At 45.7% G+C, this 72,089-nt stretch overlaps 1 protein-coding gene across 1 annotated transcript; it reads left to right on the forward strand.

Moving 5' to 3' along the window:
* Positions 1-15,111: 15,111 nt before the first annotated feature.
* On the forward strand, positions 15,112-53,364 carry LOC308109156 (thyroid hormone receptor alpha-B; the record flags this gene model as incomplete). Its single annotated transcript, XM_080462553.1, has 8 exons — positions 15,112-15,167; positions 28,644-28,705; positions 37,358-37,458; positions 38,441-38,588; positions 38,692-38,897; positions 49,243-49,389; positions 51,934-52,192; positions 53,114-53,364. The coding sequence occupies 8 exons, from the start codon at positions 15,112-15,114 to the stop codon at positions 53,362-53,364; spliced, it is 1,230 nt and encodes a 409-aa protein (XP_080318679.1).
* Between the last annotated feature and the right edge of the window lie 18,725 nt (positions 53,365-72,089).

Raw genomic sequence — 72,089 nt, forward strand, 5'->3', positions numbered from 1 at the left:
AATTAAACCACCTGCACATGCTGACACACACATCAAATGCACACACACACACACACACACACACACACATTTTCTCTGTTTTGTCAGATGAATTAAAGCTTCGCTGCTTCTAAAATTAAATTCTCGTTTCAGTCACAAGATGGTTGCTAAGTGGATAATTTGGTGGGATTGTACTGTAACTTTAAGCAGGTAAATGGTTTAGTAGGTCAGTCCAGACTAAGGTTGGTTAGTTAGTTGTTTGGTTGGCTGGTTAGTTACCAACCAACCAATAAATATATTAAAAGTAACAAATGATGATGCTTATATGCTTGCCTCCTACATTCATCTACCCATAAATATCATTTTTCATTTTCTTTTCGTTGATCTTCACCTGTTCACCGTGGAACCATAGATAATCAGACGAGTTGTGCAAAATCATCTTAAAACCTCCAAAACATGGAAGCAAAAGAAATGTGTCGTTACAATCGGACACTTCCACGAGCCGTGAGGAAACGATGTGGTGTGAGGAAGCGGACATCTCCGGGAAAGAAAACAATAGTGGAACACACACACACACAGACACACACACACACACACACACACACACACACACACACACACACACACACACACACACACACACACACACACACACACACACACACACACAAATGCAGCCAACAGTTTCACACCAAGTGCAGTTTTACTTAAGGTGGACTGAGTGGTTGTGTGTGTGTGTGTGTGTGTGTGTGTGTGTGTGTGTGTGTGTGTGTGTGTGTGTGTGTGTGTGTGTGTGTGTGTGTGTGTGTGTGTGTGTGTGTGGGGGGGGGGGAGGGGGTCTGGCTGGTTACAGACGACACACTCAGCTGGAGAAAAACCAGTGAAAACGATCAAATTTCACAGTCCAGTTTTCTGTGCGAGCCGGCAGTCCACCTTAAGGAGGCAGATTTTAAAAAAAGAAGTGGAGGAAAGGAGAAGATGTGAAAAAAAGGAAGAGCTGGATTTGTTTTCCAAACTCAGTCACATTCTTGGCAGCGCCTCGGTTTGTCCTTGCCAAAGGAGGGTGGGAAGAGGAGGGATGAGTGAGGTAAAGAGAGAGAGAGAGAGAGAGAGAGAGAGAGAGAGAGCGAGGGAAGAAAGAAAGTGGAAGTGGGAGAGAGAAAGAGCAGATTGTTTTCCTTTTTCCCCCTTTCTGCCCACCGTCTAGAGCATTAAAAGTTAATAGGTTAACAATGTAGATGTGAAGTGCTGCGCTTGAAGCTGCAGATGCTCAGAGTTAAGGATTCAGCCGACAGTTTTTTGTTGGGCCACATTTTTCTTTTAAAACCAACGCTGTTGACACGGCTACGATTTCATGCGAAAACGCAAAACTTTTCGGGGGTCCAATTTGTTTGGAGTCACTAAAAACACAACTCTATGAAGACAAACGAGGGAAAATGACGCATTCTGGAAAGGCTCGGGCTCAGTCCCGTGTTGGCGACAGAAGCATTGCTAATGCGCCTGCGCACGGCGGCCGTAGGGTAAATAGTTCTTCTACACATTTGTTAATATTTAACAGGAGTCCAGTTTAAGGGACCTGGAGCGTCTTTTTGATCCTGGAATAACTCGTTTACACGACAACGGTGCTCGGAGACGCTGAAAACGCAACTTTTTGAGAACAGCTCCCAATTTGGGGTGTTTAGAAAAGGCTCTCGCTCCCCGTTGCCATGGAAACGGGAGAAAACTCAACTTTTTAGAAATGCTGCTAATGTCCGTGTGTGTGTGTGTGTGTGTGTGTGTGTGTGTGTGTGTGTGTGTGTGTGTGTGTGTGTGTGTGTGTGTGTGTGTGTGTGTGTGTGTGTGTGTGTGTGTGTGGTTTCATTACAAAAAAACAACCAACAGCTCCCACTAGTGGCCCGGCATGCTAACTACATCCTTTCAGGCATTTCTGCTGCTCCATAAACAAACGTCGTTGTCAAAACTCCCCTGGAACAAAACACGCAGAGACGTCGCGTTCTCACTTTAAACGTCGTGTTATTCTCCTTCAGTCTGGCAGATATTTGAACTTCTGTGGATTCGGGCCGTCTCATTGACTCGATGATGTGTCGACCTGCCGCAGGACCGCGCCGCCCTCCTCGCGGCTGAAGACCTTTCCTTCTGGCACTGGCTGCGTTGTGGACGTGTGGCGTCATTACATTTTCCCCCCTGAATTAATTGGGTGCCGGTCAGATGCCTATCTGACAGTTCTGCGTGACTCATATAAGTTTCAACATCTTGAGGTGCCCAAAACTCCTCCTGTGCACGGCGCTGCACTTTAATCTCTGGCCTTGGCTCACGTTTCCTTTAAGCAGACACACGTGTTATTATCGTTTTCCATGCACGCGGGTCCTGTAAAAGTATACGTTGCCTCGTTTAACCTCATCTGACAATGTTCCACTTTGTGTTTACCCTCAGTAATCAGTCATGGAAAGTCAGCCACTGTTATTCCTTCGGCATTTGCCCCAGTTTTTCCTCTATGTATACATTTTTCCTCCCTGGATATTACCATTAATAACCACAAAGAATGCATATATTAAGCTGTTTTTAATCCTTACGGATTGCCTCACATGCGGTAGAGCAGGCCGGGGTTTGTGTGTCCCTGAACGGCCTTTGTGAGGTCAAACTCCTGCATTTATTTATTTATTTATTTTTTTAAAGGAATATGAAGTTCTTAATATTGTCGTCTTTAACGTGTTAGTGGCGCTAAACAATCAACACCGTTACACAAAAGAGAGACTCCGAGCTCCGTTGTCATGTAAACAAACGAACGTTTTCACCTGAGGACGTTGTGTGAAGGAGCCCTCAGACTGTTGAGAAACAGAAGAACTAATGTGTGAACGGTCCGTCACCGAGACTTTAACGGAACTCGCCACCACTTCATGTTGATTCGGAGAACGAATCGCCCGACCTGGTGCTACAGTCAGCTGATTGACTGCCGATCACTGGCGAGTCCCGCTGCACCGCAACGCCGAGCGGAGTCGATGAGCCGAACATCCATCCGTCGGCAGGTGTCGTCATGGCGACGCGGAGTCAAACTTTTCCTGGATTAATCTTTACAGCTGTTTATAGAATCCGTTTGTATTTTATGCGACGAACCGATGTCGGTCTGGTATTGTATGAAGTTGGATTGGTGATTTTTTTATTCACCATTTTTGAGAGTAATTCGTTTTTGAAGCGATATAAATATTCCTCCACCCATTCACGGCTGATGAACGTCAAATCGAACCTGTTTTGTATGAATTGTTAAGGACGTCTGCAGCTCTTCGGCGTCTCTGCAGCGGCTTCCTGCAGCTTTAGATTACGCGTGAATGAGGTTATTTTTAACTCGTATTCGTCATGACGCTGCTGCGCGGCAGAAGGTCCGTTAAAGTGACGAATCAACCTTTTTTTTTTTTTTTTTTTTTTTTTTTTAAAACCCGGGAGCCGCTGCAGGTGATGTGAGAAAGCCGCTCGTTACAAACTTCCTGAACTTCCAAACCCTGTTGTCTGGATCTTTCACGACAGACTCCGCAGGATACGTGCGGCGTCCCGACGGGCTGCCGTTCGCCCGCGGGCTCCGCGTTAGATGATGGAGGAGGTTGGGGAAAAAAAAGAAAAAGAAAAAAAAAAAAAAAACACGCATACACAACGAGAACATGCAAAGTCCAAACGCCGCCCGGGGCGACAAAACCAGAGCGTTTGAGGGATCGTTTCAATATGTTTTCGAGTAAGTCACTTCCTACTCCAGCGCCTTATTAGCGCCTTTTATTGAAGGTGATTGATGTTGAGTTTCCGACCCCGGTCCTCCGCAGGCCGACCGTCGATAAATCTAAAAGAAGAAAGGAACTTCTGAAAGGAAAATGGGTTCAAAAGATGGCTCCTCCAATGTAATCCGGCGATATTCAGTCACAGATTCGATCTGGCGCCATCAGCCAGTTCAGACGTTTTCCACAGACAAGCAGTAAAGGAATCGCGTCGCCGTTGCGTTTTGTTTGTTTTACGTTTGTGCCGCAATGTTTTGAAAATGTCCGCTTCCACAGAGATGGCAAAACGATGGAGTTAACGTGCCAGGCCACTAGTTTGTTTTTGTAATAAAAGTACACGTGGGTAAACGGGGCCTTCGTGGTTAATAACTCATTGCAACATCAAAAAGTGGGGAAAAAACTAATAGAGATGTACTTTTGTCATCTTTTTGTAATTTCAATTAAATAAAATAAAAACCCAACTATTTGCTTTGACTGGCAATGATGCTGGCTGACTCTGCAGAAAGAAGTCGCCCGTCCGTCCATCCGTCCATGGCGGGTGTAGCTCAGGTCGTAGACACTTGTAACCAATCGGAAGGTTGCAGGTTCAATTCCCCATCTCCCCCTGTCCACATGTTTATGAGGCCACATGATTAATGCTTTTGTTTTGGGAGTTGAAATAGTTTCACCATCCATCCTTTATTATCCAGAAAGTGGATGTTGGTTTGGGATATAAAACCAGCCACTAACTTTTATCCACCACCAATAAAATACTGCTGCTCCCTCGGTTTCATAAATGACTAACAAATGTACAAGTTTATCTCAGTTTTAAAGGCTGATTATATTTAAGATGGTTTGAATTTTTGGGACGGGAGGCAAAGTGTCTCTTTTGGTCATATAGTTTTCAAATCCCTGCAGATGGATTGTGCCGTACAAGAAGAAGACAAGCGGATCACAGACGGGTTGTATTTGCATGAGCCTGGTTAAGAGGTTGCTCGTTGGTATTCACACGTTATCTGCTGTCGCCGGACAATAAGACGTTAAGAATGAAGGACTTTGTGGGGTTGGAGGCGGAGGAGGTGGCAGCTGGCAGCATCGTAACTGAGCTCGCCTGCCACACCAGGATGAGGATGTCAAGAAGATTTATGACCCTGGGCGCTGCGGTGCCAGGCGCCGGCCCGGGACCGGCCGATGAGCAAGGCAGCCCGGTGCCTGGAGGTGCGGCGCTGCGGCGGCGGAGCAGCTCACGGGACCTAAACGTGCGCACAGACGGCTTCTCCTGAGTAAACAAAGGCTTGAAAGCAGCTGCAGCCGCCTGTTTGTACGTGAACTCGCCCGGCGTGTCGCTGCTTTCATCGGCTGCTTCTGAAAAAACACGCGCTTTGTTTGCACTTCGCCTGCGAGCGCGTATGTCTCTTCGTCGCCACTTAACATCTCCGCGGTCTTTTTGTACCTTTTTTCAGTTTTTGTTTTTGCATCCCTATGGAGTGGCTTCGCGTGGCGTTGCAATTGAATTCTATTTTTAGACTCATTTTGTGTCCCTTTATAATAAGTCTAATCTCCTTGTAGCTATGTTGTGTCTCCATTTAGTTACTTTCCACAAAATGTTGTTTTTGTCCTAAAATTGCATCTTTTTGTAACTATTTTCGGTCCCTTTCTAGATTCTTTGCAAGTTTTGTTATTCGGCATCCCTTCTTTGTCGCTGCATCTCCATGGTGCTGATTTACACCTTTGTGGTAGTTTGGTGTGTAAAACTTTTCTCTTTCATGTTTACGTTTTCTGTCCCTGGGTCGCCCGCTTACATCACTTTTTCCATCAGTATCTTTTCCTTCTTGTCGTATTGCGGCTTTTTTTTGTTGTTGTTTTTTTAGCCACTCCGTATCTCAATTTCACCGTTTTACATTTCCTGGTCTTATTTTCATCACTTTTCAACTCTCCAAAACCTTTCTTTGTTTTTTTTCCCTAGAAGTCTCAGCATCACTTTGGAGCCTCTTTGCCCTGAAACACCTGTCGCTGCGGTGTTGATTGTTAATCCTACTTTCCCCCCGGTTGTGGGGGTTTGTTTTACCAGCCTTATCGTTTTCATTATCACCATTAGTTTTCAAACTTGACACAAAGGGAGTTGATAAGAGCAAGTAAAGGCAGCTGGAGATGTTGTGTTGCGTAGAGATGGAAAAATATGTTGAAAAATACCCCCCCCCCCCCCTTCAAAAAAGGCGTTTGAAAGAAGGAAGAGATTAAGACAGACATTCTGTGAGAGGATCAGATTAAAGCAAGCGATTGCTGTTAAAAGAGAAATAGTGCAAAAGAGAAAGCATACAGAGACTGCGGTATGTCGCAAGTATTTTGCTCCTATTTGTCCTTGGCGGCCGCCCAGACCTATATTCACACACAAACACACACATACAGCACATGCAAACAGAATAAGAAACATGCTGTTACCAGCAGAGACAGAGTAGGACACTGTGTTCCCATTTTGAGCAAAGCAAACTGAGGGGATTTAGTGTGTGTACTATATAAAGGCTTTAAAGACACACACAGTGGGACGAGGGCTCTTTAACTGTTGTAGTAACACATACCCTGCTTGTACACGCCAATCGAAGGAACAGATTATTATTATTTTTTTTTTTAAAGAACCCTTTGTTTGCTGGTTGGACATTTAAATTTGGGCCGAGTGAGACAAAGTGTGTGAGCTCTCCAGCAGCCTTGAACGCTCACCGTCAAACTAGGACAAAGTTCAAACAGGTCTGCAACCAGAGATTCGTGTCTCCGTGTTTTTCTCGAGTGTTTCCTGCATCAGGTGTCGCGAGCTGCTACGTCAGACGTTCCAGGACAGTAAATAAACTGGGAGCGTGTGTTTTCTGAGTGGATTGGTGTTTCCGTCCTCCGCCCGGCAGCCACATAAACCCCCGATTCACCGCTCGTGTGCGCACGCGAGGAGGTTGAACTTAAGCTGGGGGTTTTTTTTTGTTGTTTTTTTTTTGTATACGTAGACGTCTGTGTTTGTGCGTTCACCAAAACCGCAAGGTCACGCCGGGAGAAACGCAGACGGCGTTCGGTCGCTTCACCGTAACCCATTAGCGACTATCGATAATGCCATGACAGTAATTAGCCCGGAGAGCGAGCGGCGACGTAGCATGAAACATGATCCCTTTCCCTTTGACTACATTCGACCTCGGGGCGCTCACACCCATCTTACCCCCACCACCACCATTTCCTCCACGATTGGACCGCATGCGCCACATCAGCGACCCGGCCCCCGCCGCCGCTTCATTACTTAACCGCTAATTGCTGGACCACCCCCGGGAGTCGGGAGCCCTGACCCTCCCTCTGCTGTCATGGTGTGAATGTTCACAAGCTTCTCCTCACCCTTTTACCCCCACGCCCGCACCGCCTCCACCACGCCCCCACCATCCTGAATCATGTGGTTATTTTAGCTACTTGCTTCGCCCCACGCACTTTAAATTCTGAAGTAGCCTTTTTTTTAGGTATTTTGTGGCTTTGGCTTAAAGTCAGTGAGTTAGTTAATTAGTCAAAAAGCCCTGAATCAAAATGCAGTTTCTCGGCCAAAGTCCACGACATTCAATCTTTTTTTTCTTCTTTTTTTTCTTCTTCAAACCGAGGGGTGAATCTGACATTTATGTAGACTGAAATTTAAATAGTGACGTGCAGACGGAGAAACGGAGGTAATGTCAGAAAGCCTGAAGCTTTTTCTTCCACGCTGGGAGAATTTGAAAGTCGCTACGCCTCTAAACAATTAGAAAGTTTGGCTTTTCGGACCTGCTTGGAAGTAACAGGCTTCGCTCATTTGTCACACTTTGCCTGGATGAACCAAAGCGGAGAAACTGCGGCGGGATAATTACCGCCGGGTAACCGAAGTGGGCTGCTGCGTGTCGCAGCAGGACCAAGATGGATGGATGGTTTGTGTTTATGGGGAAGTTTCACTGCGGACTCTGTCTCCTCGGGAATGTCACAGTTTACATTCATTCACTTATGAACGATATAAACATTCAAGGACTTTCATGTCACGGTTGATTTGTGAAAATGAGACCAAAATAAATGTTGCTCGGGCTCCTTCAGGTTCGTGTTCGCCTGCATATTCCATCATTTAAGGGTTGAAAAAAACACAGTGTCAACGGTACACACATGAGGCAATGCAACGCTCCCAGCGCAGGTCGCACCATCGTACTGAGGCAACCGTCAGGTTGAATTTTTAAGTAAAAAAAAAAAAAAACTGTCCGAATTTTGATTTCATGGGGTACGGCATTGTATGGCATGGCAATGTAACATTAACGGAACCACTTTAAACATGCTTGGTTCAATTGTCCCTCCGTTCTTCCATCCATCTATCCATCCATCAAGTTATTGTCCCGGGGTGCTGGAGCGGTACCCAACTGTCATTGGGCAAATCATTTACACACCTGCGGCGATTTTGAGTCGCTCGTCACATGAACCGACGGGTGTTTAGATGGTTGGAGGCAGACACGGAGGACTATCCACTAGACAGATGCCAAAAGAAAAATGACAAAACTGTGATTTCTTATGTTTCTTTATGTGTAGACGGGCATCGTTTTTAGAAGGCTGTCGTGTAAACGTGTAACTTTTCTTAGACAAAAACGCAAAAACAATGCGTGAGACATTGTCTGAGCGTTCTCCGCTCCTCTACCATTAAATAAAAGGCATTCCTACTTTAAAAACATCGTCATATTAGGGTTGAAATTTGCAGCTGATCCAATGAGCACGTCTGGGCCGAACCGTGTCGGCGATCCATCACACTCCCACTGCTCAAAATAAAAGAACACAATCTTAGATAAGTTGCCTTATCAGTGTGGGATGCTTCTGGAAGACTTTCCTCTCTGTAAATCTGACCGGCAAGCCGGCGGAAACACGGCACACAAGTGGGGAAACTGACAGTCACAGTGCTGTTATATGACATAGATCTGGCGATATCTGCATGCAAAAGCTGCCTAATAAGTCGGCGGTCTGATGTCGGCGCTCCGCAGCTTCAAAATCATCAAAGTGTCTCGACTCGCTGGAACCCAACAGGCTGCCAAACTGATGAGAGTGAAGTCTCGGAGGGAAGCATTCCTAAATATTATCTCTCTGCGCTTTAATAATGTGATTTCTCTCTGTCGAAACACGGCACAAACATCCCTGAACTTCAAATTTATCCCTGCTCCATCATCATCACCATCATCATCCTCCACCTTTGTTTTTCTTTTCTCTTTTCTCCTCTATATTTTTGAAGAGCAGAGGGACATTGATCTTTTTGGCCCGAAACAGAGGAGAAAGAGAGTAGGCCATGTTTAATTAATTCTGACTTTCTCCAGGCATCAACATGCATTCACTAGTTATTCTTTTGATGCATTTTAAAGCATGCAATTAAAGGTGAACCCTGTTTGAGGGGAAAAGATGCCAGCTTTTGCAGGTCCAATTAAAATGTTTGAGGCTGCTCTAAATCAAGTGATTCAAGGTGCATGTGGCAGAGCCGTGTGTGTGTGCGGACTCTGCAGAAGTAATAGTTGTAGTAGAAAATAGAAACCAAAGTGCCAACTCATTTTGTATAGAGAGACATCATCAGCATAGAGTTTGATCATTATCATCAATTGAATTAATACATTATTTCCTTGCAACATATTCCTGGATGTAACCATGTGCTTGATAAATATGATGTATGGGTATTTTATTTGAATTTGCGCAGCTGAATTGTAGTATAGTTTAGCTCTATGCCGGACGCCCATCTGGTTATCTTCTATAACCGTTTATCCAATTTAGGGTTCCAAGTCGCTGGAGGTAATCCGAGCCCACACATGTCTTTTCCAGGGACAACACTCACACACTCACATTTCTGAGCAGTAAATGTCACAGATCAGCCGAGCCGGCATGTCTTCATGAGAGGAGACACGGGGGAGAACATGCAAACTCAGCATAGAAAATCCCTGAGCCTGGAGTCTGTGGAATCTCACTGTAAGGTGACGGTACTGACTGATATAACGCACATGGCCGAGCTGAGGCTTCATCTGACTGTTTCCCTCTCTCTCTCTTATCTTCGTCCCTGATGACTGTTTCCCCTCTTCTTCTTCACTTGGGTTCAACAGCAGTTGACACCCGCGAAGTCGCACCATCTCCTTCTGCTGGTTCCAACTAGTCTATTCCATTCCCACCGCTCAAGGAAACAAAGAAAAAGAAAGAAAGAAAGGAAGAGACGATGCTGCCCTTAAAGCCAGCTAACTGGCATTAGCCTCAAAGCCATGCTGTTAGCGTGAGTTTCTAGAAACACCCAGAATGCAACAGCTCTAGGACAAGTTCATATTTCACTGTATTTTGCACCAGAAAGTTTCATTAAAATTGGCTTCATCTTGGGATTTGTGTCAGTTCCTGTAATAATTGCCTGGTTTTGCGAAAATATCAACATCTTCATCACGTTTACACTCCACCACGGCAAAGAAAAAGTTAACATTTTAACTTTAAAGGTTATTATAACATATTTCACCAGTCCAGCCCACTGAAGATGGAATTGGACTGAATTAATTCAAAATGTTTGACACTCTTCATGTGGAGGATCTATTTGGTAAAAGAGGGGAGTCAGAATTACTTGGCTACCCACAAAATTGCAATCAATTTCGTTTATTTACTTTGGGTACATAACTCAGTATCTAACAAAATAGAGATCTCAGGAATTTGTTGCCAGATTTTTTCAAAGGTCATCCCTTGAGCCTGTGGTAATACACGCATAATAACACAGATCTATACTGAGTGTTAGCAGTGGCCTGGAGTTTCGTGAACTAACCTCCATAAGTTTCCTCTGCTTTTCTTTGTCTCCCGTCTTGGCGCGAGCAGCTGCTTTTACTTGGCGGTTGTACCACAGTTGGAGCTTCAAAACTCCCTGTGAGAAGTGTTGATGAGGCGCCAGCGTTTGGAAGCTCGGCGGTGTCCAGACGGACGGTGGGGAAGTGCGGTGGTCTGATGCTTTTTCGTCGACCACGCTGACCACAGCGGTGGTTCTCTGAGCAGTAGAAGCGTCTTGCGACCACCGTAGAGGTCGACGCTGGAGAGTCGGGCGTCAGTACATCAGGGGGATGGTCCTGGAGTCATTTCTCCTCATTTCTGTCCGATATTCTACTTTCCTGCAATAGATTAAAGCAAAACTGACATATTAGCTTGTGTTTGAGCCTCCATTGGAATATCAGCCAAAAACATGTTCTGCAGAAGCCATTCATCCCGATTGTAAAGTCCAAACTGACATCCTCGCGTCACTTTTTATTGTTATTAATGACCACGGGCCGCTGAAGGTTCATTTCTAACCGAATTGCAGGTTGTCCAAGCAGAGGAATTTATCCATGTATGTACATTTGTGGCGAAAAGCATCAGAATCCAAGCAAAAATCTTAAGTTTTGACACGCCTTACGTCTTCCTGTTTTTCGTCTCCCGTCTCTGATAAAGCGGGTTTGTTTTGTCCTCCTTCCAACAGTGACCTAAATCACTTCACCTTTCATCAACTTTACCTTTTTGCACTCGCGCTAAAACAGACTGCGTGTATATATTTGTCCATTCTCACTTTATCTTATTTACTTTTTCTTTTTTTTCTCTCTTTTCCCTCGCCTTATCGCCGCTCTTTCACTCTTGTCTTTCTTCAGCTCAAGTGCGCTCTTTGTTGGCCCCAGACCAGTCGACAGGCGGTATTTTCATGGCCTGACCTTGGATATAGGGGATATTAATGTAAGCATAACATCCTGGACCGAGGGCGAGAACATACAAGGACACAGTAGTTGAGATGAAAGAGGGGAACCGTAAAGCTCCTGGATATGCGGAGATAAGTTTTGGTACCATGATTTATCGCACTGTTATTGTGTTGTTGTTTTTTTTTTTCCTTCCTCAAAGTACCTTGAAGCGCCGCTCTGTGTTTAACAATTTCCTTGTCATCCCCGCGAATAAGAAAAACAAACAGCCCTGAAATTGCAATATAGCTGAAGGTGTTTCGAGCTGGAATTTTCGCTTCGGGGCGAAAAAGGATTTTTTTTGTGTTTGTAAAGTGACACGTGTCCTTTGTTCTCGCTCACATAGTCGGGTCAGTGGTGCAGGTTCTCCCTCAGCTGATGACTGGAAGCCGTTCCTCCGTCCTCTCTGTGTTTTGAGGGAAACCAAATGAGAAGATAAGCGTGTGTCGAGTTTAGAGGCGAATGCGTTGCCGTTGGTATCGACCCCAAATCAGTAGATTGGTGTGTAACGATAATCCTGAGTTTAATCTGAGCACCACGTTTTCCATTTCTCAAAGTTTGTTCCATCACAGCGCTCCGTTTTTATGCTCGAGGCTTTACTTACGGCTCTCGGGATTAAAAAAACACCTTCACAGAATCCACCATCGGTGAGACTTTCACAATACTGTACATCACAATGCTGCGTTCAAGTAAATTATGATAATCTCAACCTGACCTGAGCTCGTTGGGTTGCTACAGATTGATGGAGGACTGGTCTTTGATACTCAACAGTCGAAAGAGATCTGGAGCCAGAAATAGTTTTTTGTTTTTTAAATCAATATAATAGGAACCTTAAGGAATCAGTTGAAGGAAAGTTGCTGCTTTTCTTCAGAGTTTCATGTTATTATCTGTAATTTCATGCTGGTTTTTCCATTTCTTCCTCATCTCAATGGGACTTCCTCGGAAAATCTGACTTAACAAATATTGTGAGATAACGAGAATCTATTGTTTGAGTGCTGCGGACAGCCTCACGTGCAGAAAAATGTCCAAACTCTCCTCCTTTAGTCGTGCCAAACCTTCGATTTTCCTTCAGCCGGGCTGTTTTTGGATGTGGGGGAGATAATGGAGAGGAAGCGACGAGGTCTCGGATCATAAAGTGTGTTTTTCATGCTTTTTAGTAGCTGCATATTTCTCAGTAAAGAGACGGGGGGGGGGGGGCAGTGGCTGGCTCACTGGCTGGTATTCAGATGAAATTTCACTCACTGATCACACAATGGCTCCCCTTCTCCTCCTCTGGCCTGGTTGTCCCAGCGTGATAAACAAGCAGTTGTTTGTGCGACAAACACAAACTGAGGCTAGTGCCACTTGTAGCAACAGTTGATGTGATAGAGAGACGGGCTTTGATAAAGCACACTCCATTAGTGGTGGGCCTCCAGGGTTTATGTCATTACTGACCTATTCAGCATTTCAGCATCTCACCGCTGCCCCAGAGAAGAGTGCTGGTAAACAACTCTGACTCCCCTTCCTTTCACACACACACACATATATATATATATATAATATATATATATATATATATATATATATATATGAAGCTGTAATGCTCTGCGTGTGCGTGCGTGTTGACAGAAGTATATATTGTACATTGTCATGACACTGTGTGTGTATGTGTATGTGTGTGCGTGTGCAATGATTGCGTGTGTGGTGTAGTACGCCGGGACTCCTGAGTTTATCTTTTCGGGACAAACTAAATGAATTGGAATAATTAAGAAGCTGCTCAGGTGGCTGTTTGTGTAACTCCCCTCTTAAGTCGGCAATCAGCCTCCATTATATTCGCAACATTCATCAAAACACTCCTCGACTGGAGCTCCTTATCTCATTAATGAGAACGTGGTCGACCCACCGCCACTGTCTAATATAAAATAAGAAGTGCATTAAAATGTGAGTCTTTTCAATAAAAACTCTACTTCCTGTTAGTTTCTTAAGGATTTCCTGCACGTAAAATGTCAAAACTGAAGAAAAAGCTTCTGTTACTGATGTATTGATATAGTTTTTGGCCTCAGCTCTTATTTCAGATTACCAGACATCAAATTATAATCCTTCACGTGTCTGACAATCATGGTGTAACATAATTGATCAGGTACTTCGGAGAAGATCAGCTCTGATCATTGCAAGTGCAGAAAATACTATAAAACTCTACAATCATAGCAGCAAATTTAAAGGGACCTAATTTTATGTCTCTACTTATAAAGTCAGTAATTCATAAATTTTGATATAAAACCTTGATTGACTGCACCTGAAAAAAACTTTCATCCTCTAAATGAACTTTTAAACCAATGATTTATCTATTATTTACATCCAAACATCGGCTTTTAATTATTTTTTGATGCCTTAATGTATAAAAAAGTTATGTAAAGAACAATCACACTTTTTGAGCTCATGTAGAAATGAGTTTAACGTTGTGTTGAAACAAAGTGTTAAAAAGTGTAAATAATCCCATATTTTTAGTCTCTGTCTGAACATTGTGTCAGTTGTTGGATTTAATAAACTATGATTTCAGTCTAAATAGCTGATTATAATCCATAATCTGACCCGTATGTGTCGGTTTTGATTCATGTATTCTCTGTACGTCATTATTTACGAACATTATTGTGACTAGATTGAAGAATGAGAGGAATTATTCGGTGATGAAAAGCTAATTTGTCTGCGAATGAAGGTTGTTTTGAAAGCAGCGTACAGTATAATCTCTCCATTAGCAATGAAAAGCTATAATATCGGTCCCGTCTGAGGGCATTCTCATGCCCTGTATCCCACTGTTCCAGATTAGAAAGGCATTGAAGCAGGGATTAGCGGAGGAAGGAATAAAGCCTTCCTTGGACAAGGGGGGGGGGGCTCATGGATTAAGACCCTTTGAGACACACAAACACACCCTTCCTCACATTCAGCTGCTCCTCTTAAAAATGCTTAAATGGGGTCGGGAGGTGGTTTTCCAGGAACTGGTAGACGGTAGTAAGGACAGCTAAAGGTGACGGAGCGTGTGACCCGGAGGAATGAGGAAGAGCTCCGTAACGTTAGACGCCCACTCAGGATGAGTTCACGCCGATCGCAGCGTCGACACGGCAGCCCGACACGCTTCTGGGCGACATTCCTGTGGACCTGCTACTTTTAGCACCGGCAGCACGCTAGTTACCGATTACTTTGAGCTAGTTAGTTAGAGTTACTGAAGTACTATCGGGGGGCCATTAATCCATGAAAACAGATTTTACAGTTTCCTTTTCAATTAAACTCCAGCTTCCTTAAGAAATGCTTCATTCATCTGCCCGCTGGTACTGGACAAATGAACGACTGTATACTCCTTTCTCTCTGTTTCCAGACTGGATCTCACTCCTCCCTCCGTATCCCTGAGACCGACGTCCACCTCCAGCCCTGGCATCAGGGCTCAACCAAATTACCTCTGTGGAGCCTCGGACATCTTCCGCACCTTGCAGCTACAACAAACCAACCTCACAGGGGGTCGATTCCTTTCGAGGACCCCTCCCCCCCACCTCCCGCCTCCCCCATCCCTGGACCCCGGGGACGGGACCCTGTCATGTTTCACTGACTGACCCCTTCCAACCGGCGAATGACAAGCGTGCATCCGAGGGTGGGGCTTGCCTCAGTCTCTCATGATTGGCCGCTGGATGGAATTAAGGTGAATGGAACACATGCCCAAGGAGCAGGACTCTAGCCCATCAGAGGGAGAAAAGAAACAGTGAGTTAACCTTTGATTCTTATCACAATGGCGTCTTCCTGCTGGGTGGACGAGCTTCAACACTACCACACCTCCACCCAACAGTTTTCTATCCATCTGTTAGCATGCTACTACTGTTCGTCGTCTTCTGCGTCGGTATGATTGGTAATCTGCGATTCGTTCCTCGCAATTAAAGTCTGGGGCTTCTCAGTACTGTTGAAAACATCAAAATGTTTTCAAAAACTAACGTAAACTGAAAGATGTTCGTTAAGAAAAGATCGGGACACTCATTGCAGGTTATTTGGTCAAAATAAATCCTTACGTCCTCGTTGCAGGAAGCTTGAACACTAAAGTTCAGCTCATGCCTCCAGCAAGAGGACATGGTGAGAAAACTGTTTTGTCTCTGGCTAAATGAATGAACGTTGTGGGCGGAGTTTTTTTCCTCTGCAGACTTCGGTGAGGACCGGCCAACACTGATTGGATCAAATCCATCAAATAACTCCGAGCTGGTTTAATCAGAGTCTCTAAGAGCTGGAATCGGCAGTGAACCTCTCTGCACTCAATCTTATCGACTCTTTCCTCGCATGAAGTCAGAGTTTCACATCAGTCAACGACGGAGCGGCTTTTCAAAAATAGTGATTAGTCACAGCGAGAACTCCCTGGTCTTTAATCTTCCCTTCCCCGCCGTGTCTTTCCTCATGTAAACACCCCCACCCCACCCCCCCCACCCCCTCCCGAAACGAAGCAGGCCCGGCTCCTCGGTTGCTGCCGACGCCGTCACACATGTTCCAGGTTTTCTGAGGACATCTGAAAGGAAGTCTGGACTTTTCGGCCTCATTTTATCGTCTAAATCTTTCTCATGGTGCTGTCTGTTTTCACGTGTCTGGACCGTTTTGTTCCCGACAAGCTAAACACCATTTTCATCTGTCGCGCCGCTCTCCTGCATCTGGTCCCATCGGCCCCAAATGTTTTCAGAGAAGTCGGCGATGGAGCGGCTGCGACGGCGGCGCTGGGTCCTGGAGACGCAGATCCAGGCTGGTCGGCTCAAACACAAACAAACGCGGCGCGCTTTAAGCCCCTTCTCATTAATGAAAACATAACATTAGTAGAATGGAGCCTTTCTCATAGTTCTGCAGGTTCGGGGGGTTATCAGTCAATATCTGTCTGCTTTAGCTTTGACAGGGAACTTCCTCCTTCACCAAACACTCTGATCCTTTCAGGGAAAGTTTTTTTTCTTTTTTTTTTTCCCCAACTTAAACAGTCAGCAGCGGGCTAAATGTGCCTGGGAAGATGACAAACTGTCACTCCATATACTGTAGTGAGAAAATAAACATGATAAAGTAAATGGCAGCTGTAGTACTGCTACTTTCAGCATCATTTATTTTGTTTTTTTTAACTGGGAAAACAGTGGCAGAGCCGCTGTGCTGTGTTAGCTTTAGCATCAGCTGTAACTATTCTACTAACTCCTGTTGCTTGACCAGTTTTGTAGGTAAATCGTCAAATTACTGCAAAGCATCAACATAGCTAATTACTATTATCAAGTTATAGCAGGCCTGTTTACACGACAACGTTTTCAAGTAAAAAAAAAAAAACTGAAACGGCTCCCGGTGCGTTCTGTTCAGTGGGGAACGGATCCAAAAGGCTCTTGGAGTGTTGAAGGCTGCCGACTCCTGTTCTAGATTAAGGGGTTAACTGGAACTAATGTGATTCCTCTGCAACTGTTATTGTCTAATATCTGAGAGGCAGTCTGGCCGACTCGTTCACACCCTCAGACGAAAACGTAAAAACCATCTGTTTTCACTTGAAACGTTGTCGAGTAAACGGAGTCGAGATAGAGATAGAGTAGTAGAGTTTTACTGTCATTCACTCCTTTCCCTTTAAAAACTTTAATCCTGAGTTAACTCCTGACACCATGAAAGCCATGCAGCGGTATGTAGCGTTAGCATTAGCCTCGAACAGTAACTGTGATTAGCATTAGCAGCCTGCCTGCTCCTCGTGAAAGCTGTATAGTTTATACACCCGTTTTTTTGTTCCTTTCGAGATTTTATAGTAATGACAAATAGTTACACTGAATAAACAACAATGAAAACAATAAATGAATTCATCACTCAGCCGTCTTCCGAATTAATAGTTTGCCAGATGTGACGACTCTTTGAGGAATAAAAGCAGCCGTCAAACTGACGCGTTGAGTTTTACCTGTGGAGCTTTTGCGCCTGCGGATCGTCTCCCCGCCTCCCGGACGAGGCTAAATGTGTTCAATAATCAGAAGAATCTGAGGTAGTGTTTTTATTAGAGTGTGGAGCGGCCGGCCGGCCGGCTGGCATCACATTCCCCTCCGCTGTGTGAAGCCCGGACGGATTCCTCGGCTGACACGGACACCTGTCAGGAGATTAGCAGCCGGGGGGGGGGGGGGTTGGCAATGTGGCGGTGAGCGCACCGGGCCCTCCGGACCGTCCGCTTCGCCCGATACGTCGGCGTGTGAGATTCCTGACACGTGTACGTCACCTCGGGCTAATTAAACGCACACATGATTGGGCCTGGGCGAGCGGGAGCTGCTGGAGCGCAGGGTGGCGTTCAGCATGACGGTGGCGTTTATCGACTGCCCCTCCCTCCCTCTCTCCCTCCCTCCCTCCCTCCTGCATTTTGTCAGCCTGTTGTTTTGAACCGGCTGGCCCTTTGAAGTGACGCTATGGATACAGACACAGAATAGAACACACTGTTCCTATAGGCTGACTTGTCCTGATCAGCTCACGGCTCCTTGTTTCAGATTAAATTGTGAAGAATTACAGGTCTGACTGGAAAGCGTGAAGCCCTTTGACGCTACATTAAGATCAAAATGCTCCAATGACACGTTGGATTTCCGCCTGCGTCACTTCTCTTAACAAGCCGTCTCATCTGACGCAGGACTGCTCGCACGGCGTTGCATTAACAGTGACACCGGCCTGCAGCACCGGAGCGGCGTGCGTCTGTGCTCCTCACCTGAGACGTGCACAAGTGTGCACGGTTTGATATCTATTTAAATTAGCTCATGCTAATTTAGCCTTTCACCGGGGGTGTGACCTATTGCTGCGTGCTGCAGACGACACGAGCTGCGCCTGCAGCAGCCAGGCCAGGAAACACATTCAAACTGTCTGCATCCACAGGGACTGATGTCAAGGCGGCGCATTTCCAACACGCAGAGGAAAATGTCGCAAAAGTCTTTTTCCGAGTCAGTCCATAAGATAACCCTCTCCCGGGTGGAGGTGACGGTGAAAACGAGAGAAATGAAGCAGCGTTGTTCATGTTAGCTGAACGTTGTTGGAGTCCGAGCAAACTGGAGCAGATTCAAATGTCCTTTCTTCCTTTTCCCATCATTTCTTTGGCCGGGACACGACGGCAGATTCAAGTCGTCATCAACTCTGCATTTAGACGTTCTCCGTCTACACGACGGAGTCACCGAAAACTCTCCAAATGAGTATCATGACCTTTAGCCTTCAGTGGACGTAACGCTGGAGGAGTCGCTAATGAATGTGATTCAGATATCCTGACTCGATCTGGACCCGTCAGTTCATAAAGAAATCATCACAAGTTTGTCTAATCGGGCAGAAAATTCCTTTCACATTTGATTTACAGTTCTGCTCCTGAAGGATTGATGAATTAATGTCACCAAATGAAGTAGTGTTGAAGTGGTTCGACTTTGGTTCACTTTATGGCTCGTCCTCGTGCTCGCGGAGCCCCTGGACTCACTTTTTATTAGAAGGTCAGTGTTTTTGAGGCATTTTATTTATTGATAGCAACTTTGAACACTTTTATTACTTTGCTGCAAAATCAAACAAAAAGAAAAAGGCTGGTGTTGCCCGTTTGTTCCTTCGAAATGCTCCTAAACTTCAAACAGGGTAATCGGGACGTAGCTGTTTTTTTAAAATCCCGAGTCACTGGTTTATTGCATTTCACTACACATGTTCTCGATATTTAAGCAGCTTTGATCCACTGACCTCGTGTTAACAAGTCCTTCCTTCCCACTTAAAAACACCTTAATCAAAGTTCATTTCGCCATTAGCTCCAACGTGAGGGAAGGACACTTTGAGCCGAGGTGGGAGGTGTGTGTGCGTGTGAGAGTGTGTGTGTGTGTGTGAGAGTGTGTGCGGGCGTATCACTCAGCGAGTCAGTCAGTGTGCACCTGCTCTAATCAGACTAATTGACTGAAACGCTGCCAGTCACTCCTCAGTCATCCATTGTTCCCGGCTGCGTACAGAAGAAGCTCGCAGCTGGAATCTGCACTCCACCTTCCAGCAGCAGCCGCGTTTTTACCTGAAACGAGGTTCTGGAGGAGAGAAACAACTGTTTTGCTCCAGTTCAAGGGGGCAGACATTAATGTTACTTTTCTCTCAAATGGTCCGTTAAACTGGAGCCCTTGTGTTTAGGGATCATGTCGTGAATGGATCATGTAAAATGCTGCAGGAAAAACTGACCCTTCAGGTTGATTCTGAATCTACTTATTCCCTTAAGTTGTTTGGGCAATAACTGTCGCGTTCATGATCTTCTTTTACAATTTTATCCAGCGCACGCTCGGAAAATATCGAGTTTGTCAACCTATTGCACAGGCTCTGCTAGTTTTTTGTATAGGATTCACATATTTCTGATAAAATCATTAGAAATATGTAAATTAAAATTGGGGGTGTTCTTAAAAGGTTGGGTGCCAGAGGGGGCGTGTCTTAAGAAGGTTGGGGTAGAGGGGGCGTGTCTTCGAAATGCCGGGGTGCGGTGTCAGAGAGGGTGTGTCTTGTGTCCTAGGAAGGTTTTGACAGAGGGGGCGCATCTTTGTCTTTCCGTCTCAGATTCTCCTCATTTTTGTTGTTTTCATTTCTATCTGGTTTGTGTGTCTCAGTGGTGAGGGCGGGACTTCACGATTCAGCAGTTCTGTTGGCTGCGGAATCAGGAAAAGTGCCATTTAGTATGAATTACTTCATGAATGTGTTCTTTTCAAATACTACCCACAAATAAAGATATCGATTAAATTGGCCCAAAGAGGGAAAATGTAATGAAAACCCGGTTGAAGAGAGACTTTCACACACTCTCTCTCTCTCTGTCTCTCTCTCTCTCTCTCTCTCTCTCTCTCTCTATATTTGTTTTGTGTGAACACACATTAACTTAAATCTTCTCTGAAAGCGCCATTTCCTTCAGATCGAAGCGTTTCAGCAGCTTTCCGATCGACAGTGACATGTCGAGCTGTTTTTCGTTCAAAGTCCGGTCTGGCTTGGATAAATTTAGGAAAGTGTAGAAATCGGAGCAGGGTTTATAGTAGAGACGTATTTAAACTGCATGTGGCTGCGTGCAGAGTAAAAGCAGCCTTGTAGCAGGATGCTTGCTCCGGGTGTGTATACTGGAGCGTTGAGCAGCAGCGTTTTATTGGTTATGTGTGGTTCACCGTACACTTGTGTATTTGGACAGAGGGAGTTGGCATGCTGTGCACCCCCCCCCCCCCCCCCCCCCTTCTGCCTCGGCCTGTAATTTAGACAGTGGCAGGACACACGAGGGAACAAAGTGTCCATTAGCGCTGGACGTATAGGACGGGACAGACCCGGCTGGAGGCTCAGGGCATGTGGGCACAACAATAGGCGACTGTAGCTCTCTAATGTTTGGACAAGGAGGCCTCATTCAGCCGCTGTTATGGATATAATTCGAGTGCCTCGGCATTGTTCTCGCCATCCAAGAAGTGAGGGCTTCGAAGCAGGTGCTTCTCAGCTTTCTGCTTTTCAATTAGGAGGACGTTTCACCTCAACTGTGAAGGAAAACATCCCACTTTCCTACCTCCTGCTCCCAGAAAAAAAACGTTCAAGAAAAACCCACTGACGCTTTTTACCGCACCCAGGAGGACGGCTGATTTAGAGGAGCTTCGAAAAAAATCCTCAAGAAATGCTTTCCTGCTGCTGTGCAGGTAGAAAACGCTCCATCTGTCTGAGGAATTTCTGCATCTTTAACTCAATTTTATCAATTCTTCTTTTTTTTTTTTTTTTTTTCTCTTGTTCTTGTATTAACTTTCTCGTCATGTTAATCCAAATTAATCTCACTGTTGTTCAAGAGGCTGAAGGTGCTGTTTGTATTGTAGCTACACTGCATCACTGCACATTTATGAACATTGATACGATCAGTTGTAATGTTGCTGCACGTGACACTTGTACATGTTGTGTCATGGAGGGGCGTGTCCAGACACTGATCCAGTAATACTTGTTAGATAGTCTGTTGGTGCACAAGCTCGTCTTGAGAGTGCCAGATTATTCATTTAGTAATAAACTCAAACTGAACGGTTACACCTCGTTTAAAGCTTTTAAAGCGAAATCGAAACGGAAAGTCCTTCTGGCTTTGGGCCAGTTTTTTTTTTTTTAATGTAACTCGATGACTCTTTGATTCGTCGCCTCCTGCAGCTCCGGCGCACAGAAACGTGACCGTCGAGTGACTCTTAATAGTTCTCCTTGGAGTTAAAACAAGAAATTAAGCAGACTGGAGAACGTGAAGAGGAGAAAGTACAGAAAAACACAGTTTTGAATAGATTTAAAGAAGAGTTAGACTCTGCTGCTGCGTCTAAAATACGGTGAAAACCACTGATCTGTTATTGTTTTTGCCTCAATCTGAAGCATTTTACCACTGTGTACATTAAAAGCTAATAACATAGCTGGTTTTCCAGTGTTTGAGAAATAAGTCATAAGTAAAGATAAGTATAGATAATAGTGCGAGTGAAGTTTTGTAAATACAGTTGAATCCAGCTGCAGGTGATGCGAGATGAAATGGGCTATAGGTTTGAGTGCTGTAAGCGTGCCAGCCACGGGACGTGTAAGGACATGTGCTATATCCCCCCGCAGCGCTTCTCGCTCCCTTTTGTGAGCCGGGATGAAACCCGCGCCGTCTGAAAATAGCCCAGCCTCGCAGGAGTACACGCTGACCTGACAGACCAGCCATACCTGTTTGAAGCTCCACACAGTCACTGTCAAAGTCACGAGGAGGCGCTGGCTCGCCTCCAGGCGGGGGAAGGCTGGGTCGTACCGGCAGCAGCCGAGCGAGAAACAGTCCCACAGACGGCAGGAGGAGGGAGGGAGGAGGCAGAGTGTATTTGAGTGGGTCAGCAGGCTAAACATAGCACAAGTGCTGGAGACATCACAGCGTATTGAGGGGAGCACAGATAGAGTCCTTTGCATGAGGGCTGTGCACCGGCTTCTCCTGCAACTTCAGCCAGAACCGCTCGTCCAACATGCATATTTTACAGTCGCACTGCGTCATCAGGTCAGTTCTTATTCGTGTCTGGTTCTCATTCTCTGTGTTTCTTCTTCTCGTTCATTGATGTCGCCGGAGTCGTGTGTTGGAGCCTCACGTGAACACTAGTCACAACATCCAGGCCGCGGGAGAGTCCGGTTTGTTACTGTTAAGCTCAAGGCTTTTCTGTGTGTGTGTGTGTGTGTGTGTGTGTGTGTGTGTGTGTGTGTGTGTGTGTGTGTGTGTGTGTGTGTGTGTGTGTGTGTGTGTGTGTGTGTGTGTGTGTGTGTGTGTGTGTGTGTGTGTGTGTGTGTGTGTGTGTTCCACAGTGAGAGTACAGTATGTGCATGTTTGTGTGGGACAGGCTCGGGTTGCTGAGAGGCACACTGAGCGGGACCTTGCATATTTAGAGGTGTGTTGCAATCTGTATAGGAGCACCCTGTGGTATGCGCACGCCGTCGTGCCCCGACCTGTGAAAACTGCCAATCCATCGAATAATATCCAGCGTCTGAGCAGACGTGGAAGTTTCTACTCTCATCCATATTCCTAATTCGTCTTAGGAGATCTTGGCGTTGTGCTTCTCAGGCTCCATTCAGCGCGCTAAGCTTTCTTTTTTAGCTGCAAGGCTGCGAGCATTTTCACCAGTGCTATTTCTGGATCGATCGCCTCCTAATAGAGCTCATTCACAGAGCAGGAGATTTGGATCGTCGCTCCATAATGGTGTCATTACCGCGCGGCGTCGTGGCGCTGTCATCCATCAGACACGAGCAGGTGGAGCGCGGGATGCGGGCGCAGCGGGCCGCGGCGTCTCGGGAGCGACAGACCTGAATAAAGAGCGCGTCGTCCTCCTTGTTTACTGAAGTTTGCGACATGCAGCGGCGGCGCAGGACTGAAGTGTCACCGCGCTGACAGTCTGATGTGTGTCGCCTCCAGCTGCTGGCGGGAGTGATGTGGAAGCCAGTTGGCAGTAGGGGAGATATTTACCTCTGAATGGCAGTCACAGAAAATCCCACCTTATCTTTTCGGTTCTTCTTCTTCTTTCCCTCGTTGGCACTTTGACTGACAGGTTTGCCTACAAAGCAAAGGAGGAGGTTTTTTATTTATTTATTTATTATTATTATTTCAAGTTGTAAAATGTGCACCTCCTGGCTCAACAGGCGAACGTCTCCGAGCGTCGACTTCCTCCACACGCGTCTGCACCATAGCGGCATCGAGGTTCAGGCGCCGCTTGTGCAGCGATTTCGAGTGAAAACGCAAAACGTTTTGGGGGTTTTGTTTACAAGATTAACGGTGCGCAAACATAATGACAACGTTTCCTCCGTCATGTCACGACTCCCAGTCTATATTCTCCTCGACTTGGTAGATTTAGAGTTGACAGCCACCGTAGTGACGATCCAACTCTGTCGTCTGTGTGCGTGGTTTCATATACATAAACAACAGCGCCAACTAGTGGTCCAACAGGAAAACTATATTGTTTCTGCCGTGTCCATGTAATCGGACATCGTTTTCAAAACCCTGCGTTTTTCACTAAAAACGCCTCCGTGATAAATAATGCCTCAGCTCAATGGGCTGTTTATCCGGCCGACGCCTCCGAAAAGGTCAAAGAGAACCAGAACCGAGAACAGGACAGTGTAATTACACAGGAGGTAAAATGTAAAGGGCAGTTGGTATTCAGGCACATTTGAATGCAACTTGTGGACCAAACAGGCAATTATATTGTTTTCCATGTTTTGCCGGGGGGAAAAACGTGTCGATTTACGAAGAGAAGGGAGCAGGGAGCGCAGGCTCTCTGCATTTTGACACACTGAATAGAAAGAGTTTTATTAAAAAAAAAATTGGGCTGCGGTGTGAAGAGTGTTCAAATATGATGTTTAATTCTTCAAACACACCCCGACACAGTCACACCGCAATCTGAAATATTATCACTCATCTGAAGAGAAGATTAGGGTCATTACCCCCATAGTGAAAGATCAGTATCGACCAGGTTGCTGCAGAAAGAAGAACCTGTTGTACAAAGTTTAAGCTGCATTGACTTGCTGTGTTAACCCTTTAATCCAAGAGCAGCTTAATCGACGATAAGGTAAACACTGGGTAATCTGCATGCCACTGCAGCTCCCATATTTCTATTGATTCTTACTTAGCATACAAGAAAAATCAACATTAATTATTGAAAAGCTTCAACACTTCTGACAAATTTCCAAGTGGATCTAATCTCAATGGGGCAGGAAGGAGAGTTAATACGGATCGACTATAACCAGGAGAGAGGAAAAAATGTATCCTGATATATGAATGAATAAATATTTCATGTCCAGTAAAACTTGGATATTCAGAAGAGACTGCTCTCAGACAACAACAACAAAAAAAAAAAAACGGAACAAGGAGAATCTTTCTTTAGTGTTGTGGTTTGAAAAGAATCGAGCTCAACTCATCCGTTTTCTGCTCCGGCAGGTTTCCAGCTGAAGGATGCCATGTGTGCATGTCTCAACATCCCAGTGCAAGGCATTATGGGATTATAGCGGCATACAAACACACACGTGATAATAATAATGTAAACGCGATAATCTGATCTCCCCATCCAAACCAGCGTCCCCCGTCCCCCGTCCCCACTGGTCCTCCATTATTTCATTATAGAACCGCACAAACACACAAGAATTTGAATCAAATTAAAGCCGGGAAGCACAAAACACCACATTTCACAAACGAACGCATCAATAATAATGTTTTCCAGACCTGCGCTGCATACCGATCTCACCGACTCGTGTTTTCGAGAAGGCTCCCCCGGATAATATACGCTGTTGTTGATTCGGGCTGCTCACCCGAACCTGAACACAAACTGGAAAAAATAGTCGCACAAATTGTTTATGGTTGCGGTTCCGCGTCGGAAAAGCTACAGCAACTATTATATCTCTGGAAAATATAGGCGGCCTTTCCAGCGATTAGTTGATGGTCTGTTTGAGCAAATGTACTAAACCTGTTGGTGAAAATAAAAGGAAGGGCAGGAGAGAGCGGGAAAACTGGAACTTGGGAGTTTTGATTTATTATTCCGTGTCTTAAGGCAACAAACTCATCAACAAACTCACTTATCATCGGACACTGAGGTCTTTGTAGAGAAGTTTCCATATAAGAAGGGAATTCATTGTCTGACATTTGACTCGGTATTACACAGTTCGAAGGCATTTTTTATTTTATTTTTTGCAGCCAAACATTTTATTAATATAAATATTACATGACAAATTTGCCCGGAAGTGTCCTTTTACCAACACATGACTCCCGTCTCGCTCCCAAAGAAAACCCTCTGATAAGACAAGAGGACATAACTCAGGAAATAAAGAACGCACTCCATTACGCCCCTTTCATGAGGCGGGTGTAACCCAGAGGCGTGCGCATTGCATCTTCGCGGAGTCGGCCGGGGCTTTATTTATGGTGCTAATGGAGTCCCGCTCCGTCTCCTGGAGCCGGTGTGAAAGGCTGCTGGTGTGGGAGGAGAGCTGGAGGCCGTTTGAGAGCACGGAGCTGCACTCTCGGGAGTCTAAACACATCCAGCACACTGACAAGGAGCACTCACTGGCTCTGTCCCGGACTCTCCTTTCAGACCCCCCACCCCCCCATTGCTTTCATCATTCCCCTCCAGTTCCCCTCGGGGCTTCACGTGCCTTCATATGTGTCGGTGCAGCTGCAGGTGTGAGTCGGCTGCATCGCTACGATCTGTTTGTCTCCTGCTGCACAGTCAGTTGTTGTTGTTGTTGTTGTTGCTGCTGCTGTTGCTGCTGTTGGTGTGTGTGTGCTTTTGTACTTTTAAGACCCGTTCAGACAACAGTTCAGGTGAAAGCGCATCGTTTTGGGTGTTTGTTTCAGAAAATGTCAACGTTTTTAAAAACAGGCCACAAGTTGGTGCTATTATTTATTTTTGCAATTGAACCACACACACACACACACACACACACACACACACACACACACACACACATGCAGCAGAGAACAACAGGCTATAAACGATGACATTTGAGAGAACACGGACATTCGTTTGGACAGACGATGAATTAGATGCCATTTCAGGAGACTCAACTATAAAACTACTGGGTTGCACTTGCATCTTACAAATTTCACATTTTCACTTACAGTTGTTTTTAATGGGTCTTAAAAGTGTGTGAATTAAGAAGGAAATAAGCTGAAGTTTTCTTGGAGGTAGATTGTTATTACGGTGACTGTCAAAATAAAAGTGCCAAATCCCAGAAGAGCGTGGACCGGGAGTCATGGCACAACGGAGGAAACGTTGTTCTTATTGTCCGTCTACTGAGCATGTGCAGAACTAACAGTTACTACAGGAGCAGTAGCAGCATTGCAGAAACGTTGGGTTTCCAGTGAGTCTGAGCTCCGTTGTCGTGGAATCAGACGCCCAGAACCAAAGGAAAGTTTTGCGTTTTCACTTGAAACGGTTAGAATTGGAGCGGGTCCGAGGGGCTTTCTCGTGTTCCCCACAAAGTCTTTACTACGCTGCTCGGATTTTGTTTTCGGGAGAGTTCACTGCCAAACGCTCCCGCTTCCTTCAACGTAAACTTTATGATGCAGCTTTCGGTCTAGACGGCTCAATTACTCCTCCGTTTTGTAATTAAAATGTATGGTGACACATCGTGCGCCCGTCCCGGCACCTGATTGGAGAAGCAGATGTTTGGACGGTAAAAGGGACACGCGGGAGACGCGACGAAAAGGTTTCCGACAATGTCAGGTCGCAGTCCTTATGCGGCTCGGCGAGAACTGTACGGATGCATTACAGTGTCTCCGCGGCGCTTGATCTATTATTTAGGTACGTTTCCAATGCTGTCAGAGACCTCGTTTACACCTGACGCTTCCATACCAAAGCTTTGAGGTCTTCACACACTGCAGGGTCTTTTTTTTTAATGTTTTTGAATTTTCAACATGCGTTTTAAAAGTCTGATTGTGATTTCTACGGTGCAGTTTGAGATGAAAGCACGGAGTGGGGGGGGGGGGGGGGGGGGGGGGGGTTCAGCTCGTCTCTCCCCGTGAGTCGTATGAACATGGAGGGAAATCAAAGAGCCAGAAGATATAAGGAAAAATGATACAGATCATATGTAAAGAGAAGCTTTGCTGCTCCGCATATGGTTGTAGAGACGTTTATTGGTCTTGAGTCAGTCGATGAAAGTATTTTACATTCAATGAAACAAACCGTGACTTTACGGGTAATTCCACGAGTTAAACTCCTTAGATTTTGAAATTCCTGTATTTCATGTGTTTTGTCGGCAGCATCAGGTTTGACCGTTTCCAAACGAACCGTCCTCCGAATCGGAATCACTCATAATGTTGGTGATCAGCCGAGGAGACTCATTATTCACAGTTCTGGAAACACACAGATATCACAAACTCTTTTTCCGGGTTGATTAATACACGGGACAAAAAACAGTACGCCAGTAATCTAATTTATTAAGGGGAACACGGGACGGTCCGTCTTTCCTGATGAAGTCATGGATTTTATTAACTTAAACAAAAATGTTACAACTGAACAACTGATATCAGTTCTAAGTTTAATTTGGGTGTTAATATTTGCCATGATGCCATTTCGTTGTAATATTTGAATCCAGCGCAGACCTTTATCACCCAGGAGAGAGAAAAAGCCGTCACAATGAGCATCCCTTCTGTGTATCGTCAACAATGAAATGGACTCCCTGCCCTTGTGAAGCAGAATCTGCTCTTCGTTCTACTGAGGACATGTGGGACATTATCATCACCATCATCATCATCATCACCAAGCGATGTGGAATCCATCACTTTAGTTTTTTAGGATGGGCGAGGTGGCGCACGTCCACTCGAATGTTTCACTTAACATTCCTCACAAACTCACAGAGGACGTTTCCACACTTCTTCTTCTTCTTCTTCAGTGACATAAATCGCTCTGAATATAACATTTGTAATCGTCTTGTTGAGCCTCCACGAACACGTCGTCGGGGGGTTTGTCCGTTTCTCCGCCGTGGAGAACAATCAGGCGGAGCAGGGCGACACGGAATTAGGCGACCTTCTGAGTGGTTGAACGCCCGGGATGTGTCGATTGCTTTTACACCCGTCTGAGATCCAATCACAGCATGAGTCAGACCTCCTCTAGATCTAATCAGTCCCCTCCAATCCAGACGGGGGATGTTTTTAACACTCCCGACATGTGTTTTTACTTTGGACACGACTGCGGTGGGGTGGAGTGCTTTTATTTATTGTCCTTGCTGGTTCTCTTATCTCACTTTGTCTCCTTTTCTTCCCTCTCAGGTGGCTCAATGGCCCAAAAAGGAAGAGGAAGAACAGCCAATGTTCAGTAAAGAGTATGACTGGTGAGTATTGTGATGGAGCAGGGGGGGTGGGGGGGCGGGTCTTGAGGTTTGAGTTCCATATTTTACACATTATTGAGGCACGCGATATAGAAAACTACATCTACAATCTGAAAACATTAACGTGGGTACAAAACAGAACTTAAAACCTCTTGGGCATTGCTCTGTTTACACAACTGTTGTGTACATGTGTGTGGTTTCATTACAAAAACAAACAACAGCACCCACTAGTGGCCCAACACAAATACTGCATAATTTTCAAAATGTTTCTGCGTAAACACAAAACAAAAACACAACAAAAACAGTACGCTCTCACTCCAAACTGGGTCTACATCTACTTTTTGCGTGGCATTTATTCCGACACCAAAGTTCACCACAAGCGGATGGAAACGAGAGGAATCAGTGCTGAGTGTGACCAGCCTTCGCGCCCGAAACCGCTTCAGTCTAAAGTTTCAGACAGTTTTTTTTTTTTTCAAAGGAAATCTGCCGGATATTTGTCTGAACCGCCACAGATCTTCACGTAACCTCAAACAGACTCCATTGCGTTGACATCAGGACTCTGTGGGGGCCGTACCCCAACTCCTCCAGCTCCTAATTCATCTTCATTCTCTCACAAAGCACTCAGTGACAATACCTCTGTGATTGCAGTCATTGTGCTCCGCTGCACGGCAAGTCTGGAACCAATCTGATGTCTTCTTGGTGGGAAAGACACATTTCTTCAAAACATGCCAACATGTTTTTTTTTTTGTTTTTTTTGTAAACACCCACAATACACTGTACATTTGGATTCTATTTAGGGAAAAAACCCTTTTCGCAATATCTTCTTTTGTCAGAAAGTTATTGTATTTCAGAGGATGCTTTAACTGTTTCTCTATTTCATTTAAAACATAACACTTGGTTTTTTTTTTTTTGTTTTTTTGTGGTTCTTGGAATCTGAAACACTTTTCAGATCTAGATAAAGATTTATAGGGACTTATACGTGGGGTCAGATAAAGTCCTCATGAACGCTACCCAGACCAATTAATAGTGTGATTCTCAAGCTTCACCGAATGTTAGTAAACATTCATTCAACATTGCTTTTCCAACATTTTAGTATGTGTCAGATACTGCAGTTTTCCAGATTTTTGTAAGATTTTTACGAAAGCGCTCAAAATGTACATTAGTCAATTTAGGGCCAGTTTCCATGGCAACGATAAAACACTATTTTTATTAGGGATTGGGTCGATCCAGTATTGGTATCCAAAACTTTGGACGGGTTTTACGCCCGAAACACCACAAAGCAACACGGCAATGTGGACGTGTGCAAAGCCGTAGTACAGCCAGGCGGCCGCTCCGCAGCCTGGCGTCAACGTTTTAAAACGCCAGCTCGCCGAGGAGAGCGACACTGACCGCGGCATCAAAACAATGAACCGCAGCTCCTCCGCACTCGTCAGCAGGCGATTCACACCTCCATGAAGCTGCGTCCTACTCCACGCAAAACTCAGTGAAAATAGTCCCAATTGTTTGTGCTGCCTTAGAGCTGGAAACTTGTGCTGCGTTGCTAAAGAAGTTCCCCAGGGATTAATAAATTGATTCTGAGGTTTTAAAGATATAACTCCCTTATTATGAGATGATGACATCACGCAGACCCCCCCCATTGTCCAAATGGAACTAAAATAGTTTGTACTGCTTCCTTTTCTCTCCTTAAACTAACCTCAAGTTGCCTTTTGAGAGAATACATGCATACATTCCTGCATTTCATACTTGCCTGTAGAGAGGAGTTTATTACAGCCTCAAATAAAATCAACAATAATGATATAATAATATTAAAGCAAACAGAGCTCTGGTATCGGAATAATATCGGTGTCGGCAGATATCCAAATTCAAGTATCCGGATCGGATCGGAAGGGAAAAAAACGTGGATCGGTGCATCCCTAGTTTTCGTTGTGCTTTGTCTCACGACGGTCTACACCCAGCTCACATGTCCTGTTGTGTAAACGGACCCAAAGCTATTACTGGCTGAACAATCCAATATAGTTCTACCTCAGCATAGGTGGAGTCGTCAGAGCAAGGCGGCCTGAAACTCCGGCGACATCATTTGTCATGCGAAAAAAACTGAAAAACATCTGTATTCCTCGGTTTGGTCCGGGTCGCTCCATCTAGTCTGACCTGAACCTCGGATGCAGACCAAAGAGCCAGAAAACATGGCGTCTCTTGGTGTTTTTTCACGTCTGTCTTGCTTTAGTCCAGAGCTTTATTTTTCACTTTATTTCTGGATGTCTGAATCAAATGCTTCAACATTTGGGAGGAATGGAGGTGTAGAATAGAATGCAGCTCTACAGCCGTTTCCAATGGCAGCCTACGTAAACATGCTGATCAACAATAAAAGTTCTCTTTCACATGAAGCCATTAAAAGGTTCATTTTATGGCTAAAAAATCCAATCCTTCATTTACAGTGGTGTGTAGTTTAGTTTGTAGTTGCTGAACCGAAACTATCGCTTCATTATAAAGAAGTTCTGTGGGTAGAAAATAATAATGGAGCGTCTCACAGCAGAGCGCAACGCTTTTCTCTATAACCACTCCGGTGCTCCGTGTAGATTTCAGAAAGCCGGTTCAGAGTCTCTTCTACCTCGTAGGTAGCGATAACTCCGCCCCCAGCTGATGACGTGTCAGGCCCCGCTCTGGCCCAGCGACGACGTGGGTCCAGCTTAGCACCTGTTTAGACCCTGATAGGCTTTAGTGGTGGAAAGACAAAGAACTGGTGCTAAATCTGGCCCCGGCCCCGAACTAGAACCTGGTTCTTCCTGGTGGCAAAGCCCCCAGAGAGAAGCGGTGGATCTCGCCGTGTCGACGGAAGGCAGATGAGTGTGTGTCGAAAAAGCCGTCGGTCCCACCGCAGAGGACACGAGCGACTGCAAAGACGTTAGTGCTCCATGATTCATTGCCGCCTTGTGTGCATTACGGTTTTCGATTTGTCGGGTCAGAGGAGTAAAAAGTAAAACATCTTGGCATCTGTCATCAATAAACGAAAGCCTTGTGCTTTGTCTGCTTTCTTGTCGGACGCAGTCGGCTGTCAGAGTGACGGCTCCAAATCCCTCGAGCTGAGGCGAAGAGCTAGAAACGCACAGAGCGGGATATCGAGTGAGATAGATCGGCAGAAGAATCTAACTTTACAGTGTCGTTGATTTAATAAAATATACCTCCCAGGGCCACGTCCTTTGCGCGCCGCTCCTCCCGTCAGGCTCGTTTCGTTTCATTTTCCTGCATCGCTGCCGCACCGTCTTCTACCTGACATGGTCCATTTGGACCCGGAAAGTATGACAATATGTCTGTCTTAAGGGCGCGCTTGTCTGAGAATAAATTAGATCCACTGTAATGATGTCAGCAGTCTCCAGCGGGAGCGTGGAGCTGCAGCAGAAACATAATTAATGCAGATGTTGTGTTGACTCCCCGGCTGCGTTAACAGACAAGTGTTCGCCACATGTTGGAGCCCAGGCCAAGACAAACTGGAGAAACCTTCATCCAGATAATCAGAGATAGTTAAAGGTGGTTTGTAATGCGGCGCTTCATTTTCCGTCTCATAAATAACATTTCAATATCGGCCGCGAAAAATTAAACTTCGACAAAATGTCAAATCACAAAACTAATTGTGTGTTAAATCAACCAAGAAAGGCTTTGGCTTTAGAGCGCCGCGGAAGATCCCGTTCCAGTCTTCTCTTTATAAAGTAGTCAGTTCTGGCCACGGCAGCAGACCACTTAATGAGGAGGCAGGTGTCAAATAACAAACACATGATGCTACATAGCTTAGAGCACAATGTTATGACTGCAGTTACACAAGCTGGACATGTTATGTTTGGGCTCAGCTTTAAGGCTGCTTTGAATCCTCAGTTTGCGCAAGCTAGCCCCATCCACAGCCAGCAAGGCAATGATGCTGGTGTCAAATTACAAGCCTTCAATGCTGCATGTAAACAGGCGAGGTGATGTTTTCCAAGCAAAACAAAGCTGACTTTTAGGCATAACTGTAAGGGTCAGGAACTAAAACCACTTGAATTAAGAATTGATTGGCTGCTTAAAGGGCCAGTACAAGAAAAATGTAACTTCTTTTATTGTAACTGAAGTAAAACGGAATGTTTATACTAACATCTTTAAGGACAAATACACTTTAAGCCCTTTGAGAGTGAGCAGTGTGTATAATAGTGTGTATCCTGTGTGTATAATAGCTTCTGTTTGGGCTGTTGGGTAGTTTAGTTTAGTCGTCAGTGTTTACAGTGTAAGATGTCGCCTCGCCGAACCGTTGCCATGTCCGACCCTCGCAGAAACAATCCCAGGACTCCTTCAGGGAGTGAACCTGCAGTCCTGGATCGCCACCAAATACCAGCTGTTGTGATGGGAAACTGGTGAAGACAAAATATTTATCTGGATTCTGCCACTCTAGAAATAAAAGCTCCGCTCCTTTCCTGTTTGTTTTGCTGGTTGAGGTCCGTCGTGGGAGGGGCAGGTAGCCGGAGAGCTGCAGCAGTATTGATTTTGGGCTTGGCCTGCTGCTGCTGCTCGCCCTGCCAACGCCGTGCAGCCCACATTTCTCTTTCTGTACCACGCTCCTCTGTCCTTGTCATCATTTCTTTGGCCTCTTTTCTCCTCCTGCATTTCAAACACATTAGTCTCCTTGTTGTTGCTCCGTTCGGTTTTATTAGCAAATGTACTCGTTCGCTCCATATCTGGTGTTTTTTTTTTTTTTTCCCTCCTCACCGCAATTTAAGCACAACTCGCCGCTGTTACGAAATCAATTAGTTTACCATTGTGGATTTACTGAATCCGATACCGAGTACTTATTAAATGCCATAAAGCCTAATTCATACTGGAAAAGCAAACGATACACGAAGGCTCGGCATTGCCGTGAACTGCCTCCGTACTGTGTCGACGCTACGTCACCTCAGGCAGCCTTACAGTGCGTAGCGTCTACCTACGCACCGCGCTATGCTACTGCAGACTGTAGACCGAGGGACCGAGCTCGCTCTTCATGATTGTATAAGCCAGACTTTAACCCATGTTTAGCATGTAGCATCGCTGGTGTGAGAGCCCCGGAATTCTTTAGCATGTAGCATGTAGCACGGCTTGGCGCTACTGCAGCCACTGAGTGGTTAAATTAATAACTGATGAAGTTCCTGCTGTTGTACAAAGTATCTTTGTCCTCCTCTTGATATTTTGTCCAAACATAATTTACATTCTGTCTTACTTTTTTAATTCTCGTTAGTAATAAAGAATCTCCAAACGGCGGACGTCGCTCATCCTCTCTTCCGGGTGGTATCGGGGCTCTTTTTCGGAGTACAAGTACTCCCTTCGATACGGGTACATCCATAGTTACGATGCCACTTCTGCCTCGTCTTTGGCATATACTCTTGGGGTTTTTTCCTCTATATTTCCCACCGTCCTCCTCCTGCCCCCCCCCACCCCACACACACACACACACACACACACACACACACACACACACACACACAATAAAGTCTGTAGCCAAAAGGCAGAGCCCAACTGACACTGCCAGTCACAGCTCTCAGCACGCCTCGCTGCACACACAAGCATGTACAAACTGTTTAAGTGGGTTGGACTTTTTTTCCGTCCACTGTATCACTTCATTCGTTTTGCATTAAAGAAGAAAAAAAAAAAGAAACCTCATTTTATGTAACTAGCCGGTCCAAGTACACTTTGTGCTGGAAACACTGCACACTTTCTGTAGGTAGTTGGCAGGTCAGTCGCTCCTCCTGGAGAAGTTGCCACTGATCTTCTGCGGATTTAGTCCGTCTCAATTGCTTCTGTCTCCCGATGTAATCCGAGAGTGTGTGGGGGCCATGCCATCTGTTGCAGGACTCCTTGTTCTCCCCTGCCTTCCTGTTCGCTTGGTGTTTGGGGTCGTTTCCATGCTGCAGAATGAATTTGTGGCCGACGGGGCTCCTCCCCGATGGCACGGTGCGACGGCCCGGGACCTAAACATCTTAAAGGCCAAGGAAGCTTTGCTGTGCATGTGCAGGTGGGGGTGGGGGTGGGGGGGGGGGGGGGGGGGATGCGCCAGTAGCTGCGTTTATGTGACGTAAAGTGAATTTATTCGCGACATGCCGTGTGCCATCTCCTCCCCTCGCAGCGCCGTAGCAATATATCACACGAAATGTCTGGAAATCTGCTATTTCCTGTGTCTATGCGCTCACTCCCTCTCAGTCTCACAGGCAGTATGGAAAAAGAACAAACTGTTCTGTTCCCAAGTTGAAAGCAGGGCAAGCACTGCACCGGGAGAAAGAAGATTACAGAGAGCAGGAACAATCCAAATACTGTAAATTTAGATCCGCCAACACTACTTTACATAAGCATTGTGCATTATGGGAGTTGTAGCAAACTCACGTCAGTTAAGATCAAATTATTGAAACACTGAAGTCCTTGTGTTGTTGTGATGTAACCCTATATAATTAGTGCTATTTTATGTAACTGTACCAGATGAATGAAAGAACAGGTACATTGTGGTTAAAGGGAGACACGAGCAGAAGAGTGAAGCCGCGATCACACCCACTATATATTTCTATAGGGTGCGGTGGTATGAGCACATCAAGATTATGTGTTGGAGTTGTTTTCGTGCGCATGAGGGATCGAATATTTCTGGTTTCTGCATGTACACATCTCACTGTGCTGTATACACAACAAAGCTGTTTGGAACAAAACGTACCAAAGTCATATATACAGGAGGAATTTAAAAAAAAAACTGTTTTTACACAGAGAGAAAAAAACTTTTTATCTTAGTTTTTGTAAATTAGCTCGATGAGGTTTTATCAATTAATTGCAGCATTTGTTTTTTTTTTATGCCTCAATTGTTTAAAAAAATCTGAGAAAAACATGTAGCATCGATTGAAAGAGAATTTAATTGGTGAATTGTATCAAGGTGTAAAAAAATTAAGTTTAAATAAAATGTGGAAGAAAAAATGTGGAGGCAAACATTGTTCTTATTGTCCATCTACTGAGCATGTGCAGAACAACTCGTTACTATGGCCCGAGGTGCAAGACCAAAGTTTTTTTGTTTTTACTTGAAAATTGGCCTTAAAATCTGTTACTAGATCAGTATATCCACACCCGCACACACACTTCTCGCGCATCAAAGTAGGTTTTGACCCGGAGTGTTTTGGGACTCGGGTTCGAATCCCTGTTGTGGCAGAAACCTGATCCAATGTAAAAACCAGACACGTTCACATTTTGAGTTTCAATGATGAGAAAGGTTTTCTAGTGTTAGAAACACCGCGCCACAACCAAATGACGCTCAGATAAACATTTGAGTGTCTCTGTAAACTATAAAATAAAGCACAAGTACATAAAAACTACGAGCCACTTTTTACAGGCAACAGCTGTTCGATCCCTTTACTCTCCATTATCAAACTTTATAACTTTACCTCCTGATGTAAATAACCAGCCAAACTCAGAGCGTCTGTGTGCATCACCGCCATCCGTCTGATTCACCTCCGTTCTGCTGCTGCAGAATAAAAATGGAGATTCTTTACCGGCTCCTCCTTCCCTAAAAAAAGCCTGTTTTTATGACGGGGGATTGTACAGTTCACCACTTGCCTCGGTCCCATTTCAGGTTTCATTTGCTTTAACGGCTTCGGTTTCAATAAAAATGGCAGCACTGTGGCTGTGACCTGCAGCACGTGGCGAAGACGTTAAACTGCAGAGCGCTGAAACCTGAGGGCGAGGCTGGAGGAGGCGGAGGTCGACGTAATGTGACCGCGGTGGGACACCGGCTGGTCCGGAGGATCTGTTCGTCCACCTTCTGTATCATCCAGTTCAGGAGGAGCCGATCCAGCACACGCTCAATAATCTCGTCTATGTTTTGAACGAGTGCAACAGATTTTATTTCATATATGGGGAAAAAAATCCTTTGAATGCCATTATTTCGAGTAGTTTTTGTACTTTTCATACAACAATACGACCTTTGGAGAAAGAAAATCCCCCTCGACTCTTGAAGTTTGTTTGGAATTTGTCGAATTTGTGTAAATAATGACCAGACACTTCAGCCTTAAACTTCAAATAGGTTCACTTCAGATATGATTTCTTGTAAATAACACGTTATAAAATTGATTGAGAATTTAAAACCTCTGTTTTTTACAATGTATTTCCCATTTAGACACGTGCAGTAATCAAACAATAGAAGTCAATAGAGTGTTTCCTGGTAATATTCCCTACAGGAAGCGTGTATAATGTGAAGAGTATAGGACCTGAGACAGAACCCTGTGGAACTCCATGTTTAACTTTAGTCTGAGCTGAAGTCATGAACATAAAGGAAGTGGAATGTTGTCTGATTAATATGATCGAAACCACTTTAGTGCTGTACCTTTGACCCTGATGAAATATTCCTGGACCAGAACAGAGACCAAGCATTTGTCTGAGGCTATAAGAAGATCATTAGTAACTGACCAGAGCTGTCTCTGTCTGTCTCTTTCTATTTCTAATAAATAGAATAATAATAGTCCTAATAAATGGTACAAATTCAGATAAATAGTTGCTTGCTCTTGGACCTTTTAAACACCTTCAAAAAATATTTCATTGAGTGGCTCATAAAGAGTTAATCAACATTAATACGTCTGTTGAAATGTGCTTAAAATGACTTTTTATTTGTAGATTTTGCCTGTGTTTCTCCTGCAGGGTATATACCCAGCTACCTCGAAAAGGATGAGCCATGTGTGGTGTGTGGCGACAAGGCCACAGGTTACCACTACCGCTGCATTACCTGCGAGGGCTGCAAGGTATACACACACACACACACACACACACACACACACACACACACACGCACACACAGGGTTCACGACCTGCATTATATCTGCCAGAAAAGGCTGATAGAAGGCCTCTGAGGTCAGCTGCCTCTGCATATCCCATGCACAGTCATGCACACGCTGCGAACGCCTCGCTTTAGCACAAACACGCTCCAAGGTCGCCCGGCTCTCGTATCGTTTGTCTTCGCCGCTGTCACCGCGTTGTGTGATCACTCTGCTGCTGCCGCTGCTCCGCCGCACGTCTCTGTCCATCATGTTGCATCGGAGGCGCCACTGAGGGGATTGTGATTAAGTTTTATGGGCCACAGTGTGGAGCCACAACGGAGGAATTTGCATTTTTATTTCAGCGTCGCTGTCAAAAGCAGGAATATCTTTGCATAGCATCGGAGAACCTCTGCTCCAGTTGTGCTCTTGTTCTTTTATGGATGCAAATTCATTTTAGAGCACAATTTATTTACATCATGTTGTAGTTTTGTGTCTTATTATGCAGGAAAAGCCAATGAATTTAGTCTTTTTTTTTTTTCTTTTTCTCATCTGTTTTTCAACAATTTGGTGAAGAAAGTTTAATCACTGTTGGAGGGAATGAAAGAAACATACATATAATCCAGCAGAGGAGGTTTCTTGTAGACAGCAGGGATTGTAACCCCCCCCCCCATCCACTCTGACAGGTTATAGTTTGTAATTCAAGCATCACTTTCGCTGCCTCTACACACCTGCAACATGATGCATCAGACTTTTTTTTATCCTCTTCCTTCCCAGATGTATTCACTTCTAGTTTCCTCTGTTTCATTCAGCTTTCATTCACCCTCCCGCTGCTCTTCGCACTCCTCGTGCTTCTCTGTGTTTTCCTCTTTTATCTACAAATGTCTCTCGACTGCTGTGTTCCTGACTGTAACTTCCCCTCCCTCATCTCTCTCTTTCTCTCTCTCTCTCGCGCCGCTCTCGCCTGCAGGGTTTCTTTCGTAGGACCATTCAAAAGAACCTCCACCCCAGCTACTCCTGTAAGTACGATGGCTGCTGCATCATCGACAAGATCACCCGCAACCAGTGTCAACTGTGTCGCTTCAAGAAGTGCATCGCAGTGGGCATGGCCATGGACTGTGAGTCCTCCACTAGAACTTTAAACACATGGTTTAAACGTGAAGTAAATCCACGATACGACCGTCGTCTTCTTTCCTTTCCTTTCCTTTCCTTTCCGCTCAGTGGTGCTCGACGAGTCGAAGCGGGTGGCCAAGCGGCGCCTGATCGAGGAGAACCGGGAGCGGCGCAAGAAGGAGGAAATGGTGAAAACCCTCCAGACCCGTCCAGAGCCCACCGGGTCCGAGTGGGACCTGATCCGCCTGGTGACGGAGGCCCATCGACACACCAACGCTCAGGGCTCACAGTGGAAACAGAAGCGCAAATTCCTGGTAAGTCCATCTGATTTGTCTATCGATTTCACTGCGACTGTTCTCATTAACTCAGAGGGGAAAATAACCACAGTGAATCAGCTGGAATCAGCTCATGTTTTCTGTGGTTTCATGAACATTTAGCAGAATGTGTTTCCCACCATTAAGTTTGTTCATCTATAGTTATACATCAGTGTGTCATCGGCGTATAGCTTTACCTTTTCGTGAGATTATTCACAAAAAACTTAATAAGACTGGTCTGAATATTGAATATTGCTGATCAGAGTACAGGCTTGTAGTTATTTACATCAAACTAAATCTTTAAAACATGGCAGCACACTGAGAGTCAATGACACAAAGCAGTCAAAGTGTTGTTTCCTTGTCGCTTTATTTACAAGTTAATTTGGTTAAACTGGTTGATTTTCAAGAGATATCTGGAGGGAAGAAGTCTGTTAATTAAAAACATGGTTCTTTCCATGAGCAGATTTTGCTGTATTCATATCAAAAGAGGAGTGTTGAATGGTTGAATTATGACTAAAAACTTGAGCACATAGTGTTCTCCTCTTCAGTGTAATTAAAGTCAATGAAAGGAATCATGTAAAGGCCTTTGAGTTTTCTGTAAAGAATATAATTAATGGACAAAAACACTGCTACCGGTGAGTAAAAGCTAGTATCACTGCAATGTTGATGTAATTATTGGTAATGATAATAATAATGGCTTGGATTTATATAGCGCTTTTTTCGCACTGACTCCAAGCGCGTACAGAGACCATTATGCATTCACACCAGTCCCACCAGTGATGGCAAGCTACGTTGTAGCCACAGCTGCCCTGCAACTATACTATTACTTCTGTTTTGAATCATAATTTGAGGTCATAGAGTGAATGCGTCCGATTGAAAGAAGCTACGGAGCTAATATCCGAGATGTAACAAATTAGAGTGATGGCTATTGTTCCTGACACACAACGCTGTGCAGAAGCTTTAAACCAGAAAGACGGATCAGAAGATGGAATAAATTTCTGTCACATTAGTTTTATTGTCCTGGTGCCGTTCTGAGCAGACTGTACGTCTGAGTGCCGCACTTTGCAGTTGCATTAAAAAAAACAAAAAAAAAACAAACAAACACGAGTGCCACAAGTAATTTCACACTGTAAATTCTCCTCAGTGTTTTCAGACAAACATGCATGCTGCCGTCATAAATAAGGGTTTTCATCTCATCGGGATGAGCCGCCGCTCCTCGCTCACACGACTCTATCGCTCCCTGTTCCCTGCTGTCTGCTTCTATTTTCTCAGCATGTGTCTTTATTCCTCACTTCTCGCCAGCGTTTGGGAGCTTTACTCATCCTAATCCTTCTGGGCTCTTAACCAGACCGTAATTCCCTTCATAGTTTTCATTTACACCTTACACTCTCCACTTTCACTTTAATCTCCCTCCCGTCTTGGTTTCTTTTGTTTCCCGTCCGTCCCTCGGCGTCCCCCCTCGCTCGCCCCTCTTCCTCTTGCCCATCTGCTTTCTGTAAGCTCCCTCCTTATCTCCGCCAAGCGAAATCCTCCACCATGAGCTCTCCTGTGCAGCTTGGCAGGCGGAAGCCTCTGGCCCGTTCACAGCGTCGTCGTCGTCGCCCCCCCCCCCCCCCCCCCCCCCCCCCCCCCCCCCCCCCCACGCGCGGCGCAGGGGTCCGGGACGGCCTCGTCGGGGCGTCGCTGTGTTGTCCCCGGACCCTGGCCTCACGCTCTGGCCCCCGTTCATCCGAGATGCTTTTCAGTTTATAGCGCTTGTTAGCAGAATTAGAGCGGAGATCACGGCCAAATTAGGAGGCTTTATGATTAAAAGAGAACCCACACAGGGGAGGTGATACGGGGGGGGGGAGTTTGTGCCTCACGTTTTGTGGAGGGAAGTGGCTGGGTGTGATGGGAACAGGGCCACGGGGGGATTACATCGCTGTGAAAGCTCGGAGCCGGGAGGAAGTGTAAGAATTTCCTTAAAGGGAAAGACTTCGTCGAAGTCTGTGTTGTTGTTTTTTTTTTTTTTTTTTTTCATTTAATGACTCACTGTACTCGACTTAATCCAGAGGCTACTCAGGTGAAAGGTTAAGGTAGGGTTCGAACTGAGGTTAAGAAACATATCTTTGTCAAGGCGGTAATATTGAGCGGGCCGGTCATGAGGACACGGAGGGAATTTGGAGGCTGATTAGCACAGTAACCCCGCTGCCGTGAAGCACTGTGAAGCCCCGAGGTGGCTTCATCTAAAAGGATAAACAGTCCGATTTCACACAGGCTTCTCCCACTAACGGGACTCTGGAGGCTGCAGCCACTGAACCCTGAATATCTAAATTTACATGCTGAGCCGACCAGGATGAGCCTTTTTCAGCCCGGTGGGGAACGCCGCGGTGACGCTGTACTCCAGCGCGCACGGCTCGCCGGCTCACTCAATAATGCACGGATTGAGCTCCTCGTGGGTCCGACCGAGCGCCGCGGCGAGCCGCTGAGGGAAAGGGGACGCTGATGGGAGTGTGTCCGGAATTTATTCTGCACAAACACTCCAGAGAGCGGCACTCATACCAGCACGTTCGTATAGGCATGAGTAAAAGAAAAAGAGGCAAAACTCCCATTCTGATGAATGAATGCAGATAATTCTGACTTTGAGTAGGGTGACAAAATATTGTATTGTGAAACTAAATTGTCAGTTTGCTTCATTTGTTTGTTTTATCATAATTTTCCGGACTATTGAGCACACCTTAATGTAAGCTGCACCCACCGCATAAAAAAACCTAAAAGAAAGAAAGAAAGAAAGTTCAAAGTTACGTGATACACCTGAACGCATCACCCATGTATCAGCACATCATGAAGCTCGTTAACCCTAAAAAAATATCCATAAAGTAGCCGGGTCATTGTTAAAGCCGTGGCGGCTTACAGCCCGGAAGTGTTTCAGAGAAGTTGTGTTTTCCCCCGTTTCCATGGAGACAGAGTCGGAGCGTTTTTCAAAAAGTAATATTTTTCGGTGGCTCTGAGAGCCGTTTTCCGTTTTCGCCTGTGAACGTTGCCCACTTGAATCCAAACTATGGGACACAGACGGATGGATGTAGCAGGACGTACATGGAAACGCACCAGGTCTAAAAATATGGACGGATGAGAGAAACATCGTGACAAACATTTGATCCACGAGCATCTGTGTAATCCATTCATCCATCTTCTGGACCGGCTTCATCCGGCGAGCGAGCTGGAGCTGATCCCAGCTGACAATGGGTGAAAGAGCAGGGTACACCCTGGACGGGTCGGCTTACACACACACACACACACACACACACACACACACAATGTAGAAGTATCCATCAAACTCCAAAGGCACTTTCAATCCGGATTCAAACCAGGGTCCTCACGCTGTGAGGCGACAGTGCTAACCTCTACCCCACCTCCGCACTATACCGTCTAACTTTTCCCAGCGGAATGATAAATCACAGAAAGTATTAAGTAACGTGTTAACGTCATACGTCTCATTACCGCTGACAGTACGAGAATTGTTTTTGCAATCTTATTAATTCTCTTGAAAAATGCTTGAAGAAATGCAACAGCCTGTGAAGTGCATTTTTAAACGCACCCTCATTATGTCCAGATTTAGCCTACTTTACTTTGTGAGGAAGTGGGACTCAACATTACCTCATCGCTCTTCAGTGGTAACCCACTAAGAATTCGATTCAGATCAAATTCAAAGCTTTAAATCATAAAACCCGAGACTACAAAGGTCTGAATTATTCCATTACATGACACTCGGTGGATTTTAATGAGCGTGTGAACAAAAGTCTCTCACTCTGCGTGGCTTCCTCCAGTTGTTAGACCAAACCTCCGTGTGCTTTAGGAAATAGTCACATGAGCGTCACGTCAAGTTGTTCTAAACCGTGAGCCGATGAGTTGTGTGATAAACATTTTCACTTCTCGTCACTGCAGAAAATCTATTTAACACTAACTGAGTTCATCAGTGTCACACATTCGGGCCAAATAACTCCCAAATGTGTTGTTTACGGGTCTGGAAGTTATTAAAAAACAATGCATCACTGTTTAGGTTTTGTCCTCGTTTCACCTGAATGGAGCACATGAACGCACCGCGGTCAGGTCAGCTTTATGGGAATCATGTGAACTCGGTACGAGAGCAGGACTTTAGTCGCGGTTCCTGATAAACACTTGTGCACGTCATACACTGAGCCACGCTGCAGCACAGTCTGAATGATGGTTGAGTTTTATTACGATGAGTGAAAAATGGATTCCAGTATTCTCATAGTTTGATGACACCTCAGTCTTCAACATTCGGACCGACGGATAAAGAACTCCAAAGTCTTTCAACCACGCGACGTAGTTTCTGAAAATGGCTCCCAAGGTGGAACTTTTCGAAAACGCTCTGTCTCCTCGTAAACGGGAAAAATGCAACTTTCTGAAACGCTGCTCAGCTGCTAGTAACTAGTTCTTCTCCACATGCTCAGTAGCTGGACAATAAGAGTGTCATGACTCCCAGTCTATATTCTCTCTGGACTTGGTAGTTTTATTTTGACAGTCACCGTAACAACAATCCAACTTGGTCGTCTGTCCACTAGAATGTCTGTGTTCTCCCTCTGTTAATGAGCGTATTGTTCTCTGCTGAATGTGTGTGTGTGTGGTTTCATTAGAAAAACAAACAACAGCAGTTTTCAGCATTTCTGCCGTTTTCAAAATGTTGTCACGTAATCACAAAACTTTTCTGAAATGAACATGCAAAAATAGTGTATTTTGACTTGAAAAACACTGTCTCGTCAACATGACATAAATACCTCTCACTGTACCTCCTGGTTTCCCCTGCGGCTCACAGTGAAGACCAACACTTGGAAACACTCGCTCTCACTCAGCAGAAACTAAATGCATCTTTATTTATGCCCGTGGACAAAGCAGCCTCGGCTTTCCAGGGAGACGTGAACGGCGGGAGCCGACTCGTAGGATATTACTGCCACTCCAACACTCTAGGTAATAAAGAGTCCAGCGCCTCGGTCACGCCTCGGTTGTTGAGGCGGACGACGAGCAAATGACCAGACGATTGTTTCTGTGCCGGTGGCGACCGCAGACGGCAGGCACACGCTGTTCTCGCTCTCGCCCGGGCATCTGGAGGCGACTTTTACGAGCTTCAGCTGAGCCGCGCAGCAGCTCCGTGTACGTCAACGCATCTGTCTGGAGGTCGGACAAGCACTAATTATTGCATCGCTGTTTTGAAAATATATTGAAATTCTTTGTGGATTAGCTTGTCTTAACTTAGCAGACATCCTAAGTGAAACCTCACGGCAGTGCTGTACAGGATGTTTACAAAAAAACAACCTCGGTGTTTAGAAAATGTTTGTCCGTTTTAAATTATGAGGTATGGAACAGTCAGAAGACAGAAATACAAATTTATTTTGTATTTTTTTACAAATACACAATACAAATGAATGAATGAAGGAAACATTCGTGAATATGTCCACAGCTTAATAGGAAAACACTCAAAATACAGCAAAAAAGGGAAACGCAACCCTCGGTGAAATCATCAGACCTCTTCTCGTGGCACATGAGGAGAACATACTGTCGTACTGCAGTACTGCAGTACTGTCGTACTGTAGCTGCAGATCAAAGAAAACAGACACTCAATAACTCGATTTGTGGTCTGATCCGGTGAAATGCATTTAAAAGCTCCATGAAACTGATCCATCCGTCCGTCTAATACACAGAGGTTTCCAACGTGAGGTTGCAAAGTGCTGGAGGCGATTCCAGCGGACTGAGGAGGAGACGGTGGACAGATCTCCAGCCCATCACAGGACAGACAATTTAATTGTTGGAGTCACAAACAGTTCCATTTCACCTTGAGTTGGCCGGATTGGTAAAATAGTGCAACAAAAACCTTTAAATTTAAACTTTAAAGTTTGTCTTTGTTATGTTGCGGTGTATACGTGACGAAAATGACAATATTGTCACAAAAACCAAACAATTAGCAGAGACAAACTGACTGAAAGCCAGCGTGACGATGATATTTTCATTTAGAAAATACTTGACAGGAGTCAGGGCTGCTCCTGCCGCTCCGAACAATCAAAACACCCTGCTTACCTTTCACTCCTCACTCAGATTTAGTTAATCTCTTGGCTTAATGGGAATATTATCGTCACCAACTTACAAAGGCACCATCTTTATCTGGACCCCGGACGGTTTATCTGACTCTGCAAATGAACCGAACAGCTGAACTCCCCTCTAAATACAAACTTTATTCTAACTGAGATGTGTGTTTCTGCCGTTTCCATGGAAACGGACATGGTTTTCAAAGCAGTGTAGTGTAAACGTGAAACGTTTCTGACACAAAGATAAAAAAAAAAAAAAAAGATGCATTTTCAGTTGTAATCGAGGCCTTGTTCAAACTCACGAGGAAAGTCCGTCCTTGAGCACTAATTTTACGTTTGGACGTTGGTTCAAATCCCAGTGTAAAACGTATCCCAAGTTTATGATGCAGGTCACAATGACTTGCCTGCAACTAAGTGTAACTCTCATATTGACCAATAAACTTGGTCTGAAGGAAGAAACAGCTGCAATGTCAAGCATCTCAATAAAGACATTACCAAGTGTGGCTGGGAATTCTTCCAGGCTAAAACATGAAATCAGACACTTTCTTGATTCCAGGCGAGATGCAGAGCGTCGTCACAGTGAACGGTCCTTAAAAAGCAGAAGCTCATCCACATCTGCAATAACAGGACTTTATTTAATGTCTGCTAGTTCTGACAGCGTTTTCAAACGTGTCTTTCCTGGTTACTGATGGTAAAGTACGCTTCCCCTTGTCAGTTCAGGCGGTTGACGGCAGGTTTCTTTTTTTTTTTTTTTTTTTTTTTTTTTTCAGGCCGAGTGAAGCATAAATATTCCAGTCCGCCCTTCGGCTCGTACAAATCTCCTCTCTCTGACAGATCCCGAACTTATGAACTTGAATCTGTTGGCCTCGGCCGCATTAGCCAACAGGAGAGCTCCCTCAGCTTAGCGGAGACTCAGCTGTACCGAAGCAGGACTGGAGACGTGGACGACATGTGGGTCTGCTTCAACTCAGGTTTTTTTTTGTGTTTTTTTTTTTTTTTTCTTTCCCAGCTCCTGAAGTGATCGTATCGTCTTCTCCCTCAGCCTGTTGAACTTGTTGGTGGTATTTCTGTCAGTGCTCGTTGGGAAGAAGGAAAACACTGAGCTTCAGGTGTTTATGCATGTTTGGGGGTTGAAGGATTATAAAAGAAAGAACATTTTTAAAGCTGGAAGGCAGCTTCTGAATCTCTGAATTCTGATCAATGCACAGTTTGACTGAGCACCAGGCAGTTTGCCCCTCCCCCCCCAAAAAAAATAATGCAAAGCGATGCTTTATTCATTCATGATGTTTATTTCATTGCATGAGGAATCAGACAGATGGACAATTCATGGCGGCGAGGTGCCGTTCAGATTTTGATCAGCCAATTTAAAACCACACACGAGACGAGACTCTGCAACAACAAACTTCACCGAACAAATCCATCTGATTGAAGCTCGTCCTTGATATTAATCCAGCTATCTGCCGTCCGTTCCGACATGAGACAGACTCCGCTTCTGTTTAAGGAGCGATTAACTCACATTAGCAGCTTGGCCGGACTCCCGTCTGCAGCAGCAAGCGCTCGAATCCCGCGCTGGGTTCTGGGCAGAAACTAGTCACCCAGATGGCCTCTCGGATACGAGACAAACAATAACAGTTGCAGAGAAATCACATTAGTTCCAGTTAACCCTTTCATCAAGAAGCAGCTTTGGGAATTTGCCAAGAGCAGAGAAAAGTTTCGCCAGAATGAGTGGAGTACGTCCTGACTCCGACGAGGCCTCAGAACAACGAGGCCTCGTCTCCACCACAACGTTTCAAGTGAAAATGCTTAGTTTTTAAAAAAAATTTAGTTTCTGGAAAGTTTCGCATTTACACGGCAAGATTGAAATACTAGGATTAGACTTTTCATGTTGGAACATTTCTGTAATTTTGAATCAATAACCTATTACAAACAAGTCAGTTTCTTCCAGTCAGGACAAGTTGCAATACTTTTTATAGTTGTGGTTTGTTTATTATGGAGTTCATAGCTGAAGAGGTTTAAGGTTAATTGGCATTTATTAATAGTTTTAAATAGTTTTCTGAAGCGGAGCCAATGGAGCAGTACCAAATGTAGCCAGGGGGGGCAGTGTTGCGCTTAGAAGTAAATAAAAAATCCCAAAAGTAACTGAAAGAGTTTAACGGCCTCACAGATCAGCGACAGTATCTTCTGTTGACACCATCGTCATCAATATTGACTTCCTCCTCCTCCCCAATGAAGAACTCGGCTCCTCTTCTTGATACGACGCTGTTATAGTCCAGGAAGAAGTTCTTTTACATCGTGTGAAGCTCACCTATCGGTTCTCATGCCTGCGTAGAGCATAAACCAGCCTTAAATCACTGTTAGGTGTGAATGTGAGTGCTGCGATTAACCCCCGAGGGCCTGAATCGGGTGAAGCAGCGCAGACGATCGACGTATTCCACAAACTTTAGTGTGACGTCGTGTTGATGGCGACTTTGTGGATTGTTGCTTATCATCGTTGCCACGGTTTTCCGATTCATTGGGGTCGAAGAATCGTACGTCTCGAAGAATCAGGCGAATAAACCCTGTAAACGATTTCAATTTCACCTACAGACTGTGTTTCTGTCATCTGTGACACGCAGCTCCGCCTCCACAGTGTTGTGAACTGTTGTTTTTTTCTTCTTTATTTTTTTTTTCTTCTTTTTTCTAATTTCCTCCTCTGGAAAGACCTCAGCTGTTCCCGCCGTCTCCTGCCAGACGCCGACTTTCTCACTTGTGAAATGAAAAATGCCGCTGACCTCCTCCGATAGAAAGCGGCGCTTTGTTTTGGCTCTCGTGCGGGGAGTTGCAGTTCATCAGAGTTCTTCTTATTAAAATTCACCATAACTGGCGAGCCGCTCGGGAGAGTAGCAGTTCGCTTTATGCAATCTTCGCCGCGCCGTTTCGTGATTGATGGTTGGTGTGCGAGAGCCGTTTATTCCTCGCCTTTTATCTCGTCCCGTTTCGAGCCGAATCGCAGCCTGAATAAATGACTGTCGCCGTGACACGCGCTTTATTCACCGGAGCGTGAAACAGTATCTCTCATAGTCACGGCCTCGACTCACACAACTCCGTAAACATATGTATTACCGATCTGCCGTTTCCTTAAAGGTCCGGGACGATCCGTCTTGAGGACGCGTCCCATCCGTTTTCCCCACGCCACGATCTGCCGTGCTACCCGAGGAATCGTTTTTTAATTTGTCTGCACTTTGTGGAACAGAGCGGATGAGTGTAAAACCGTTTAATGTTTCCCTCTAAGCACCAGGTTTGTGTCCAGGCTTCTCATGAGCTAAATGCTGATTTTTCTCTTTTACAGAGCATTTTACTGCTTCAGGGTTTTATGATAAGTCAGATTCACAGCGATGGTGGCGGGTTTTTCTGGGGCCATTTATTGTTTAGAGAACAAACAACTGATAACAGCAAAGTCAGAAGTGTAACAGGAACCAACCTTTATCGATATATATGGGTCTGTTGGCGGAGTAGCTTCGATCACACATAGAAGGTTGATGGTATTCCTTTCTCAGAAAATAATTTAGATTAGAATTAAATGTCGATAGTTTCAGTAAACTAAACAATTACTACCAAAAACTATTACAATCTCAGCATTAAACCAATCTTAACCACCTGGTGCAAAATACAGTAAAACGTCCAAACACTTCTGCATAATCTGTTGCATTATGGGTGTTTTTACAAACTCCCCCTGACGGCTTGGCTTGGAGGCGAGTTTACTATCTTTAACAGCAGAATCACCGATATCTCAGTTCACGTCTCAGTGTTGTGTTGTGTCCGCTACTCTTATGAAATTTGATTTAAAAAAAAATCGATGTTTTCTTTGAAATATGTAGAATGTTCTTGATGGTTTGGTCTGATTGGAGCCGGTTTTGGGCCACGGGCCTTATGTTTGACATGTTTTATCTAAATAATAAAATTGAATAATGAAGATGGTAAAAGTGTGTCGATTATAGCTCATTCATATAAAAGTGTGTTCTTGCTTGTATCAGATTCTTGATTTCTACTTGAACTCCTCTGTGGTCGAGTCTTCTCTAGAATCCAGTAGGATTTCTGGGCTCCGGCTCAGTGTGTCCACAGAGTTTCTGCCTTCGTTTGGCTTCACTCTAATGTTTTGATGAATCGGACACCAGAGAGGAAGCCAACTGGAAGGCCTCGAGGGAAAACAACTTCATTACAGCACAGCTAATTCAATTCCTGCCCGTGTCCTAATCACCCGCCCACATTGTGTTTCCCCCACGCAGCCAGAAAAGATCGGCCAGTCTCCCGTCGCCCCGACGTCGGACGGGGACAAGGTGGACCTGGAGGCCTTCAGCGAGTTCACCAAGATCATCACTCCTGCCATCACCCGTGTCGTCGACTTTGCCAAAAAACTGCCCATGTTCTCGGAGGTGAGTGCCGGCCGAGCGGCAGCAAAATGCAGGCTTCTGCCAGACTTCTGCAGAGGAAACGTGGAACCAGAGAGAATGATCTGGGAGAATTATCGGCCAGAAAATGTTCAGTCCAGAACTGAACAGCCTGAGAAGATATATATTCTGGCTCATTGGGGCATTGCTTCCTTATTTAGGGCAGAATGCATTGATTTTTAGCGTCTACATCGAGAAAAATTAGGACTATAATGATAATTACCAGGGATGCACCGATACTGATACCGATACTGGTGTCGGTATCAGTATCGGTGCATCTCTATTGATTATCTAATTTTGATGATTGGTTCTGATGCTCCACTGTGTTGGGAATAGCATGCCGTAGATTAGCATGCTATAGATTAGCATTCCAGGGCTACTCTGTTACTTTTGGCTATAACTTGCTGGTAACTGGTTACTCATATACAGTTATCGATTCAGGTACAATTACTGAAGTTTCTGTCAACACCTTTTGGCACAAGACAGTACGAGGACGCTTCACGCTGCTCTATACTGCAGCTCACTGTTGACGATTGCATCATCATGTAGCATGTAGCACACCTCAGCGCTTCATGCTTTCCCCTTTCCGCTGACATCCTTCCCGCTCACCTGAGCTCTTCGGCGTTCGGCCGTTTCGGTGGCGCCGGCTCCGAAACAGAAATTCAGAAGTCGTCTTTGTTGCTGGTGACAATCAGCAGCTCCTCTGCTCCTGTTTGCCCTGCCTTAATTAGCAACGTGTAATCATGTTTCTTGTGTGTGTGGCTCGTAATGAGACCTTGTGTGATTGGATAATTATCGGGGTAGCGGAGTTATTGTCTCCGGGGACAGCTGCGGCGCGGAGAGCCGTCTGAGTGGGAGTCGACCACGTAATGGATTAGCACACAGGAAGGAGTCGGAACTGTAATCTATTACGCCTTTTTGAAACCATAAATCACAGATACTTCTGAAAGTAGAGGTCGTCACTTCTCTCTCTTTTTGTTCCTAATCAGCATATTTTAATCTGAAATTAATTCAGATTGCAGCGTTATTATACAAATGTTCCTATTATGATGGATCCTCGTATTGAAATGAGTGTGTGTGTGTGTGTGTGTGTGTGTGTGTGTGTGTGTGTGTGTGTGTGTGTGTGTGTGTGTGTGTGTGTGTGTGTGTGTGTGTGTGTGTGTGTGTGTGTGTGTGTGTGTGTGTGTGTGTGTGTGTGTGTGTGTGTGTGTGTGTGTGAAGCCGTCGGGAACCTTCTGGATTTTTAGAGAAGTTCAGCCGCAGTCGATAAGCGCAGTGAGCTTCACAACTCAACAGATCACCAGTAATGTTTAATGGCCTATCTTTTATTCTAAATAGAATATGAAAGAATCCACTATAATCCCGTGAAAGATGCGGCGAGAGCAGACCTGTTTCGCGCTCATGCGACCCGTCTGCGCCGCCGCTGCGAGTCTCTGATAAGAAACGCTCAGAAAACAAAGCAATCGCTCTCATTTAGCCGCTAAAAATTAATCTGCAGCTTTTCCGCCCCAAATCGGCGCGACCGTAAACGTAAACGCATCGTAAGCGTTTAGTTTACAGGTTTACAAGACGAATCCGGCCAATTAATCAGCTCGCCAGCGGAGACCAGCGAGGTATAAGGAACACGCTCACGTCGAGGTGAGATCAATTCAGCCGGCCGCAGATTTATTCAGACGACGTTTTAAGTCTAATATCCATGTAAATCAGGGCGTCGTCCTCATAATCTGTGTTCATCTCCGGTAAAACTTTCACCGCGTCTTCATTTCGCCTCGCTGACTCTCTTCATTACTCTTTATCTTCCACTTTCAGGTGAGTTTAGTTTATTACAACCTGATGAGGCTGAAGTACAGACAAACTCGTGAAATGAAAGGAGTTGGTCACAAAACATTCAGTTTGTGAAAAAGGCGAATGTACAAGTATGTTTCGAAATAAATCAGCTTCATCCGTCTTAAGAGGCCGTTTGTCTGATTTATATACAATTATCACAAGAATAATAAGAATGTGTTTTCATGAGATGTGTTAAAGTTGCATTTTCTCCCGTCTCCATGGCAACGCGGTCAGGACTGTTTTCAAAAACTTGTGTTTTCCGCCATTTCCATGGAGAGTTGGAGCCTTTATTAAAAGTTGTGTTTTTGCCATTTCCATTGATGCGGACTTGGAGCATTTTTGAAAAGTTGCATTTTCTGCCGTTTCCATGGCGACTGACCTGGAGCACTTTGTAAAAGATGAGTTTTCCCCTGTTTCCAAGTATACGGAGTCGGAGCATTTTGTAAAACTTGCGTTTTCAGTGGCTCCTCGCACCGTTGTAAACGAAACCCCAAATTACGACAAAAGTTTTGCATTTTCACTTGAAAACATTGTCGTGAAAACGCCTCAATGTGAAAGACATTCGCCTGTACACAAAGTAGCGTTAGCATTCGCATGTCGCCACGCTAGCTGTGACGAGCATTGGCTCCCGTAAAGAAACGTTGTCTTGGAGAACAGGTTACAGAGCCTTTTCCTCCCGCTGACGGTACTTCCTGTCTGCAGCTGCCTTGTGAAGACCAGATCATCCTGTTGAAGGGCTGCTGCATGGAGATCATGTCGCTGCGCGCCGCCATGCGCTACGACCCGGAGAGCGAGACGCTGACGCTGAGCGGCGAGATGGCCGTGAAGCGCGAGCAGCTGAAGAACGGCGGGCTGGGCGTGGTCTCGGACGCCATCTTCGATTTGGGCAAGAGCCTGGCGCAGTTCAACCTGGACGACACGGAGGTGGCGCTGCTGCAGGCCGTGCTGCTCATGAGCTCAGGTTGACTCACAAACACTTTCTGCTTCATTCTGTCATTTCAATACTTTTCTGGGAGAAAATAAAAATGATGTAGTTTTAGCAGGAAAGGACACAGGACACAAGATTAAACAGGGACGTTCAGTCTCGTGCACTAGGTTTGCAGTCTATATGACCGCGTTTGCTCTCAAACTGAACAATTCTTTCATTATTAGCCTCTAATTATATATATATATGTCACCAAGAAACAAGGTTTGTAATCATGTGACTATCATCAACTGACCTCAGTTCTGTTGGAAGACAACGGTACGTTGAAAATGTAACAAAGTCTTAATATTTAGGCTCCAAATGTTGTTTGTCCTTTGAGATGTGCAGCAGACACTGTCGTTTCCATCATATTTAGAATAAAAAAGTTACCTTTTTGACCCTCCAGAGCACCCATACCTACACAGACGCCTCCTCCAGGCCGATAAAGGCATTAATGTGGCAGTTGCCAAATGCATTTCAGAAATTGGTTGAACGCCGAGGTGTCAACAACTACAGCAGTATCTTTAATGGCATCAACTTCTAAATGCGCCATGAAATATGTCACATGCATGAAAGTTGCAAGGTCAACAAGATCGCACAAAATTCATCAATATGTTTGAGTGTCCGAGCGATAAACAAAAAAAAATCTTAGTGGGTGTCAGACCTCCTGAATACTTCAGATTTCAGATTATGTTGTTTGTACTGAAAACTCTTCTAAAAAAAAAAAAAAAAAGTCTTTTGAGTCAAATTAAAGAAAAACAAACAAAAATGGCCGAAGTAATGAAATAGAAGCAAATTCGTAAGACAGCAGTTTTACATGCACCGGAATATTTTGAAAAGTGAGACATGAGAATGAAGTGAACTAATGTCTGACTCACTGTGTCACCGTCCCCCCCCGTCCCCCCCTCCTTCCCCCAGACCGTTCGGGCCTCACCTGCATGGACAAGATCGAGAAGTGCCAGGAGACGTACCTGCTGGCGTTCGAGCACTACATCAACTACCGCAAGCACAACATTCCCCACTTCTGGCCGAAGCTCCTAATGAAGGTGACGGACCTGCGCATGATCGGCGCGTGCCACGCCAGCCGCTTCCTCCACATGAAGGTGGAGTGCCCCAACGAACTCTTCCCGCCGCTCTTCCTGGAGGTCTTCGAGGACCAGGAGGTGTGACACTGCGGCTCGCCGCCGCGCAGAGCGACGAGGAAGTCGGGGCAGTCGACGGGAGACGAGTTGTTTTTGGTGGAGGGAAGGGTGGAGGGAGAGTCCTCGCGGCAGGAGTCTGCAATTCTCCGTCATCACATTTTACAGTATGTGGTTTCGAAACTGGAAACGACAATAACAAACGACACACCAGCAACAGGAGAGTGAAACAAACATGGGATTTTGTTTTGTCGACATCCTCTCCTCCACCTCCCCCCCCCCCCCCCCCCCCCCCCCCCCCCCCGCATACTTTCCCCTGTTTTAACATCGGTGTGGGGGCCCTTCTGTCTGAGCATGATGTCTTATCTAGTCAGAGTTGTAGCCATTTGCCAAGACACGCACACAGAACACACACACGCAGACACGCACACAGCCAGCCACCGCCTGTTCCACCTCAGTCTCTCAGAGCTGCGCTCTTCGTCGGGGCCCCTCCCCCCTCCTCCTCGGTTCTCCGTAGTGGTCACAGATTTACACGTTTCCCAGCCCGTGTGTCCAGCATGACGGCAGGTCAGCACCTCTCAGTATTACTTCTGAATCAGTTCAGAAAACCCGGACGGGACGGTGGCGGCGCCGTTTATGGCTCGCGGCCGCGCAGCAGACACTGCACATGAAACCTCAGCGGGCGTGTGGAGCAGAGCTACCAGACCTAGTTGCGAGTATCACTTACTCAACTCAATCTGAGCCGTTACAGCTGTTTTCTTTTTTAGTTGATGTCGTTTTGGAGCTCCGTCTTCATCCCAGTGAAACCGGTGCTATATTTATAGAACGCTACTCCACTTTCATGAGATTGTGTTGTTTGCAGACCACGGCTCCATATCTACCTTCTTTTTTTTCTTTGTCATTGGACCGGCTCCTGTGACTTACAAGCGCGCGCGCGCACACACACACACACACACACACACACACACACACACACACACACACACACACGAGCAGACTTGCCTCGTCATTGCCTGAGCTGCTGGTGCCAGCAGCCGACCGTCTTATGAATGACAATTAAGCCCTTCTCTCTCCGTGGAGTCACTGCGTAAAAAGGAAGGAAAGGAAGTAAAAGAGAGGAGAAGGAGGAAAGGCTGAGAGCAGGAGGAGTAGAGAGAGAGGTAGAGGAGAAGAAGAGGGAGAGAGAAAGAGGAAGTAGGGTGTGACGGCTGGACTGGAGGGCGATGGAGTAAATCTCCTACACCCGGGTTCCATTAACAGCAACCGGCAGCAAGACAGCAACGCTCGTCTTTCACACACACACTCTGTCTCTCTCTCTACCTCTCTCTCTCTATCTCTATCTCTCTCTCTCTCACACACACACACACACAAACATGAAAACACACATCACCTCAGAGTAACGTGAATGCCTCATTTTACTGTATGCACTGCGCGTCGGTGTAGTAACACACCCTGACCTGCAGGGCGCGTGGCGGGTCCTCTCCTCACAGACTCAGCTCAGTGTGGCCCCTCCAGGCTTCCATACACATTTTGCCTTTTTTTTTTTTTTTTTTTTTTTTTTTTAATGTTTTGTTTTTTGGAATAACCATGGGCGTCACTGAGAGCAGGCAAAATGCCAAGAAGGCTACCATTTACCTCAAAGCGTGGACACACCCCCAGGCTGGGGCAGCAATACTTGCCCCTGTGGTGTCAGGCTCTACCTCACCTCTGTGGACACAGGGCGGCTGCCCCCCCCCCCCCCCCCCCCCCCCCCCCCCCCGCCGGCACACAGACACGCACACACCATCCCAGTTGGCGTATATGTAGATTAACACTTAGTTTTTACATGAGTAGTCGTAGTTAGACAGAAAACACACACACACACACACACACACACACACACACCCTCAGTGCTATCACTTGGTTCAAATGAAATACCACTGAAGACAGGAGGGCCAAACCGTCCCCCCCCCCTCCCCCTTCCTCTCCGGGAGATGGTACCCATCACATTTGGGTTGTCTCTCTCTCTTTTTTTTTTTTTTTTTTTTTTGTTTGTTTGTTTTTGTTATATGGGACCAAGTGTCATCTTTTCAGATATGGATTTACGGGTTTCTGTACCAACGGAAACCTCCCGACAGAAGACGGACGGACGGACGGAGCGGATGTCCAGCCCAGCTGACACCCGGCCCGAGCAGAACCAGAACCCGGGACAGACACAGCGGAGTACCTGAGAACCCGCGGCAGCTGCTCCCTCGGGACCGGCATGCACAGAAAGGGCCGTTCACGTCCACGGCGCGCGCAAGATGGCTGCCATTGGAGCTCGATAAGCTTTCTCTCACGTTTCCGACGTGTCGAGGTGAAACGTTCTCAACCCAAGTGAAGCTCTCCTGCACTGTCTCGGTGCTCACCTCATATATCCATGGCAGAGATCGTCAACGTGCTGAAAGTCGTTCCGGAAGCGATTCTGAACGCCCGTTCTGTTCTTTCCTGTTCTGAGGCGGCGCCGCCATCACCGGGTCCAGCAAAGAGATCAGAGACTATGAGAAATCTACGTTCCACTCAGAGCCGAGTAGCAGTTCCTACTTGTACAGGAGGGGAGATCCACACCCTCAGGAGGACCTGAGCAGAGAACCACGCGGTCCTGGTCCAGGTCGCGGGCCCACGGCCAAGTTCAGCGAAACCCCGGGGGGAGCGAGAGGAACTGGACTGAGTCCGGTCCGACACCCTCCCTCATCTCCCCCCCCCTGGGGGAAGGGGGGGTCTGCTCTGTGGTAGTGGTCCTCCCTGTTCACCCCGTCGCCCCCCACCCCCTACCCCCTGCCCCTCCCCTCGGTGGGCGTCGCCAGCTGCTCTGTGTGACAGAGGCTGCCGGTCGCAGTGGGCTCAGTCCCAAACCTGTTTCGTTGTCAGTATTAGACCAACAGCACATAATGAGTCCATACGGGGTGCAGAGAGTCCTGCGTAGACCGGGTGGAGGCTTTGTAGCACTTAACTCATCGTCCCCGTTGTCCTCGCCCTATTATAGTCCCCCTCCCCCACCTCATTGGCTCCATCTTCCCCCTCCAGCGTCCGACCTGAGTGGCTCACCCTCCCGGTCCGGCCCAGAATCACTGACACCAAACCGGATCGTGGCCCCTCCCTTGTGAGACAAGGCCGGCCAACCCCCCCCCTCCCCACACACACACACACACACACACACACATGCACGCACACACACCCACCCCACCCCCCTTGAGTGGCGCCACCGATTGAATGTGAACGGCAAAGCAGCAGCAGGACGAGACGAGCGTGTGAGAATGTGAGGATGCAAGAAGAAGAAGCAGCAGCAGCAGCAGCGAGCGTGGGACAGGAAACCCAGCCGAGGGTCTCGACCCCGACCCCCCACCCCCTCCCTCCTCAGCTCCCTCCCTAAAGGAAACACCTCCAAACGAACGGTGAGGATCAGATCCAGATCCCACATTCCAGAGATGCAGGTCGGGGAGTCCGACACATCGTTGTCAACAGAACTGAAAAAGATTTTTTTTTTTTTTTTTTTTTTTTTTTTTTAAATCGATGTCCTTTGTTCTCGTGAGCTGACTGGGTATGTGTGTGTGACCGTAGGGGTTATAATGCTGCTTTACCTTCTGAGTCCGATTTAGAGTAAGGAAAAAAAAAACAAAAAAGATATATGAAATGATTATAAATCCATAAAACAAAAATGAAAAAGAGATGACTTTAAAAAAGACTCCTGAACAAAAATTATTGGAGATTCTGTTTTCATTTTATCGTTGTTTTTCTTATATTTCCGTTTGTTTTTTGACGCTTAAAAACTGCTCTGTGTAAAAGAGAGAGGAAAAACAGCTGTAGTCACTTTTTGACCATGCGTGCAGTGTAACATAGAAACGATTTCACTTCTTTTTCACATCTATAGTTTGTGTTTATAAGCCAACTGATCTGTTTGTCTGTGTGTCTGTCCAGTCGCCCGTCCCCTTTTATCAGGAGGAATTTACAACCAACAAAAAAAAAAAAAAAAAAAACCCCAACAAAACAGGAATTTCTTTTTTATATTTTGTTTCTTTTTTTATGAGATGCAAACTTTGGAGAAAAAAAAAAAAACAAATAGAAAAAAATAATGCAACATAAAATAAAACAACAAAAAAAGACAAAAAACAAACAAAACAAAAAAAAAAAAAACAACCTGAAACACAATCTTGTCATACCTCACACAACACAAAACTCAAAGGAACTTGGGAGGAGTCATATTTTGCAGGCACATGTGAAAGTTCAGAGATGCATATATAGATTTAAAACAGATGTACATGTAAAGATAATATGTGCTTGTGTGTACGCGTCAGTACGAGTTGCAGAAGGACTAATCCCTCGAGCTCTGGCGCCATCGAGCTCATCGATTTGGTTCTCGGATGACGGCGGGGAAATAAAAATCGTCTTCCCCGGCTTAAAGGCGCCGCGCGCAGACGGCGCAGGTAAAATGTGAACGGCGCGCAGGCGGAGGGATCAGGACTTGTGTAATGGCTGAGTGTTTTATGGAATTGAATGTAGCTGACAGGAGGGGGCTGGACCGGAGCCCGGCACCCACAACCTAACTTCCACACACCAGCAGAAATGATCGTGGTGTCACATAGACGTTACAAACAAACCAACAAAAAACTGAGAATATATATTGCCCGTCTGCAAGGTGCAATACTATGTTATGTATTTTTGTATGTTTTTTTCTGTTTTGATTTTTTTCTTTCTTTCTTTCTTTTTTGTTTTGTTTGTTTTGTTTCACTTACCTTTGATTTTGGCCATAACCAAGGATGTAAATACAGAAAAACAAAAAAAAAAACATACAAGATTAATTATAAAAGATTAAAAAAAAAAAAGTTAAAATATATATATATAGAAAAAAAGTTCATTTTAACCGCTCCATCCCACTGTCATGTAAGTGGAAAAGCGATGAAATGTGTAATGCTTGTTACATTTTGATGTGTGCACCCTCTCACATGTGCATGCAGATCCATATTCAAAGTGCCCTGTGACATTAATCATGACCCCTGTGCCTCCTCTTGTTTGCAAAGAGATAGAAGCATAAACCCCTCGTACTCTCACCGCCGCGCCGCGCACGGACCACAGCAGTCCTGTGTGTGTGTGTGTGTGTGTGTGTGTGTGTGTGTGTGTGTGCGTGCGTGCGTGCATGCCTGTGCGTGTGCGTGTCTGTATGTGTGTTTGTGTGTTCACCTGTTGAATCGGACTCAGTTCTTCCAAACTATTGATGTGAGTGTTGCCAGCAGCCGCAGGAGCTGAGGGTCGGCGTGTTGGGGGGGGGGGGGGGGTCTATCGAGGCCACGTTCACATGACAACTTCAGGTGAAGATGCTAAACGTTCGTAGCTTTTTTTCTGTTGTTGTTGTTGTCCATTTCCATGACAACTATACTTGGAGCCTCTGGTTTCATTCTGAAACAAACAACAAAAAAACAGCGGCCACTAGCGGCCCAACATGTTAACTGCATCAGTTCCTGCCGTTTCCATGGAAACGGACATCGGTTTACAAACTTTTCCGGAACGGAAGAACGCAAATCCACGTGTTTCCTCTTGGAACGTTGTCGTGTGAACAGAGCACGATTCGAAGCGCGAGGCTGCGATACAAACGGCGGGGTATTGTTCCCGATGCTAGCTAACCTGGCTGCTCAACACACACACATCGTAGTTGGTCGAAGCTAAAATGAATTTTACCGGTTTGTCCGACCGCAGCCAGCCTGGAGACCCTGTGAAGTCGCGTTCTGGCTCGATGGCCTCCTGCCAGGCCCGCCTGGTGACGATTCAGAGCAGGAAACATTCTGCGCGCGGCTCGGAGCCGTCTCTGCAGTGTCTGGCGAGAAAGCGTCTGGATTGGCCCGAGAGATCACACCTGCAATGCTTTCTGGATAAATTACCCTCAAATGAGATGAGCCTGAGAGCTAAAAGCTCTAAATATTGGCCGAGATGCTTGAAACGAAGTGCAAACGGCTTCTTAAAACGACGGCAGCAGATTGAAACGAGCCGAGCAAGGTCTTTCCAGGCTGGTTCTGGGGTAACTCCAAACCCCCCCCATAGATCTCACGTGTTGACACATTGGACAGGGGTGGAGATTTGTCTGTAAAGTCTTTCCTGGTTTTCATGGTTGTGTGTGTGTGTCCCTCCCCCCTCATGCCAAATGTAGAGTTTGTTCAGACATGCATGTAGCAAGACGTCTATGCAACTGCCATCCAAAATCCTCCACGAGACGAAGCTCACCACTCGTCTTTCTCCTGCAGTCGATTCGACGCCCAGAGGTTCTTTGCATGACCCACAGACCCTTGCTACTGCGTGTGTGTGTGTGTGTGTGTGTGTGTGTGTGTGTGTGTGTGTGTGTGTGTGTGTGTGTGTGTGTGTGTGTGTGTGTGTGTGTGTGTGTGTGTGTGTGTGTGTGTGTGTGTGTGTGTGTGTGTGTGTGTCTGTGTGAGAGAGGGCCCGGATTGTCGGGGGCGTCGGCCTCCGGCCCGCTGGGCCTTCACGGGGTCGTCGGGGGTAGTGGAGACGAGGGAGGTGGGTCCTGGGGGACGTCGTGGAGGATTCTGTCCTACGAGATGTGCTGTTTTCTTTTCTTTTCTTTTTGTAAACTGCTCAGAAAGTGGTGTTTGTGTGTGTGTTTGTGTGTGTGTGTATGTATCTGTGTGTCGTTTGGATGTCTGCTCGATGCCATGCTCTCATTGTTAAGGTGCGTTACGACCTCAACCCCCCCGCCCCCCTGGACCCCCACCCACCCCCAAAAAAAAAATATCAGTTCTTTCTGATATCTGTGTGAAGCTTTAATCTTTTGTACGACCAAATTAATGTAAAGTAGTGGATGTTTGTACTCGAGGTGGACGGAGCCGCCGCTTCTTTCACAATCACAACACTCTAAAGCATCGATAGAATCCCCACCCACCCACCCCCCACCCCGATGAGACGAACATCTGTATGTTTCCCCCAGTTTCCTCCGAGGGCACTTAGAACTACGAAGCACTTTGGCCTCAAACCTCGTTTTTCCCACTAAAAGTGGATTAATGTGTTACATTGTGGCGCCATGCAGCAGTATCCCATGCACCCAACGCCTTTTGCACCGTGTAACTTTAAGGAAGAAGTTAGTTTGACCCCCAAATAAACGGCGCGGCGTCTTAAAGACTAATTATTAATCTAAAAACAAACGAAGCACTTATGAGGAATGATTATCATGTTTACAACATTCTGTCACTGAAGTGCAATAAGTGAGTGAGTGAGTGAGTTTCTCCCCCGAACAATCGGATCCTTCTAAATACCCATCCACGAGGAGATAACGCACCCCCCACCCCCCAACCCCCCCATGAGAGCATCGGCAAGACCCAGTCCACTCACAGACTCGCGCGCACACACACACACGCACACTTACACACACACACACACACACACAGACGCAGACCACTTCTTGTGACTGGGTAAAGGAAGCTATTGAAGGATTCTCTCAGGTAAAAAAAAAAAAAGAACATTTTCTAATAAATGATGATGAACCTTAGATGAAAAACTATTGTTAGCTCATCTCTTTTGTTTTTTGTCGTCTCGAATCTTCAAACACAAAACATTTTCTCCTGGTTTGGTTCCTGGATTTAAAAGAGAAAAGGAAAAGAAAAAGGTGATCTGGTGAAAAACAACAAAAACTGTTTGTGCGTGCGTGCGTGCGTGCGTGCGTGCGTGCGTGCGTGCGTGCGTGCTCGTCTGTTTTCTTCCCTCCCAATAGAAAATAACACAAATAAACACAAATGATAAGAAAACATCAAAATTATCTTGAACTTTTCCCATAAAAGTTAATATTCTGACTTATTATGTAGAATAATTACATTTTCTTATCAAACAGGTATGCTTTAATATTCCAAACCCTAAATTACTTTATATTTCTAGTTTCTTTTCCCCAAAAGTGGATTTTATTTATTTATTTTTTTGATCGGTCAAGTGTCAGGAGAGACTTGAGTTTACATTTTAAAGTGAAAAATTGAGTTAAATCCTAATTTGTAGATATAAACTGATATTTAAATCACATTATATTTTGATTCTTGTCAAATTTTAAATCTAAACGAAGGTTTTTTATCTAATTTTCTGAATTTAATGTAACTTTACTGAAAGTTTATCCAATTTTAACATCAATCTGTCTAAGCTTCCCCAAAAAAAAAAAAATAATAATTTACGATGCTTGTATTTCATTTTTAAAACGTCCATGTGTGGATTTTCAGTGTCACATTTTCAAATTAGAAAACCAAATTGAGGCTTTGTGTTTTCCTTTTTCTTCCCAACGTCTAAATTTGGATTTAATTCTATTAAAAAACAAAATGCGAGCATCATTTTCACTTTGACTTCATCCGGATTTGGATTCATATTTTCACATTTCAAACCTCAAACAAGAATTTGATCCTTTCATTTCAGAAACAGATGAAGGTCGTCGTTTCGATTTTAACTGATTTTCACGAATTCTAATTCTGAAATGGTTTAGCGTTTTTCTTTTTCAATTGAAAGAAAGAAAGAAAAAACATACATAAAAAAAAAGAAAAGATTTCTTTGTTTTTCTTTTTTTGCTCAGATGGTTTAACTTCTTGTTCTTGTCCGGCCCGACCCGACCGTTCCGAGTGACCCCCCCCAACCCCCACCCCCCACCCCAACACCTTCTCTCCTCTTTGGTTTATCAGTGTCGTCTTTGCACTTTCTCCCTTTATGTTCAACATGCCAACAGCAATATGGAGCCCCCCCCACACCCCACAGTCGACTCATCGTGCCCCCCCACCCACCCAGAGTGGATGTGGGGGGAGGGGGGGGGGGGGGGGGGGGTCGATCCTGCGTCTCTGTTTCCACGTGGCTGTGCATGTATATATCAGTGTGCGCATGTGAATGCCGGCGTGTGTGCGTGCCCCCCCCCCCCAAAAAAAAAACCCCATAAAGCACCTTTTCAGGCCGTGGCGTGTGACAGAAGTCTGTTGAAGCAGAGTCCTGTCGTCGTATTATTTCCTTCGGAGAATGTAACTAAAACTGTATTGAGCAGGCGAGAAGAGGAACAACTGTTATAGATGGGGGGGGGGTGTCGTGGGGGGGTTGGAGGGGGTGGGGGGGTTGGAGGAGATGAAAAAGTGAATTGCCAGACAGAGTAATATTTCAGAAGCTGCAACGATTCTCAGAAACAAACTGAAACTATTGCTGCAGAACAGAGCAGATTATTTATTCTGTAATTCTGTTTCCTCTCAGACGATGGCCTTATTGCCCCCACCCCCCCACCCCCACCCCCGCGTGGCGAGGTTCTTCACCGGAGAATTTATCGTGGACGCTTGCACTGAAATAGTCTGCTGGGTTTCATCGGCCGGCGACTCCCGGGAGTGATTTTTAGGTTTATCGCTGCACACGATATTAAATGAGGAATCCAATACTCCCTCGGCGGCCACATTAGCCCGACATCAGCGCAGAACCCAGAGAACCAGCAGACGAAGGCGCAGCAGCAGCAGCAGCAGCAGCAGCAGCAGCAGCAGCAGCAGCAGCAGCAGCAGCAGCAGCAGCAGCAGCCGCCGATCTTCGCATGTGAAGTGTTCCAACTGACTGTTTGAATTGACTGTTAATAGATGGCGACGTGTAAATAGAGACACACACACACTCACTAACTCCCCACCCCTCCCCCACCCGCACCACGATCTGGCTACCAGACGTTCCCGGCGTCGTCCCGCTTCGCCTCACACACCAAACCCCCCCCACCCCCACCCCCACCCGACGAGAACCGAGGACACTGCGACGGGTTCACTGCTGCTCTCGATGACCCCCCGCGGAGATTCTTTCCAGGGTATTTTTGTAAACGAGTGGGAAATGGCCTAGACAGCGAAGAATGTACACAAATTAGCTACTAATAGTCTATCAATCAGAGATTTAGATCAGAGATTAGATGAATTATGTAAAGTCTATTGTGGGGCGGGTCTGTGCTTATGAGAATAAGATATGCAATGTTAGGTCGGTTTTGAATCGGTTCAGAACTGCTCAGGTTTGACGAACCGGCCTTGAAGGGTGCTTTCCGTCCCCCTCCATCCCAACGTGTGTCCCGTCTGTCCTCCGAACGCCGCCTCCGCCGCCGCACGAACGCCCTCACCGCCACGCCCGGAAAGGAGAAGACGAGGAGAAAAAACCCGCTTTCCGCTCACAAAAGCCATCGTTTCTGTTCCACCGTGTCCCAGTTACTTTACGCAGCACCAGCAGTCCAACGCCAAACAACCACCACCTCTTTTAAGGCTCCTCGTCCAGCGGGAGCGTCCGGCCCCGCGCCGCCGCCACCGCCGCCTCGCTCACGTCGTTTACAGCCGATCGGTCTCAGTGTTGCATGTACAGAAAGCTTCGCATGCTTTATCGTGAAAAACTTTCTCTGCTTGGAAGAGGTGTGGTGGTTTTTCTTCGCCAGAGCAGATCAACCTGGTCACAGCAGCGCACGTTGGTGCTGGTCGGTGTTTTTAATGTCGAGACTCGATGGGGTCATGTTGTACAAATGTCTATAAACTATATGTGTCTGTATTTTAATATCCGCTGTCCGGTTTAAGATAAACAAGAGAAGAAAAGGAAAGAAGCGACATGATAAATCAAGAAAATGTCGGTTTATTGGAGTGAATGATTTGTGACGAAGCTTTTCTTGATTTATCATTCAGAATGGCAGTTTCAGCGTCTGGACGGTGCGTTTGACGCCTTTTTCCGAACCGTGTACGTTTCAATATTTCAAGAAATGCAACTGCAGAAGCATTGTGGAAGTAGCCTCCCGGTCGAGGAGGTGCGACTCTCTCTGGGCTTGATTTTCTGTTTCATTTAGGATTTCTATTGTCTATTTTTCGTTTTTGTTTTTGTTTTTTCTTTCTTTCTTTCTTTCTTTTTTAAATCAGATTTACTCTCAAGGACCTTGTTCAGCCTGCTCAGTAATATTTTTAACTATGGGAACTCATCCTGTAACTTCAAAACTTCAAACCAGCAGCAGATACTTTACAGATGAACATGCAAACGAATCTCAACAGAGAAAAAAGAAAAAAGAAAAAAAAAACACATTCACCAACCACCTTTCCTACTTTTATATCACTCTGTAATAAGTTCCTTGCTTCACTGTGACTGCAGAGGATGCTGGGAGAACTCGAGAAGTGTTCTGCAGACTCTCAGGGGCCGGCCGGTCGGTCGGGGGTCAGGGATAGTCGGAAGGTGCCAAAGACGAGATGTTGGGTGTTTTTTGTTTTTTCTCCGTCGGTTGTGTCGAAAGTGTGTCGCAGCTGTTGTGTGCGGACTCTCATCCGGGCGAGTCCTATTATCTCTGGAGGAATGTAGGAATGCGTAAGAGATTGAAGCGAAGCTATCGCCGGGCCCTGATCCGGGGGTGGGTGGGGGGGGTGAATGGGGTGGGGGGTGGTGGTGTCGGGATCTGGACGACGGCGGCTCATGAAACCACCCGGTTCCCAGAACGCCACCTTGGGAAAAAATAAAGAGAGTAACGGCTCAGGCTGTGAAAGGCTACGTCGATGATTTATTAGCGATGCCAAGCAAGTGCCAAGTAATTAAAAAATGAGCGGGGAAGGTCCCCGAAGTCGAGGCGAGCCGCGTGAACTCAGACGTTTCTGCACTAATCAGCATGCGCGCGCTAAAAACAAGCAAACTCAGACTCCAGAGAAGATTTGACTGTTTCCCTCCTAAAGAGCGCGGCCGCCTTGGAAAATCGATTCCGCGAGATGTTTCAGTTTCTACAAACTGAACTCGATTTGTTCAGCTAGCCATTAGCCGCGTAGCGGTATAGTCCTCACCAACCTTCACCTCACACTGAGAAAGCCTCAGATTCGATCAACTCGCATTGGGACTCCTGGGTTTTCTTCAAGGCTTTCCAAAGACTCGGCGTCTCTAAATTGCTTGTGGACGTTTTGATTGTGTGTCTCTGTTTTCCCTGCGATGGATCAGCCACCCGTCTGGGGGCGCCCGTGCGTAAAAGTCGCCATATCGACCCAAATTTGTTGGTTTCGGAACTATTTCATAGTGTTGGATTTGGATTTGGTTTCCCATTTATTGCCTTGGCTCAATGTTTTCTATAAAGTTTCACCGCGTCTAGGATTACTTGGCACTTGCCAATCACAGGTATAAGTTGCTTTCCAATCAGAACTTTGTGTTTCCATCATTTTCTGGGGAGGGGGGGTGGGTTGAGCCAGAAATCTCCAGATTTGTATGCATCAGCGTCCTGGATCAGGGCTAAAGGGGGAGCGAGAGATTAGGAACTGAAGGAAACGCACATCTCGATGGAATTCTGCGGGAGAATGACTTGTGAGAGAGTTGGCAGGTCCGTCCGAAGTGCAGTCTGCTGCAGGACCAGCGGGAGGGAGGGAAGCAGTCTGCAGGGAAACACATGGCCATGCACTGTACTCAGAGTAGAGCTCTTTCCTTCAGTCTTTGTCCAGAGGTGCCACATATTCATATATTTTCAGGGTAAAACAAAGAGTAGCAGAAGACTATTTAAAAGTTTATTCACTTTGCTGTTACTGGCAGAAAGGATTCTATGTATACGTTTCTCTGGTACTACGAACCCCACCCTCCTTGTATCTGGTGCAGGTTGAACCACACAATAATAAAATGTCTAAAGAAATAATATTAGACCCAGGTTTTGTTCTTTTCATCGTCTTTATTTAGTTGACGTCACTGTCGCTCGCTGGCAGAAGCAAAGGAACAATATTCAGGATTCATTTCCTCGAAGCACAGGGGCGAACCATACATGCAAGGCCACACGGTCGGCTCGAGGCGAACGCTCCGGGCCACGTAAACACGCACACACACACACACACACACACACACACACACACACACACACACACACACACACACACACACACACACACACACACACACACACACACACACACACACACCGTCTTATCTGTCGGGAAAACCACGAGCATCCACAGGAAAAATAACCTCCGAATATCTACTGTGATCTCCTCTCACACCGCCGGACACCTTCATCACACCGAGCCCCGCCTCACCTGGACCTGTCCCCCCGCCCCCTCCTCCGCCCGCTCTCCCCCACCCCGCCCAGCCCCGCCCGCCCGGCGGGCGGCGTGATGTCAGGTCGTTACGGTGGGCTGCTTATGACAGGTCCAGACAATCAGCGTGTTTGTAAATGTCAATGTGTGATTTTCAAACTCTTTGTTTATGGTCAGGGTTTTAAAGGAAGATATTTTTATGGTAATTGTCGCTGGTCTATTTTACTATATATTTATGTAATAAATATGTGACTAAATTTACATCTCATTGACTCTTTGGTCTGTTATTGGCGCGGTTCTCCAGCCGACCAACTCATGTGCCGGACAGTTTTCATTAAATGACTAATAAATGAAACCCACGGAAGTAAAACCAACTTTCCTTGTTATCATCTCATTGTGTCTTTGTTGTGTGTGTGTGTGTGTGTGTGAATGATCTTCTCACCGAGACGGGAGTGAGGAATGGATTAAAGATTTAAATCTCTCTTCATGAATGAATTAAAACGGTAATCTCCGCCGGTTCAATTCATGTCAAATCTCGACACGTCGGGTTTATTCTCCACACGGATTCCAGATATATTTACAGTAATTATCACCGCATCAACACTTCCAGACCTCGTTGTGGCGTGCCGCGCATCGCTGATGCGGGTTCCAATAAGGAGAGATGAAAATGTGCCCGTGTAGCATAATCCAATATGAGTACTTAATCCGGTGTAGATTAAGGGCAGCGGGGATGCCAGTGGGACGTGCGAAATCAGCCTCTGGTGCATTTGAATAATCACAAAAACAAAGTTAGTGATACAGAGTTGGGATGCGGTTGGTTACAGCAGAACCAGTTGAACTTGTAAGAGCCTGAACTGTTTCCTTACATGGAGAGAGACGGTCCGGCTCACCGTCGGTGGCTCCTCGCCATTGCCTGCAAAAACCTCCACAATATCTTCAGAAACTACGACGGGCACTCGGGAGGGCGCAGACCTTCGCCAACGCCACATTTATGTGCATTAGCATCACTAGCATGATAGCCATTAGCTCGTATCGATGCTAACTCGCCTGTCAGGTAGCAACATCACTGTGTGAAACACTGAGCAACGAGCGTCTCCATGGCAACAGACGCTGATCTCCTTTGAGCTCCTCCATGGGTTGCCTCTCAGCTGTTTAGTATGGGACATTTTTTCGCAATTTTGGGGGATTTGTTCTGAAACAATTAGCCGTTAACGTCGCAGAATCTAAATGATTGGTCCTTGGATGATGACAAATCATTCCTGAAAATCTCATGAAATTCGGGTTAATAGTTTTTGTGAAAAGTTGGTGAAATGTATACATACATACAAACCAATAAATAAAATATGGCAGAGGAAAACATGACCTTCTTGGCCAACTTTCGTTGGCGAATGTCAGAAATGGAAATTTAGCAAATATGCATATCATCGGTATGTTTTAATTGGACGTTTAAAGAAATTTAACAAAGAAAGTGACATATTGTAATTTCGGCGACGAAACATGTGCAGCACCAATAACGGCTCCCCTCTAGTATTTGGTTCCACATCGTTCGGCAGTGATGGCGGCCGCCGATTGTTTCTCGTAGTGTTTCAATGCTTTGTCACTTCTCAGCTGGTGTTTTCTTCCTTTGCACTTTGTTCAAACGTTTCAAGGTTTGCAGGATAACATTTTCTGACGGATTAAGATTGAGATCGTTGATCTTTCACTCGAGCCAAGTTTTCTTCCACTGGGTCGGACATTTTGCTCTAAAACCTCCTGATTAATTCTCTGATTTCATGACTCCTGTGATCCGGTCGAGTCCTCCAGTGCCGGATGCAGCAAAGCAGCCACCACAGCATGATGGTTCCTCCACCATGCAGTTTGTCTTTTCGTTCTTCAACATTATGTACCGAAACTTCAGGGGCGTCGATAATGGTGAGCAGGACTATATAAACATATTGTAAAAAAAAACATGAGTCAGTGCATTTCAAGTATTGTAACATAAGATATGTTAAAAGTAAAAGTAATAATTGCTTTTTAGCAATGACTTTTTTCTTTTTGGACCTTTCAGATTTGTGAATTGATCCTCTTCACTTCATTTCATGACTGCAGGCCTCAGTTATAGCACATATGCACTAAGCCTATCTGTGGTGCTGTATAATTAAAAAAAGAAAAAAGATAGTTGAGGAAACTTTTGTGGCTTTGTGACACAAACCAGGCTCCAGGTTGGAGTGTGACCTGTGACGGGAGAACGCTGCTGCCATGATGTGGGGTAAAGGTCTCGCCTGCAGGGCCAGGTTACATAGGGTCACTTGATGGTGACACACGCAGCCTGACAGTGTATCACCATCTGCTGGTCGCAGCATAAAGAGCATATTGTCATGCTCCACAGAAAACCAGGAATCCTCCAGGAAAACAGCTGAAGGGAAGTGAATTTACACATAGATCTTTAATATAGTCCCCCCCCCTGTCCCCCGGCTAGCTCAGTTGGTAGAGCATGAGACTCACAGTCTCAGGGGTAGTGGGCTTGTGTCCCACGCCGGGCGTCACCTTCCTGTGGGCTCACCACCTGTAGGAAGGTTCTTAATCGGTGCATTGTGATCTGGGTGACAGTGCTCAGACTGTCACCCCCGCGACCCGGAAACGGATAAGCGGAAGAAAATGAATGAATGAATGAATCTTTAATATATAAACGTGAAATACAATGAACAATGCAGGTAATAATCCAAATTTTGGGGAAAATATCATAAAGAAATAATCCAGGTGTGTATTTTACACTTTACATTGACACCAGTAGTTAGAAACACATTGCTACAGTATGAAATTATGAATTGTAATGTCTTAGTGATTTCAAGTGAAAATACAAAACTTTTGTTGTGTTTTGGGATCTGTTTACATGACAACCTCGCTTTGAGTCACTGAAAACACAACTTTTTGGAAACACTGTCCTGCCGCTTAGACGGCAGAAATGCTGCCATTGGTCCTGGTCACTACAGCCGTTGTAACTAGCACTTGTGCACATGCTCAATAGCTGGACAATCAGAACAATGTTTCCTCCGTCGTGTCATGACTCTCAGTCCATATTCTTCTGGGACTCTGTAGTTTTATTTTGACAGTCACCATAATAACAATCCAACTTGGTCGTCTGTCCACAAGAATGTCTGTGTCCTCCCATTGTTATTGTTTACAGCGTATTGTTCTCTGCTGCATATGTGTGTGTGGTTTCATTACAAAAACAACCAACAGCTCCCACTAGTGGCCCAACATCAAAACTACATAGTTTTCAGCATTGGTTCCGTTTCCGTGTAAACGGACATTGTTTTCAAAAACGAATCATAAAACCTTAGAGAAGTTACCAGGAGCTCTGAACATTAACACAAACATAATATTTACTACGGCCGTGGTGAGTGTATGCAATAACAGTGTTTCTCAAAAGTTACATCATTCCACAGAGTCAAAGTGGTTTCAAAAAGTTGCGTTTTCAGTGTCTCCGAGCATTGTTGTCGCATAAACTGACACCCAAAACAATATGAAAGTTTTCCATTTTCACTTGAGAGCCTCGCCTAAATGTGCTAGTAATGCTAACTCAGGCCAGGAAATGCTAACCTTAGTTGTATGATAAAAAACTCAAAATATTGAGGTTCTTTTAATCTGATACCTTATTAGAGACCGACGTTTAATCTAAATTCATATAGAGGAGTCCTACTGCTAGTTAAAGTTCTTTTACAAGTATTAAATGTTAGATAAAACATAAAACTGTGCAAAAACGACTCCTCTTTCCAGTCTTTTCGCCTCCCTTTTTGGGGTAATTGGTTAAAATCTTGGTCTGCTGTAGCATCTGGTGTTTGTGATTTCATTCTGAGCGTCTGAACGGTTCACATGGCGCTTTGCTGCCGATCACGTCTGCTTCCTACAGGAGTGACTAAAGAGGGCGAAACCAATCCGTAAAGTTAAAGCAAAGTGAGTGAACAAACGGGGGCGAATCATCAGAACGCTGTGTTGTCTGAGGATCAGAGTGAGACTTTTTGTGGGACATTCAGCCATTTGATCAGAAGCTTTCGCCATAGTAACTAACAGACACTTGTTCTACAGCCACCACATATTTAAGAAGCGCTCTTAAGCACGAGTGTTTGCAGGAACAGACTGAGATTCACATTAATCTACTTGTCCCGCAGCTGCACTCTGCAGGGAAACGTCCACTCACCCTGGAAACTGTGTAATTGGGTCTTTTACTGTCGCAGGTAAGTGTGAACGACTTGAGGGTTCCACTTTCCTAAGTTCACATTTTTTCTCATTAATTTGGCGAGGAACGGCGCGGCCGGTCTCACATGAGGTCTGCTGTGTGGGTGGAAGCTGTTGTGGGGGCTGTGATCTCACAAAGGCAGCTTTCCCGCCAGCCAATCCCTCCATGGCTGTTTGGATGGAAGCCCGGCCCCTTCACTTCGCCCTCCTCTTCCTCCCTCTCACTCTCTGCTCTGTGTATGTGTGTGTATGTTATGCACATACACTCACACACACACACACACACACACACACACTTCATGCTCCGTCATGGCAGGAATTTTCCACTCAGCAGTGAGAGAACATTGCAGCCAGCTGTGCTGTCAGTTGCGGTAGATGCTCAAATCTCCCAGACGCCCTTCGTTCTTCCAACCTGCTTTTCCTGGCTCATATAGACGCTCGCTCACAACACAAGGCACACACTGTGCTGTACGTAGTGTGTTGCTCCCAGATCCTGGTTCTCATGTCCGTCTGCACGCTGGGTCTCACAATAATGGCTCCATGCATACATGAACGTGTGTTGTTTACAAGCCGTGCAATGAGGATTCAAACCAAGCTGGAGGGACTCGGGGGGGGGGGGGACATCCTACCAACACCTCAATCCCTCCCTCGAACAAACGCACTGCTTCTTCACAACCTCCATGGATAAGCTCCAACAGTATCTCATCTATATTTCTCTCTTTCCTCCGCTGTCGTCAGCCGCTCCATGGAGATCCTGTGTGAGCGCGGCCGTGTGCGCCGAGCATGTGTTCTGTATACATTAGAGCTGTTATGTAAGTGTGAGCCCACCCACTTCCCTTCCCCCATGTCCATACATTTCCTCTGGAATCAGGTCAGGTGAGGACTGCCGACGGAGGGAACTGGCCTCAAATGGCCCCTCAAAGGGAAAATATATACATCATCCTGGAGGCCCAGAGAAAGCGGCGCTGGAGACGGAGGGCACAGTGGAGGGACTTTCTTCTTTTTTTTCCCCTTTTTTTTTTTAAATCAACGTTGGCTGGATTCCTTGGAAATGTGCGTAAATGGACAGAGAGAGAAAACAAGTAGATTGTGTAGGAATGTCAGAGCTCCAGTCGGAGGCAGCAGATGGTGCCGCCCGCCCCACCATCACACCTCCACTGTGGTGGTTTCCAGGGTTCAGGCAGCAGAATGTGGACCAGCGGCTCCGTTGACCCAGAGGAACTCCTAAAGCAGGAGGCTGACATGCTCTCGTTCAGAGGCCTTAATAGGAAGCCTGACGGAATTCTCATGTTTGTCTAGAGAAATACGAGGCCTTGATGTGATTTCACCGAAACCAAACTGAAACAGCTCATCGGGCTCGTCCTGAAGAGCCGGATCGAACACAGTCATTCATCCAGCCAGCAAACTTTTCAGAAACAGATGACAGTGTTGTTGGAGAGGTCAGCAGTCCGACCAGAGAGACTGTAACTCACTACAGTGGGAGGAGACATTTAAATCCCACGCTGAACCCATGCAGAAACAAGAAGGAATTACCTGGTT

This window comes from Lipophrys pholis (assembly GCF_963383615.2).
Source record: "Lipophrys pholis genome assembly, chromosome: 1".
Taxonomy (NCBI): Eukaryota; Metazoa; Chordata; class Actinopteri; order Blenniiformes; family Blenniidae; genus Lipophrys; species Lipophrys pholis.